This window comes from Amaranthus tricolor, chromosome 1, assembly GCF_026212465.1.
Source record: "Amaranthus tricolor cultivar Red isolate AtriRed21 chromosome 1, ASM2621246v1, whole genome shotgun sequence".
In the NCBI taxonomy this organism is placed as follows: domain Eukaryota; kingdom Viridiplantae; phylum Streptophyta; class Magnoliopsida; order Caryophyllales; family Amaranthaceae; genus Amaranthus; species Amaranthus tricolor.
Genome location: NC_080047.1, coordinates 40,824,769 through 40,896,857, shown reverse-complemented (window position 1 = coordinate 40,896,857; position 72,089 = coordinate 40,824,769). Strand labels below are relative to the sequence as shown.

Sequence of the window (72,089 nt, the reverse complement as noted above, 5' to 3'; positions counted from 1 at the left end):
TTGACAAGGCTCTTAATGGAAAAAGAGCAACTGACAACTCATATTCCCTTGGAAAGAAACCTCGTCAACCCAAAGACATAGACATATTGAAACTCTTGAGATTGAATCTTATCCAATAATTAGGATGTCTTGGAAACAATTCTATGTTTCTAGTTACTGCTTTATACTAACACTTTTGAAATGGTGACTTCCTTGAGTAAAGAAAACTTAAATAATTCTTTCGAGGATATGAAAATTTCTTATTTTATGTACCATCACATGTCATTATCCTGTTGATTAGAATTATTTGGTATTGTTGGGAGTTTACTTTTAGGTTTATTTTGAGATTTTCTAAATGACATTTTATAAGGCAAAACCTGATGAGGTTTTTGGCTAGCATGATTTGGGTGGAGATGAATTGGAGCTCTTTTATTTTGTTTTGATTTTTGGTGGATTTCTTGTTACCCCACTCTATCATTTTTTTTGCTTTGTACAGCTGGTGTTTTTATTTTGTTGCTACACTAAATAGTAATCACTATTCACCAACTAGTCCAATTTGTTCTCTATGTACAAGGAAAAAGTAATCATGTGGATATTGTTAGATTCGTTTCATGTTTAGTTTTCAAATACCAACCTTTTGAAACTTCTAATTAGGCATAATTAAAAATCATAGGGCACAAAGTAGCGCATTGGACTACATGAAAACAAGAAGCATAATAGCTAAGAAGGACCATAAAAGTTTTGGGTTTTAACTCTCTTTTACACTACTTGAGTAACATATCTTTGGTTATGCCTTTTTTTATGTTGTAGAGTTAGAAGCATGATAGTTGAAATAATTTGTAAAAAGTTTATAAAATACCAAAGCCTTAATCCCTAAAGATTTGTGTCGGTGTGTGAACCAATATATTATTTTCAATAGTCCTCTACATGGATTTTTCTTTATTCGTTTTGATTTTCTACCATCTCAATCTATGAGTCGAAATCTTTCATTTCCTTTTCCACTCGTCCTCTACAGGTCATTTTCGGTCTCTTCACCTTCTTTTACGTTCTTCGAGCTTTAACTTTCTATCTTTGTGAATACATCGTCTTTGCACATGACCAAATCTTCCTAAACCTTTCCTTTTCATTTTTTCCTCAATATTTGTGACTCTTAAATCCTTTTTTAAAATTTTCGTATCGAATTTTATCCTTTAAGGTATGGCCACTCATTCGTTGAAGCAGTTCCATTACTCACATCCTCCTACTATAATTATTTTTTAAAAGTGCAACATTCAAAGTCATATAGTTGCGCTAATGCTTGTTCAATAAAACTTGCCTTTTGGCTTTAGGAGCACACCTCGATCACATAATATTTTAATATCCGTTCCCTTTTTTGTGGCCCACAGTCAATTCTATGGGTCACATGTTAAATATCCCCATTACTTTGGAATATGGGAAGCATTTGTTTCTCTTTCAACTTTATAATGTCTCTACTTATCTTATTTGAGCTAAAGTAACACGTCATGAACTCTGTCTTACTCTAACTTGATTTGTGAATCGTTTGGATTTAGAATCTATAGAAAGTGACAATTCCAGCTTTTATTATTAAATAATATCGTTTTATATGTTAGTAAAAATTATGGTCAACCATTGTATAAATAGTAAAAAGGTCAAAATGTATCATCTAAAATATAACTAGGAATTCATATTTGTAAATGAAATTCCAAGTTTTATAGTCTTGTTGACGACTCTAGGTAATTTTTTGATACATTTACACAACAACTCGAAGGCCAACATTTATGAAATGGTAACAAATATGAACATTTTTATAAATAAATTTATTAATATTTGTTTGAAATAACCTTGTATATTATATGTGTTTGCGAAAAACTGCATATTGTTTGCAAAACAATAACATTTTGATCGTTAATGACGACTTTTATTCTTGGTCTATATTCCAAAACTATCTTTTAAATCATATTTTATAAGAATTGCCGTGCATAATTTTTTTTGCAAAGGGAATCTTAAAATAGGTATGTTCCGTAAAGAAAATGTTTTTAAAGCTTTGTTTCATAATACAAACTAGTATACATGTGTTTGTTTTGTCTTGTCATGTAGCTACAAATTTTATGGAGTATGAAAAGATAATGTAATTAACATGGAGGTTATAGAAGGTAAGGAGAATGAAATCAATGTAAGTATATTATGTGGAACTAATGGTTAGAAAAGCAAGGGTAATATGAAAAAAGTGTATGACATGATAGGAGATATTTCAACAAAAAGAAACGGATAAAATTGGAAGGGTAGGAAAACATATTGAAATAATGGTAGATATATTAGTTTGGAATTTAGTAATGTTGATCTTTTGGAAAATAAAAACATCAAAGGTAGTTTATAATAGATTTTCTCAAATAGTATTGTGAAATGTGCTATACAAGGTAGTTTCCTACAAATTTATGAGAAATTTTCTTTTGCAACACATGATTTGCGATAGACTTCAATTCTAATGATTTAATTTGAGAAACTACCTTCTGTAACATTATTTGCATAGGACTACCTTTTGCCTGATTTTGAGGTGTTGATTTCTAATTTTTTTTCCAAAGACTACCTTTTATATCCTTTTCATTACAATAGATTACCTTTTATAATAGTATCATGAGAAGAAGTCATAAATGGACAAATTTTTGCAAGAAAATGATATTAAAGGTAGTATTTCAAACCATTGTGCAAAATATACGATTTTGGTTATTGTCGTGGTAACCGTTGCAAAACAGATTTCATGGGCAATACAGATGGTTTTGCGGTTGTCTTGTCTATATTTTGGCGGTAAGCTTAAAAACCTTTATGATACGGTTGTGTTATGGTGATACGGCCTTGTTTAGGCACTATGGTTGAAACCCCACACCCTAGTTTGATTCTTGGTGTAAAACACAATCCTATTTACAAAGGTAGCTCATGACCTTCACTTTTTCTTGAATGATACTCCATGTTGTATTGCTCATCATATGGATGTTGTTTACTTAGCCTAGCTACTCTAGAATCTAAACTTTTCTTACCTTTTAGGTCTTGCTTAGAATGAGTGTAGTGGGCTGGATAGCTTGGAGGGATAATGATTATGGGCTTGATTATATATTTGGATTTGGGTTAACTTCTAAGGCTGTGCTTGCGCAAAAGAAGTGCATTGCCCTAGCTCCGCCTAAGGTAACATATATTGGTATAATATCTCCACCACACATCACATTCACGCTTGACTTGCATTATTCTCCTCCTTTCATGGTAACTAACCTAGGTCTGAGCATAATTTTCAGGTCGGCGATTCTTCTTTGTTTTGTTAGTTGTTTTCATTTATTTTAGCAAAAAGTTGCCACATTTTCATTTGATCTTTAATTAATATGCTAATGTCTTTAAGTTTCTGTCAATTCTATTGATGCTTATTTATAATTTTAAACATCTATGTTTGTTTGATAAAGTTTGCAATTTATGTTGAAGTTTGTGTTATAAGTCAAAGTTTGGCGATGTTTAATTTTTCAGTATTTTGGTCATGAAAATTATTTTTTTGTAAATTCAAAATTTGCGCCTGCGAATAATTTTTTTTTACTAGATCCATCAGTGCATAGAGTAAAAACGTGGTAATGTTCGCGATTGGGGTCATGGAACGGTGATGCGGTAACGGGAGTGATGCGGTTATCGTAACACTTAAAGATAGGTCGAAACCATAAGATATCACTTGATTCTGAAACGCGATTATTTTACACTTTAACAACACGGGAAATATATGTACGTTGTTTTAGAAAACCATTGCGATGTGGCCGACACAATGCGATGCGGCCTTGTTTTAACTCGATGCATCTGTGTCGGAATTTTTACTTTCTATCAAAAAAAGAAAATTTGGTCATTTTGCATATGTTGTATGGAGAATCGGGACAAACATGAATTCTCATACCAAATTGAAGGAAAATTACTTTGAAATAGTTTAGTCCTTAAATCTATCCCCTTGTAAACTTTCCCCTTATGAAAATATTCCCGGATAATTAATGCCCTTACTTCAGGCAAGCCCTCAATGGAAAAATCAATGTGGGTGTGGTGTGGCTGTGAATGATACAACAAGAACTGTTTGTCCAGTCTTAAAAAGGTCCAATTTGTTGGTGACGGGTGAGGTAGTAGTGCGCTTTATTACCCGGACTCCTTATTCTATATCAAGTATACCCGTGTTGGATCTTTACACTCAGACATGGATATTGCACTTAGACACTTTTTTTTAGGCCTAAAGTATTGTATATTTTCATAATTTAGCTGACTCACATATTAAGACACATATTGGATATGAGTTATAGAGTTTGGGCTAACAGTGGCTGAGCACTAAATCTGGGTTATAAGTAATAGATCATATTATCTTGTAATTTGCCATGTTGAGGTTATTGTCAATTTCATGGGGGTGGGAGTACTGAAGTTCATCTGGGGGAAATGGAATATAGAACAGAAAAAGACTCTTTGGTAATCACGGAGAAGGAAAGCTTGGCAACAGGTGGGCTCTTGGAAATAAAATTGCTATGTGGAGAGGTAGTACATAATTGGTAAATAGGAATTCATTGAATTAATAGGGAAAGTGGTTCAGGTGGATTTCGTATTTATAACATTGTTCATGGGAAACTAGGTTACATAAGTATCCTCACAATCATGTTTTATCTCTCTATACTTGATACTTGTCAGATTTTGGTTGGATATAATTCAGAGGCATTCAAACTGACTGGATTCTAGAACAAAAGCACTGCCTTCTTGTCTTCATTTTACAACTTTGATTTTCTTCTGACACCTTTCTGACAAATTTACTAGAGAATGCTTTGTTTCGTCTATTTTACCTTGTGTTTATCCCCAATATCCTTTTCTGTTTTGGTAGGTAGCTCTTGTCATCTGTGATGCTTTATTTGAATTCTGCATTTGTTTTTTTTTTCCTAATACATACATTAATTGACCTTGTTTTTTAGCTGCAACCTTAGATTATGAGTGAACTTCGTATTTTCTGGATTTGGCATCACTAGAACTTATGGTACATTTTTCAGTTTTGTAAGTTTACTTGGGAGCATGAAAATTTGATTTGAGTTTGGAATATAGAAATCTAGAAGGGTTAGGCCTGGATATACATGCCACCCTCACCTTGTGATCCCTTGTTTGGAAGTCTTGTGATTAGATGTGTTGGTACTTGATAATTGATTAATCTTATTGTGTGCATTATGAAAATTACCTGGAATACCTCCAACAAATATGATTCTGACTGTTCAAAAGCATAAGTCATGTACACAAAATTCAGAAAGTTCCTGCTTCAATAAAAAAAAATCAGAAAGTTCCATCCCAAATTAAAATTTCTATGCATGTAGATGAAACATGGTACTTGTTTGTATTTTACTTCAAATTAAGAAACTTATGTTCACTTTCTTGGCTTGATCCGCATAGTTCATTGCATTTGATTTTTTGTCGAACAAGCCTTTGATATCTCCACCTCTAGGGTACAAGCTCTAATTTGTTTTTGTTCTTTAGGATCAATATTGGGCACCTTCTGATTTTAAACGAGTATTGTCTGCAAAATTGAAGTTTTTGACATCAAGCGGAAAGCTCATTAAGGTAAGTAAATTTATGTCTTATGCAGAGTTGATTTTATGGATGGACTAGGAAAATTTTGTGTTCCACTTATTGTTCTATTTGTCGTGTTAGACTTTTCAGTCATTTAATAAGTTTTGGTATTTGACTGATGTGTACTTGAGTTTTCTTTGTGTGAAATGTTCTTAAGTTTTCTTATGGTACTATTGCAATACAAACTTTTGTGGTGTTGGTTATGTGGCAGTTTATCTCTTAGACAATTTATATGCTGTTGTACTTCAGTAAACACGATGTATTAAAGTGCTCATTTACCTGCTATTTCTTCTGTTTAGTTGCATCAAGGCTCAAGCAGCCTATGTCTAGCTTAAAATTGGATACCTTCTCATGAGCTGTTAGGCTATTTCAATGATGGATTGATTGGTCATTGTGTCGTTCTATTGAGCTATGTTCACTATAGAGAAATGGTGCAATTACTCTCAATTGCACTCATAGGGTCAAGAATTCATCGAAGAGGATAGAATTAAATTTATTAATGCAAAAGCTTTTTCATAATGTAATAAATAGTGATCAAATAGTTCCTAAATTTGTTTAGAAAATCAATGATGCCATGTATAAACTTGTTTTATCCGTAGTATCGAGCTCTACTCGGCTTTGATGGCTGCACTTTGTGCCCCATTCAAGTCTGCAGAAAGGTCAAACCTGAAAAGGATAAGTGACCTTCTCAACTTTTCCTTTGCTCATGGGCTAAGTAGTTGTGGAACCTAAAAATGTTTATCATTTAAATGTTCAAATCCTACATCTGATGATTCAAAAATTTAATATAGGGTTCTTGTTCTTTGTGGCACTGCCGCATAAAAGATGGTATATATTTATTGTTTACTAGTGTTCATTTCACTGTGCCATATAAAGACGAGAGGGTAGGAGTGTTACTTATCAGTTTTTTTGTTCTCTCACACCATTTTCAGTGGTTTGTGCTGAAGTTTGCTTTTCCTTTTTCTATGTTTTGTGCCATAAAAACAGTCTGTGGACCTGGTTTATATATTTTCAGAACATTTTTATTCTTGTCGACTGCTCTACTCATTCTCAGGTACTTGAGTTTGAGATGGGTTATGGGTATGTCCCCAAGTGTCATACTTAGCTAATAGGAGTATATGAATATTTTTTTGTTTTTTGTTCAAAATGAAGTGTCAAGTCACCAATATCCATCCATGTTAGTATCCAGTTTCGGACAAGGATGCTTGAGAATTAAAGAGTCGGTGGAACACGATTTAGCCATTTGTTAAAAAGAACCATAACAAGGAAAAAAGAGGGGGGGCAATCCTGTAAAAATGGTTCTTTTTTGGGATTAAAGTATTATGTAAAAATTGTTTTTGCATTTGGAATTTAGAGGAAGCATTGTTTTGATTTCTTCGCCTTTATAGTTGGAAGAGACGTTTGGGGGGGTTGGGGGGGGGGGGGGGGTCATATTCAGGAATTAGGACTCAAATTCATATATATATATATATACACACACATATAGCTTTGTATTTTAGCCTATAAAGATAGAGATAATAGCTATAGAGAAAGTTTCCTTTAGCTTTGGTAAAATATCTTCGTATCCCATGGTTTGAATCTTGTCCGTATCCCATATCACAATTATTTGATTTTACATCGACCAAAATGTAGGTCAAGACAAATGTAAAACACATTCGTTTTGATTGTGACTTAGTTTTAAAAAGCGCGAGGCGCACTGAGGCACTAAAGGCCCTTAGAGTCTAGGTGCAAAGCGCAGGGTGAAGGCGCAAGCTTTTTGTATGTGAGGCGCGCTTTTTTGCTAAAGCTTAAAATTCAATTTTAATACATAGATAATACTTCAACAACATGACATTCATATTGTAGTATCAAAAAACTTGAAAACATCTATTATTCTTGCGTCAAACACCACTTTAGCACAAAACTATTATAATGAGAATACGAAGAATTCCCGAAGTTATTTTCTTGTTTGCATGCTTTTTATTTTTCTTAAAGAAGGAACGATTTTTTGAACTTCATATTCAAGTGAATTTGAGTTTTGAGTTTTACTTTTCGAACAAGCAAGGATAAGTTAATTACCCAACCCAACAAGGAGGCACACGAAGCCTGAAGCGCATCGAGGCTCCCAAGGCACACGGCTCTTGTAGTGGGCTTTGCCTCACCCAACCGAGGTGTTTTCAGCCGAGCCTGAGCTCGAGGCGCACAAGGCGCAAAGCGAGGCGCGCTTTTTAAAACTAAGGATTGTGAACATTTTGTGATTTGTACCACGATCGCGCCTTAAATTTAAAAAGTGCACCTCGATTTGCGCCTTGTGCGCGCCCTTGTTGTGTTGGGTAATTAACTTATGCTTGTTTGTTTGTAAAAAATAGATAAAACTTGAAACCCAAATTTATTTTGGATATGAAGTTTGAGAAGCCGTTGCATCTTTAAAAAAAATTATAAGTAGGTGAAGAAGAAAATAACTTTGGGTATTCTTCATATTCTCATTATAATAGTTATGTGTCAAAGTGGTGTTTAAACTGCAAGGATAATGAACGTATTCAAGCTTATTGATACTAAAATATGAATGTGAAGTAGTTTTAAGTAGTATGTACGTTTCTAAATTGATTTTCAAGCTTTTTAGGGAAAAACGTGCCTTGCCTACAAAAAGCTCACGCCTTTGTCCATGTGCTTCGCGCCAAGGCTATAAGGACCTTTTGGGCCCTGGTGCGCCTCACACTTTTTGAAATTAAGGATCACACTTACATCCATGTGTTTACTATTATGTATTAATCATTATGTGAGGTAGAAAACCCCACTCTTTTCTCTCTCCTTTTTCTTCATCATTGATGTCTCTCTTTTCTTCGTCCATGGAGTGAGTATCTCTTTTTGTTTCCCACCCGCTCATTTATTTTTCCTTACTCTCGTTTCCTTGTATAATCGTTATTGGATTCTTCCTTCAGTAATAGAACCTTATGTCGTCCGACTCCTGGGAGCGGAATCCTTCATATCCCTCGGCATGCTTTTTTAAACTAGGTTGGTTTTCTTATTTGGAGGGGAATTTCGACCCTGGGAAGCCTTCTGGTTATTATTTGTTATGAAGTGATTTTGATGCAAAAGTAGAATTTTCAAATTTTAAGGCCCTAGAAAGCTTGGTGTGGGTTGCATTGACACTAAAAATCTAAGGAAAGGAGGATTAGGGGAAGAGATGGCAAGTAAATGGAATAATGTTGGAATTTCCCCTTGTTTGTTTAAGAAAAGAGGTTTGTTCCTTTTTATTCCTTTTTCCTTTTCTTTTATTTCCCTTTTTCCTACAAATTCTATCATCTTTCTTTTGATTTTTTTATTCATCCTTACAAAATTTCTTTCATCCATACACGTTGCAACGTGATAACAAAGTTAACCATCGTACTTATGTATACCTAGTTTTAACAAGAGTCGTTTAAAACATTTATGGGTCCCCTGCGGTCTTCAAATTGAGTTTGAATTTCATGTAGTACATCAAGTATATATTTTCATGTAGTTTAAATTTAAATGAAATTGGTTGAAAATAATTAAAAATCTTAAATATTTCAACAATAATAATCATCATCAACAACAACACTACCAGAGCCGTAATCCCAAAAGATTGGGGTCGGCTACCAATATATTAGTTCCCATATTTTCTATATGGATTCTTCATATCCATTCATTTTGATTCTCTACGATCTCAATTTGTAAGTCTAGATTTGTCATATCCTTTTCCGCTTCTTTCTCCAAGTGATCATTGGTCTTCGTCGCCTTCTTTTTAAGTCTCCCAAGCTTCAACGTTCTATCTCCTTACCGTTTATACTCTGTCTTTCTTCATTCCCAAAATCATCTTTAAACATTTTTCTTTCATAAGTCATCCATTGAATCATTCGCATTTTCACTACTTCTTTCTACTATGATCCTTTCTGAAAGCTCAACATTTAAAGACAATGAAAAATGCTAGGAAACAGTAGTATCTAAGTTCTAGCTTTAAAATTTTAAAAAGTTTTTTTTGATGGTCGCCTGGTAACATTTTTTGAGCGCTGTACTTCAAGATGGTGTATGACATTGTCAACAAAAATTCTGAAGAAAATTTTGTAAGCTGTCATTGGATTACCTTTATTAGCTTGTTTTTCCTCTTCTTTGTGGATGATCACATGTATTTAGTATTATTTTGTGTAATATTACGTTTGTCATCTACGTTTATGCTCACTTGGAAGCCTGTCGCGTTGTATCTATTATATTTATTTAGTGATACCTTGGTAGATTTCTGTAACATTAGGTTCACTCTTGCAGGTTAAACGGAAGTATCAAATTTCACAGTCCTTTTCAATTCCAGAGAAGAGAAATCTTTCGATGCTTGGCCAGGAAGGCAGGCAGTTGAGTCTGCCAAAAATAGACAGGGATGAATTATCTATGCTAAAATCTCAGATTGATCTGGAGCTTGCTAAGATGAGAAGCATGACCCCAGAAGAAGCTGCTGCTGCTGCTGCTCGTGCTGTAACTGAGGCAGAGATTGCTATAGCAGAAGCTGAACAAGCAGTCAGGGAAGCGGATGAAGCCGAAGCAGATGCACAAGCAGCACAAGCATTTGCAGACGCAGCAGCTAAGATACTTCGAGCGAGGAACGCTTCTAAGACAGTAAGTGCTTTCAGCTAATCAAGTATTTGGACACCATTTATTTGGTACTTGGTATATATTTCTCCCTTTATAATTGCATTGGGGCCATTTGTAGTGGGTGTTGGACAACCTTTAGAAGTCTGTGTCACTGAAATGTGCCACTAAAATTTAGAACTCTGGAATGAGCAGGTAAAAGCACTAACTTTGATTTCTATAATTATAGCGTTACTCAGCGTGAGTGCTCGTGTCAGATATGGTGTACATCTGAGTGTCAAACTAAGTTTATTTACTTAGAAGTTTCCATGTTTTGGCTCCAAAATTACGTGTCAAAGTCCATAGTTATGTTGAAGTGTCAAGGATCCTAGATAGGTACTTGAAGTGAAATGAAGACTTGATTAATGTATTGGTTTCATTAATACATTACTAAAATGTAGATCAACTAACCATGCCTTTTTAAGAAAAAAGAACCATGCTGCAAGAATTTGAATACTCGTCAAAATGTTATCCCATTTCTTTTGTTTTCCAATGGGGGTGAGGATCATAAATTGTTTGGGTTAAGTGACCTTTTCCGACTGGTGTTTTGATTCATCTAACTTATTGCTTTTGGTATGCAGACGCGAGCTTAATGAAAACTTTTTGAGGGGATTTTGTGCATCATTTATATTTGACTATATAAACACACATCGCTAGTTGCGGAGTCATGTAAATGTGCCTGTCAAAGTACAATTTTGGTCTCATTGGAATCTTGGTAACTATGTTTGTAAACATTTTTATGTATTTTTCTGCCGCCATGTTCGTTTGGCTGTCGCAGGATGGTATCCCCAAGGTAAGCAGTGTTGTAGTTCTTTTGCAGGTCCTGTGGACTGTTACCCTCCTGCAATCATTTATATACGTTACATAGTATTGTTGTTGCAATATATTTGTAAATTAAACCACAGAATAATTGATGATGTTGTGCTTTCAAACTTTCGAATTTCTGTAAATGACGTTGCTGAGTCTTTATTCATATTTATCATGTGCTCTCTCCAAAGACCATAGTAAGTCTACCGAAGACATTGGGTATGTTTGGCGAAGTGGTGGGAGTAGTGGCTGGGAGACTTGTTCGAATACTACTAAACATCTTTTAATGGGTGTTTGCCAAGTGAAGGCAGAGGTTGAGTAATCTTGTGAAATGCTAGAAGTAGTGTTTGGACTAGTGTTTATAAGCTTTTGATATCTATCCTTTCAACGTGTACTTCAAGTGACCTTTGATCCAAGATACTGCCACTCATCTTTTCTTGTGGGAAACTAAAGGTTCAATTCCTAGGAGCTGCAATATCTTCTATGGCGATAAGGGTGAAGGAAGGGCCTATTTTGCGGGTTCTTTTCCGACTGTTACCTGTTGCGATTTGTGAGTGCTTCTCTTTTGTGCTATTTTCTTGTTGATTCTTGTTGTTTTGGTAGTTTATGGCCAAATATGCTCTGCTTTTGGGGTTGGTTTGGTTTGGTTTTCAGTTTCGATTTTAGGGGATTGTGGGTCACTTGTACTTGCTTCTGTGGTTGGATTATGGGATTTGAGTCAATTGTCTCCAGTTTGTTACCCTCGAAAAGGATTGTTGTGGAAGATCTTTCAGGAACCTTTGGAAAATATGTTCATCTTTTAAGAGTAGTTTGGTAAGGACGAGTGTAAAGGAGGCTATTTTTTCAAAGACCTTTGGTTGGGAATGCTTAGGAGACATTTTTGGAAAGCAAGGATTGTGTGCTCCATTGTTTTAAAGTTGATGATTCAATGTCAAATTGTTTCGGGAAGGGCAAGTTTGTTGGAGTTAGGAGAAGTCGATGAAGCTCGATTACATCTATTGTGATCTTTAAAAAGTGCAAAAACAAGGAAACGAGAAAGGAGTAAAACTTAAAGTTGCGACATGGAGATCGATGAACAACAAGATGGGCGGATCATTCAGCTTAAGGCCAAGGATTATAAAACGGGTTCGAATGCAAGGAGATGGCAAGAAGCAAACTAAGTATGGATTGAAGCGGTTATGATCGGATTCGTTAGAAGGAGAGTACAAAACTTATGTTGAAGCCATGGAAAAGGATAATAGAGAGTTTTTTTTACATTGGAGTGAGATTTCTTAACTTGAAGGGTATCGTTTGCAACTAGAGGTGCTTATTCAAATCATCGGGTTGATTTTGAGTCGGGTGTTTCAGGTTGGTTCAAAATTAGATTTTGTGTTCACATTAGTAGTTTTAGCATAATATAGTAAATTCATTTTTGAAGTCGGTTATAGTTGGGCTCAATTATAAGGTAGGATAAAAATCTGATTGTCGGGTTTGTTTGGAACACTTTTATTGGCAACTGTACTTTAGTTTACAAGTACCCACAAATTTTCTAGATTTTAGTTTGATGTTGAATAAGAGTTTTCATGGAGTTTATGCTCTCTAGCCATTTTCAAACTCATAATTGTTCAAATTGTTATATTTGCTATATTGTTAAAACAAGTGCCAATATTCATATGAATGACGTTAACTTTAAACATATAATCGAACATACTTTTTCTTGTACTTTGGAGAGGGTCGATAAAAATGTGTCATATGTGAATGGTTTGAAGTTTGGAACGATAGATGAGGATTGCTTAATCGAGGCAACAAGTGGAGAGCAGTGCTGAAACTCGCTCAACCGGTTGAATGGTTTATAGCCGAGTGAGGAGTGAGTGGGTCGAGCAGAATGGTCAGAACAAGTCAGTAGCTAGTCTGAAGGCTTGCTCGATTGAGCGAGGTAGTGGCTCAACCGAGCGAGAGTCGAGCAGGCAGCATCGGATTCTGTTTTGTTTAGAATTTCTAGTGATTGTGCAATAATGCGGTGCATTACTCTATTGTTTATTGTAAGGATTATTGTCATAGTTATTTGGGGTGTTAATTGTGCTTTATGGTGAGTAATTGAGAGGTTCTAAAAATGATACTCACCTTCCACTATAAAAGGGAGTATCATTCATAAAACAAAGACCACCACAAACACACATATTGAGAGTAGTTTAGTGCATTGTTAGAAACTTAAGACTATTTTTACTTTGCTTTAGTATTTGTGATCTTGAGAGATTGTTCTCAAGATAAGGGCGATTTATTATAATTGTATTGTTGAATCATTTATAATAAAACTACATTTGAGGGTGAGGTATTTAAGATCCCTCATAAACACTTGTGTTTATCTTTGCATTATATTTTTTTATTTTTTTTCATTGTTGAACCTCTTTGAGACTTTCATTTGATATATAAAGCTAGAAGAACAACAATCTAATTGTTTAAATTATAAGAGAATAAAATCAAATAAGGCTCAAAGGTAAAGATAAAATATCAATTTTTAGCCTTGAACACCTAAAATACCTTTTCCCTTTGCGCAAGCAGGCTTTGTTCATTTCTAGTGTTCCGTTTAGGTTATCTCTTTGCGCAAGAGAATAACTGGTTGAATAAAGATCGGCAAAAATTTTTTAAAGCTCAGTTCAAGCTTGATTGATTCTCGACTAGCTCACAGATGCAGGCTCAACAGAAGCTCTAACACTTTAATTGTGAGCTTGGCTCGAGTTAAATTACACTTAAGTTATCTCTTTTAAATTCGTAATATGATTCTAGTCAAATTAATATATAGATCCCCTTGCATCAAGTCGCATCTTGAAAATTAATAAACATATCTTTAATGGCTCTATAATGAGGATCTACGCTACATTCTCGACTCAATCTACATGAACATAGATAATTACTCCTACATTTGAAGTTTAGTCCACATGATTTCTCCAAAACATCCAACCATGAACCATGGTACAAAAATTGCATGATTACAATCAAAATAACGTTTATATTGATGAATAAAGCCCCTTGTCTTGTAATTATTGGAAAATTTTACTTTTAATAATACAATCTCTCAATAATATATTATTATAGGCTAAGATCAAGTATAATATTTTCATTCACTTTTTGGGCATTTCAAAGTAAACTAAAGAGTGAAAACTTTTAATTGTGCCTAAATTCAAAAAAAAATTAATATTCGAAAAACATATATTATGAATAACTATTAGCATTCTATATAAATATATATTTTAATATAGATGAATTAGAATTCATAGTCAAAATTCAATTCTAAAATTTCAATATTATATTTGAGAAAACCAAAAAAGGAAGAAAGTAATATACTCCATAAAGATAATTTCAAAATAGTGATTATATAAATTAACTACTATAAATTCTCCAGAATAAAAAAAAATATTGATCAGCGGATGAAAATTAGAATAAAGACAATAAGATTTTACATGGACTATCTCAAAATCGCGAGAGCCCAGCGCTTCTCTATTTTCACATGTGGCTTTTGGACAGTTAGATTAACAGGAATATCGAAAATTTATCACATTATTTAAACAATTAGAATAAAGACAATAAGATTGATATGAGAAGTACTTCTTTTGTTCTCAAATAATCGCACTCGATTGTGACATGTTATAAGAGAAAATATGACTATCAATACTTCCTCAATTCCATTATACTTGCTACATTGATTTTTTTACACAATTCAATATGTTATTTGTTTATTTATATATTGAATTATACATATCTAAAAATTATATAAAAGTATACGATTAAACGATTCAAACAAGATCCTACTTAACTATATTTTTACCTACACATTAGTTGCAATATATAAATAAGCCTAAGTGATGAATAGCGCCTATAACCAAAATATAGCAAGTATTTGGAGGAAGTAATTCAATAGAAGGTTGCATTTATACAGGCTGGAAAGCATTAAGAATAGACAAGCAGGCAGAGTCAGCAGAAGGATACAGGAACGGTGAGTGTGAGAGCAGAAGACATGTAATGTGCCAAAATACTTATATGAGTGGAACAACTGTTGTCCACCACTAGTTGAACCACCAATTTAAGGTAAACATTGACTCTAACTCCTGTTTTGTACTTGGGTCATCAATTATGGAATTAATGATAATAAAACTTATTTTTATTTTAAATGTCTGGTTTTTTATTACTCGTTTCTGTTGTGATTGGTGTGACTTGAGTGCACATTTGATGAGGTGTATTTATGTGTGACCTTTGGGATGGAATCCCATGAATGTGTTAATGTGAGTGTATTAAGTTAAGTTTTGATGATTGATTTATGATGGTGATTAAGTATGGATTAATAAGGTAATGAAGTGTGAGAGTTATGGGACTTAATGAACAAGTGGAAAGGTTGATTCAAGATGCTCTAGTATGCAAGTCGAGCAATACTGTCAGAAGCCTCTGAAGAACCGCTCGACCAGCTCACTCGACCGAGCGAGCTCCAGGTTGGGTCGAGCGAGCAGACAAAATGCAACCAGAAGCTTCTTGAAATCCGCTCGACCGAGCGAACCCCTGTTTTGGTCGAGCGAAGTCTCTGATACTCTAGAATGTTGTTTTATGACTCTTCATGTACTTAGGGATGTTTCATTATCATTTAATCATAGCTTTAATGTACTTAATGTAACTTAGTGTGATCTCTCCTATAAATAGAGAGCTCTCAATCACATTGTAATAATCCACAAAAATACACCCCAAGCCAAACACTAGCCTATATCTCTTCTCTATTGTAATTCTCCATATTTGGGAGTTCTTTGAACTCCTCTTGATAATATAAGAGATACTACACACCGGAGGACGTAGCCTTAGTTGGGTGAACCTCGTTAAATCTTTGTGTCGTTTTATTGCTTTATTTTCTCCTACAAAACATTGATATCATTGATAGCGTAATTTGTTTGTCACTAAAACTTCATACACTCGATCTTGGTAATATTGGAGTTTGAAACACATTGTTCGAACTCTAATACATTGTCGTTCTCAGTTTCAATTTGTTTGTCGCATTTTGATCAAATAGCTTTTATAGTTTTTGTCATGCATAACAACAAACTAAAATAAAGAAAAATTATCAATGATATCCCTAAGTTTTGGCACTTTATCAATGGTATTCCTAATTTTTTTTATTATCAATGGCGTCCTCGTATTATTGAGCGTTTTACAACTGTAATTTTTGTAAACTTTTTCCGTCAAAAATCATCCAAAACCATTAAATTTTATTTTTTTTATTTTTCAATTCAAAACATAAATACAGCGGTGCGTGCTTTATTTATTTTCCGGTAGCAAAATTTCTAGCCTTTTTCCAAGCTTTGCTTGTACAATTTCTTTAAGTATACACACTAGAAAAAGATACACAGTTTCAGAGATGTCAAAATTTTTTAACTCCTAATGCACATGAACAAGGAAAACATAGCACACCATAAGACAATACCCAATAATTGCGGATCGCTTAACGCTGTCAAAACACACGATTAAAATACTCCATTCTAAAGAATCCAATTTTATCTCAAACATCACAGTTTTAACCCGTTTCAAATTTACGTATTATTTTTTATCGGAATTCACTATATTTTTAATTCTATTCTAAAATCGGTAAATTGATTTTTTTTTAATATAAAATATTTTCTATGAAAGCAAAAAAAATTATCAGATATTTTTATAGAATAATTTATAATTAGAAACCCAACACGAACCCGACCTATAGTTGACCCGACCAAACTCGAATTAACCTAATCGAAAATAACCCGATTCAAAATTTGTTCGACCTAACGTTTCAACGGGAGTAGTGGTGGCCAAAAACATGTTGGTTTCGCAAAATAATGTACGTATGTACTCTCTCCGTCCCATTTAATTTGCATCATTTCCCATTTTAGTCCGTGCCACTTAATTTGCATTATTTTTATTTTTGAACAATGGCCCACCAATTCCTTTTAATCTCATTTATTCATTTTAATTCTCTTTTAACTTTATCCACGCAATTCATTCTCTATTTTTATTTATTACTATAATCTACTTTTTTCTTAAAAATTACTAACTTTCTCTTTACTTTAATCCTACGAAGATAGAGGAGTAGTCTATAAATAAGTGTCTCAATATTCTAAAGCATAAAGAACAAAACACGGCTAATAAAAAATTAATCCATCTGTCTGACATATTCCACCAAACTTGCAGGATGTCGTCAAACAAATCTAAGTATTTCTTTTTTCAAGTCGGATGTTTTTTCAAGTTAAAGAGTTAAATAACTAATAAAGTGAGAAAATAAACTATCTGAATTTGAATGAATTTAAAAGAGAGTATTTAAATGAGAGTTAAATTATATAGATTATGAGTTATAATTAGAAAATAAAAATGATGAAAATAAGTAAAATATATCAAAATAATAAATAATACTCCCTCCATTCCACATAAAATGGGACATTTACTTTTTGCATACTATTTATTTAGCACTCTTAATTTGTATTTTATTCTTAATTTAAAATTAAAACATAGTTAAGTGAGATCTTGTTTGATTCATCTCAATGCTAAGATTATTAGTATCATTTTTTATAATATTTTGTTATGTATAGTGACGGATATTAAAGATAAAATAAATATATTGAATGGTACGTAAAAAGTAAATAAAACATTTGAGTGGAAGGGAGGGTTACTTAATAAGTAAACAGACAGAGGAATTGAATTATATCTCCATTCCATATACAATCTATAATTCAGTTTTCAAAAACTCACTTTTCAACTACTCCGAATGAAACTTACCTTAGAGATTGGTAGGTAGCAACACAAAAATATTTCTTAGAACCACTCAAGTTGGAGAGTTTTGACATAGTTGATAGTGGATGGCTAATTTGTGTGATTGATTGTACCAAATTTTTTACAAATAAACTTAATGAGCTGATTTTAAACCCGCTTGTATGAGCAACTTAATATAAATCAGTTAATTCATAAAAAGCAGTATCAATCGACTAACTTACAAAGCACTAGCATTACATGATTTAACTTTCCAATCATTTGTTTGTATCTAAGAAAGCTAAAACTACCATCAAGCTATTTTGTCGAACGCTCCACTGCCATTTACTGACCAACACTTGCACCTAGCAGGAGATTAAAAGGGTCGAGACTCGGGTAAATGCAATCTTATCCTTATAATATTAAGGATGTCATCTCCAATTGACCCTTGATAGAAAAGTTCAAATTAGAGTACACTATATGAGGCTACTAACTCCTAGTCATCAGGTTAGATGTTTCGAGTCGATGTAAAATCGTATCTTATATCCACATTGTTTTTACACTATTTTAAATTTATTTTAAAGTCAAGTTAAATCAAATTCATTCTCAAATCAGGTAGATATCAAGTTTGTTTTGCACCCCTCTACACCTATTTAACTTTAAGACTAGGGGAAGGTATACATAATGTACTTGCATTTGATAGCATTAGCCATAATCTTTGAAAAATTGTGATACTATTCACTATACTAAGCAATAAGACAAAAAGGCAGGATAATACATAATAGACACAGATCAAGACTCGAGAGTTGAGACATAAACAGGGTTCTCATGTATTCAACAAACAGGCCAAAGATTCTACAAGATAGACAAAGCATAGAACCTCGATTCTACGAGTTTGCAGACAAGGGCTAAAATAGCATACCATATCTAGCATTCTCGTCACTAATCATACCAAAATGAGCACTATAGAATCAGCAGCTTTATGATACAGGAAAACGGGTGCCATCCAAAATGAATCCAGCTAACGATCGAAAAAAAAAGTTTTCAGCAAAGTCTCATAACATCGAGTCTGTACGAGCAGGCAACCTTCTGAAGAAATTAAGGGGAACGGATGGGAGCTTATGACGGAACCTTGGGTGTCTTAGCACATAAAACCCGGTCAGCAGAGCCACAACCTGGAACGGTGTGACATATAATACGATAGCAGCAACCAAGCAGAAGATGACAAACAAAGCCGTTGCTCTTGGATCCCGCCAGCTAAGCAAAGACTGGAGCCTCTCACCCTGAGTAGCCAAATCGCCAACGACAGTCTGGATCCTCCCGGCTATACTTCTCAAACGATCATACCTCATCCTTACTATATCAGCCGGTTTTGATGTTGGAAATGTATCAAATTCTTCATCCAGTTCATCAGGGTGTGCGGAATCTGCGTGAGAAAGACGAGTGTCCATGTGGGGAGGATGTCTTGGCCTCCATCGATAGTACCAGACGCCGATCAGGAACAAATACAAGAATATGGTAGGCAAAATAAGTTCTGGGTACATAACCAAAATAAAGAACAAGATGTGGATAAGAACAGTGGTGACAGGATTCTTCCAGTTGCATATTTGGTCAAACCATCTTCCTACCGAGATTATACTAGACAAGACGTTCATAATTCGGAAGAAATTTGCCTTGCTCCGTCTCATACTCCACATGTGAGAACTCACATCCAACATATACTCGACTATTTCCTTCCTCAGAGGTGGCTCAGCTCGACTCAACCTCATCGACACAATCTGGGTGGCTTGGTGCCTTAAGTTATCGAGCTGGCTTACAGTTAACGGGTTGAGATAATGCATCTTTGGCAGCAACGGGTGGGAGTACATATGCATCATATTGAGCAATGACGAACAAGTAAACCTTACGGCCAATTGGATTTCACCCATTTTCTTCACTCCGGTTTGATGCAATACCAACAGCGGGTATGAATGAGTATACACGCGGTCAGTTTCAAGGGTTGAAAGACGAATCCTCACTTTTCCAATTCTAGAATCTCTTGCTCCGCCACCCTTGTCTCCTCCTCCGTGTAGATGACAGTTGTCAAATACACCAACAGTGATGACGGTGCAAGGATCGTATACCTCCCATGTATACTGCTCGTTCCACTTTGGGCTAAAGCTATCAATAATTGTTCTCGTCCTGACCCATTTTTGACCATATTTGGCAACACAATAAGCATCAGTCATCTGACGGCCGTCCTTCACCTTCATAGGCATCAAACCTTGTGCTGTTAAGATACCAAGTTCTAGAACTCCAATGCTATGCTTCCACAACTGCTTAGCAGTTGGCCTGAGATCGCTACTGTAATGAGTCGACTCATCCAAAACATGATAACCACCTTCTAAACAAATTCTCATATGAATGCGACTAGCAAACTTGATTTCCTTCTTTTTCTCGCCATCAACGATAATATGTTTTTCAAGATTGAACCACTTAGATAGTATTGGTTTATGATCAAGCCGCCTATCAACACATTGCAACGGAATGGCGCACCTCCCCAACACTTCGTCCTTGTTAGGCCCGACTCTATCCTCCACACTCAAAATCAAGGGCTCTTCAAAAGGCTCTGCTGCTACAAACATAAGATCCTCGTTCCACATAGGATTGATGGTCCTACTCTGGGATACTCTAGTTCTAAGAGCCTGGTTTCCAAGTATAGCCTTTACATAAACTTCGGGAAAACGACCCTTGTCACTCGGAACTAAATCCTGAGCCTCAATCACATTAACCCTCAAATACCAAAGCTTAGGAGAAAGATACACCTTCGAACGAATATTAGCAAGAGCATCACTACCACTAACAGTGGCGGCATCCGAGTGCCACGCCTCAGGAAATGCTTCATCAGCTTGAGTGCCCCACCAAACAGCTAACATCAACTCTCCTCTTGACTTATCACCCTTCTTATCTTCAAGCCTATACCATTGTGGTGCCAAAGGACTATCGGGTGGAACCCTTTTCGGGATCTCACTAAGATCAAAATAAATCCTACCTATAAAATCATCCTTAACAACATCCTTATCCTTCACATTAACCTCAAGAATCGAAGCCTGAATTCGATCCTTTGAAAAGGCAAAAACCTGATGCCATTCAGGGTTACTCTTCTTCTCGAAATGTCGAGTCGTACCCTTATAATTACCAAGCCTCACTTCTACATAAGGGTCACAACCACCAGTAACATCCATACTAGGAAGATCTTTAGCTTTAACAACCCTAACATAAAGGTATTGCATTTGCTCAACAAGGTCATAAGTGCTAGTTAGCTTATCTCCAGTGACTTTTCCCCCACCAAGGTGGGGATTAGTCTCTTTGAGAGAAAAATCTTCATGAGGAGGCTTATGCATTTTCTGGATCTCAAATAATAATCCCAAAATACAATCTTTTTAGCTAGAAAAATTAAAATTTCAAATAAATGTTACTCTAACCTGATATTTAGGAACAGAGTTCAACCGTTCAATTATATCTACTAAACTAGTATATCCTTCCCTTTTTTTGACAAATAAAAATAATAACCTGATAATGGAAATGGGTAACCGGAAGTAAATTCAAAGAGAACCTAACATAAACCACAGTCCACAGATCTCAACAGGTTAAATCTGCAAAACCCAAAAAAGGAAACAGTAAATACCCAACAAAAAAAAACACATTTCAATAATGCATTAAATTTTCATCTCATGCAAACCCACTTGAAAAAAAACGGAGAAATCATAAACATACAAATGTAGTACACACAAGAATGTGAGGAAGTAAAGTAAAACCCTAAGAAAATGTGATGAAGCAAAGAAAAATATAGAAGTGTAAAAAAGGTAAGTGAAACATCAAAAAAGAAAAAAAAAAAAAAAAAAAAAAAAAACAGTACAAAAAAATAAAAAATGTTAGCACCTTACCCGACAAAAAAGCTCTAGAAGATTAAAATGACACAAACTTGAGCAAGAAAACCCAAAATGGGATGAAACCCAGATAATAATTTCATGAAACAACAACAAAAATGAAGATTTGGTAACTCTAGAATGAATTAGATGTAAGAAAAAAAGGGGGAAATTCTTTAAAAAAAAAAAGAGTAAATGGAAAAAAAAAAAAGAAAGAAGAAAGAAGAAATGGGATCTGAAGAATCGGTGGGAACAAAGAGAAGAGGATACCACAGAAAGAAGAAAGAGTGTACGTATAAAATGTCACATTCAGAAATAGGAGCGTTAAGAGTATTTCTATCTCTTGTTTTTTTGCTTTCACTGGCTTTTGGTGTTTCTCTCTCTAAATTTAGTCCTTTGGTGGGCGCAACAGCGGTGAACACATAAGAATCAAAATTATACGACGAAATAAATTTGAATGTTTATCCTTAATATCACCATATAATAAAAAAAATATACAAAATATACACGTTAAGAAGTTATCATCTCAAAATTATAAAAATTTTTAATGTGTTAAAAACTTTGCATGTCACTATCTTTAATTCATCAAATATAAAGTTAACATATTTTATAAGCTATAAAAATATTATCTTATGATGGGGATCCAATAAAAAAGGTACTTAAAATGAGATGAATAAAAAACATTCTACACTCTTGGTTTGCATAAGATAAAAAAATCTAAGGTCACGATCGAGCAAAAAACACTTAAATGTAAAAGTCACTATCTTATATAAAAAGATGCTATGTTATAATTCTGAAGAATGTTCTTAATTTATAATATAATATCTTTTTTGTATATAGTGATTAATAAAAATCTTTCTCATTCTTTTCATTTAAAAATCCTTCTTATTTGATTCTACATCATCTTATGATTATACTCCTTCTAATTCATATTAATTGTCCTATTTAACCTTTTGACACTATTACTGAACACTCTTAATTTATATTTTATTTTTAATCTAATTGTTGCTAAGTAATGACTCAAACTAGCAAAACAGGAAGAAGATGAATTTTGGGACAGATTGATCTCCGCGGGCGCGGAGCCTGTACAGATCATGCTATGGGAGGCGCGTAATTCTCCTGCGGGCCGCGGAGTTGCTTCTGGTCCTCCTTCGCGGCTCGCGTAATTTTACGCGGGTCGCGCAATTGAAGTTTCTTTTCACGGGAACCGTCTTTTGGGACATTACCTTTATTTGTGGTCGGTTATTTGTGGTTACTTAGTCCCTAAAACCGTCTTTCAAGTCGTTTTATTATAAATACACCTCCTTGTTAGCCTAGGGTTGTATGATTCACAAATTGAAAGAGAGATCACAAGAGAGTCATCGTAATTTGTGAGCGTGATTGTAATTCATCTTGTATTCTTTGCGATCATAATGAAATTGTTTGTTCTCGGTGCCGGTGGACGTAGCTATCACGTTGATAATGAACCACGTTAATTTCTTGTGTCATTTTCTTGTTGTTTGCATTGAGTTTCTTGTTGTTTCATTGTTGTTTATCAACTTTGCTTCCGCTGTCGCACAACATTAGACATCAAAATAGAGACAAGTGAGTTCTTATTTAATTGTCTCAAAATTTTATTAATATTAAATTTTATAATTTTTAACGTTGTATAATAAAAAATATTTATAATAAAATTAGTATATTCTACGGCGTGCAAAAACTAAATACGACAATTAATATGAATTTAACGACTTATAAAAAATATTTGCATGTGATCTTTAATTTATCATAACCATGCAAATAAAATGTCACGCGTGCCAAGAAGGAACGCTTTTGCTTCAGGATTTACGAGTCTTGGAGTTTTCTAGTAACGTTTTTTTCTTTGGGTTTTTTAATCTTTGTTTTATATTAGCAATGGTGATGTAGAATTTATTTTCAGTTTTGAAGGATGAAGATTCCTAATAGAATAATATCATTATTAATTTTCGGTGGTCTAAACAATAACTTAATTCATATTAAAGGGGAAATTACTTGGATATATATGGTTTTGGCTTTGGAATATAAGATATTTAAAATGTGTAAATTAGATAAAAAAACAAATTAAAATTGTAAATAAAAATAAATGAATAAATATAAAGCCATAATCAAGATTAGAAATATAGCAAATTTTATTAGACAAACTAAAACTAATTATATAGCGAATTTTATGTGACAGAAAAAGTTCCTTTAATTCTATAATTTTATTATATTTGATTTTCACCAAGTTCATAATTTTAATTCACAGTAATTAATGGAAAAAAAATTGATTAAAAAAAACCTATGAAAGACATGAAAAGTGAGATTTGATTAGAGCTGAACACCTATTTTGCTTATATACAGATACATCATTATCAAAGTTGATATTACATTAGGCCTGTCCTATCTATCTATATCTATAATCTATAAAGACTACTAATGAAGAAACAAGATTGACACGTGTCAGACTTTTATTTAATATTTTTCCGCTTAATTATGTTGACGTGGCAGTTGATTATTTATTGAAAATCATTTCCTAAAATACTAGAATTTATTTAAGGTGCAGAATAAGATTTGGACAGTTTTATTATTTTCCAATATGATTCCTATATCATTTCCAAAATAAAAGAAAATAATATTTTAATATAGCAAAATTATTTTCCAAATTTGTTTAATAGCTGTAGAATAATATTGTTCCTAAATTTATAGACCAGTGTAAATTTTTGAATAATATTGTGAAATCTGTAGTATAATGTGACTAAAATGTTAAACAATATCATTAATTTGGTAAGTATGTTAAAAATGATACAATATACTAATGAAAAGACGATTAGGACACATGTCGACTTTATAATAAAAATTATGTCGCTCTTTTCGTTTTCTTATTAGGAAAATTTTTTTAGCATATCATGTAATATCTTTCTAATTAGATTTGTTTAATTGATTAATTACAAAAGATTTTAAAACTTTACCTTATTTACTACTAATTTTTTGGCATATACAATCATCTAAAATATGTAATATCTTTTAATTACAATGGACAATTATCGAATAACATATTAATTATTGATGTAAATTATTAATTTTCATTAAAATAAATTTGTAATAAATTAAGAAAAGAAAATAATTTTAAAAGTTTTTCATAGATAATCTTGTATATTACTTACATAGCTATATTAAAAAACTTCACAAATTAAATAGATTATACATTAATTATTTGAGTAAATAATAATTAATAATTAGGATAGGATATCGGTGAAATAAATTTCAAATGATAATTTTATCACCTATGTTTGACAAGTTTAATATACATAAATACTTAAATTAAGTTATATGTTAATTATTATAGTAAAAATTATGTTCTTTAGGCTTAAAATATATTTTAAGGTTTTACAAAGACATTGAGCATTTAAATTTTTATATTACTTTTTATGTGTAGAAATTTTCTATTATTTTATGTAATTACTTATAAACTATACTCATTTAGTGCATAATTTTATGATTATGTTTTATATAGTAATATATTAATAATATGAATCTCAATTTAATAGTAATACTTTTATAGTTTTTAAAACAAATCAATTTATAGTTTTAATATACTTAAAGTTAAGAGTTATATAATAACTTAATTACACATATAAGATTACTAATTTTATATTCAAATAATTCATAAACCATGCTTATCACTAATTAAAGCAATAGTATGAAACTTTTCCAAGTGATCAAAGTTGCGCATCCTCTAAGAGTTTTCTTAATGACTAAGGTGCTTTAGTGTTATTGTTGTGTAATCATCCTTTTTTTGATAAGGCAAACATCAATATATTTTTTGATATGATAACCATCCATTTGTGGTGTTTGGCATATTATTAATCATATTTGTACTATATGCTTATATATTAATATATTATTAGTCGTTTAAATATCATGATGGTTGTATTAGTATCATATTAGTATATTATTAGCTGTAGTACTATAATATTAGTCACATTAGTAAATTTGCAAATAAAATGAAAAATATATTAATATATCTAAATGAAATGAAAGAGAAACTAAATAAGTAAATATCGAATAATAATGTAAATTTATACCCCAAAAGTAAATATCGTAACTTTAATAGAATATAACAATATATGTAAATTTAGCAAATTCAAAATAAAAAATGAGCTTCTTTTTTTTTTTGACTTCATGTTGGGAAACCCACTAGGGACAGGGGGAAAATCATGAATCATAAATTGGTAGGAATGTTTGATCCTAGAAACTATAGATTAGAGATTACTTCTTATTGTCAATAGTGGCCATCTGAAATAGATAAGCTTTTTAATAAAGAAAATTATAAAAATAAATTTAATCCTAAAATAATTCTTATAATAAGCATCTTCATGTTTGAGCCAAAGATCAAAGCTTGTATCATTGCTTAGTTCGCTGTTATGAACAATAAACTACTCTTTGATTAATTTTGAATTACTTTAAAACTAAACTTATTTTTCAATTTTTTATTGAAAAAAACATTCTGACAACCACATCAACAAAAAAGAAACAGCAATTGAAAACGAATACGGCAGCATATGAATAAGATATGCAATCAGACAAATGAGGAACTCCAGTAACAAATTTCACAGCGGGTGAACTACAGAAACTAAATCATACAAAGAATTTCCTTACACGAAAAATTGAAGAGCTTAGCATAGCGCAAAACATGCACCCTGCCCAAATTCTAATTTATAATTGTTGCAATACTACTATGTAAATGATGTTACAAGTAGAGAACATCATCGACTCGAAAGGTCACAAATACGGGGCTTTCAAGTCGAAGACAAGCAAAGGAACATCCTCCTACACGATCTTGATCATTTTTTTGCAGACGCGCGTATCAGTCTCCTTGTAAGCAATAGAGTTGGCGAATATTCCCAGAAGCTGCAACAGCAAAAGACAAGAGTCGTTGGAAATTGAATACAACTACAATTAATAACCATTCAAACTGCCTTTCTTTTGCATCATAGACTTTTCTTCTCTTTTTTGTTTGGAAGGGGGGCATTGTATCACAAAGCTATTCATTAAACTAACTTCATAACAATGTATTATGATTCCTTTCCCACGGCAGTGCCCTGGAATACGAAGGATATAATCCAAGGGATTCCCAGTCCCACTTGTTCTTCTATAGATCAGAAATTGAGAGTATTCCAACATTCATTCTCAATCCAAAACGAGCCAACAGACCTAAGATAAGGGAATGCTAAAAATTTTCCTCCTAAAGACGTTGAAAAGCAAATTGGACTTGCGATGAGAATACATAATCAATTTGAAAAAAGATGAAGAAATGTATCACTGTTTGGCTCAAGGCATTCTTCTAGACTAGTAGAAGTGAAGGGCGGTATGGTAGTAAAATAAGACACAACGTAGTAGACGGATGAAGTAAAATAAGACAGAACTTGCATTCATTATCAGAAAGATGGAAAAGGCACAAATAAATTCAAGCATCAATGACCATCAAGAGATTCAGCCTTTACCGTACAACCAATCTTTGAATAATACATGAAGTGCACAAGACAATTCTCGTTTTTTGCCCTCGTCGAGTGGGGTCTCTTGCAGAACTTGCTTAACCTCTCCCAGGTTTGTGTTCTGAAGGAAGAGAGCCATTTACAAAGTCAGCATTCATGAAACTTACGCACTAAAACCCACAAGTCAAGCATCACAAACAAAAAATCACAACCTGCGTTTTAAGGAAAAGGCACAACTTACATTTTTTTGCTGGGAGGCAATATAAGCTTCAGGTAAAGAAAATGGGTTGTCTTTAGTGGTTCCCAGATCTTCACCACCAAACCAATTTGGAATCTGCGACAACATGCATCATAATCAATGTCAAAACATAGAAAATCTTGCTGCTAGAAAAGCCTTTCCACAACTTACTCCTCTTTCCACAAGTTTTTCATAGAAAGGAGGGAAAATTCACAAATACATTCGAAAGATGAAAAGTATATTGGTGAACAAATGAAAGTACATATAACTAGATATACACGAGAGTTTCAGCTCACCAAAAAGTTCGTAAACTGATCAGGATCAAGCAGTGCAGCTGTCTCAGCTTGAACATCAGAAACACCTGCTGGATGTGATAATGAATCGTGTGGATCAACCACACCCAGTGCCAAAGGTTCATTCCACATGTTAATGGTGGGCTCAACACCAACTTGACTCATGTGATCCTCCAAATGTGGGTAAAAGGTATTGTATGGTGCCACCTGAATTTTAAAACAGAACACTTTACTCAAAACCAAGTACTCAGCAGGAGGAAATAAGAGAAAACGTATGCAGAGCTTTACTATAGATTGTAGACGAACATTAAATAAAAAAGAGGATATTGGCAAAGATATAAGATCATTCTTCTCTCAGATGTTTAACATCAATGCATCAATGGTTTTACAGGGTTGATACCTGTCTCCACAAAATGTGCCACTGACAATTGACAGTAAAAGAAAATTGAAAAAACTCCTCCAGGTTCCAAATTTCAAACAAAGCATTCCTAAAAGTTACACTTTCAGAGCTAAGCAGTATATGAGGACGAAAATATGAATAAGACGGCTTCCGAAAAGCGTTTGAAATTCAAATGCATAATTTCGGAGATCTAACTTACGGTTATGCTCTAGCTGAAGTATTGACAAAGCATGATGTGATATGTTATAATATAGAGATCGCATCCAGCGCATATGTTACAATCGTGGAATGCTGCTCATAAAGTCCTTACGATAGGGTCTTTTTAAATAATATTTTAATCAGTTATAGATTTAAATCTTAATAATAAAATCAATTGAGGCACCTTATTTTAGAAACAATCTAGAGTTTTTGGGACGAAGTTGCTGAAACGGTATATAGTGGGAGGTTTTTTGTTTCTGCTAACTAGGGTCACTGTAGTTAGATTATTTATTCAAGCTTCAACACTTTGCCACTTGAGTATCCTGAACATACTCCAGTCAAAATAATCAATGCCTTTGCAGCATTTCCGCACCACTTCCCATCACTCCAACTTATTCTTAAGATGGCCAAAATTTGCAGAAGTGGAGGCAAGAAAACTAAACAAATAGCAGCACTAGGGTAGCGGTTCTAATGAGTAAAGCAACATTTTAAATAGCAGCCAATCATGCCACATGGTTTTCTCTTTCTTTCTCGACATCTGAGAAATATAGACATACAAGTAACAATAAGATGAGAAACAATGGTTCACAGCAAAGCATTACCACCATCCAAATAGGAAGGTAATTATTCTTATGAATCAAAGCAACATATTAGACATCTGATCATAGCAAGCATGCAAAAGGGTTTTCTTACTTTTCTCTCTCTAATGACTTTTGAGAAACATCAATATAGAAATAGTCAAGATGAGAAACAGTGGTTAGAAAAAAGCAGTATACCTGTAGCTTATGGTTATCACCAACAATAAGAGGCCGTTGGTTGACTCCCAGGAAAAACATGCACTCACGACAGTTTGCAATGCAAGCTCGTTTAGCTGCAGAGATGACATGTACTCGCTCACAATGTTCCACTCTTAAAGCCTGTTGACATAATTATTTCCACGATAACTTTGCTGTCAGTTTCACATCTCTAGCTATTTCTTTTTTAAAAACCAAAATATGGGATTATCAAGGCCAACAAAAAACGAGATAAATGTTCTTCAATTTATATATATACCTTGCCAACAGCTCCAAGAACTATGGTTGCATCAGAGCAGCCATATATGGTGGCATATCTTAATGGTGCTAAAACATAAATAACAGAGTCATGACAATTCAGAACCTGCAACACAATCAAAGTCAACAAAATTGCTCAAGCATAACACTTCAAGAACATGGTCAATAATAGAAATAAACAATTACTAGATTTCTTTTATGTTATATGTGTGTATTATGTGATTGCATGTGTGTATAATATTCATAGTGCAAAATATTGGTCACATCACTGCATCATGACCACAATATGACCACATTGTAAAGGTTTTTACACGATAGCAATATAGGCCACAATAACATTAAAACTATTGGCATTGACTACTTTCATAACCATTGCTGCAACTATGACCACATGTAACATTTTGCACTATGATAGCAATAAATGCATTTTTCTCACAAGGTATTGTCTTTGTGAAAGATAACACTCCCTGTACATGTAAAAAAAATCACAAACCATATAAAAAAATCATTACAATTTTGCCTCTTCGATAAGCCTCTACAACCTAAACCTTTTGTTCTGTGGTAAATCTTAAACGAGTCTCTTCTAGTGTCTTTCTGTTGTAATTGTTTGGAAAAATGTTAAAGTGATTTCAGAGCATTTAGATGTAGCTCCTTCACCTACTAGGTTAGTTTTTTGGGTGAATTCTCTTGTTTATTCTGTAACCATGGTATCAGAGCCAACTCGAAGTGGTGGCCAGGGTTAAACCAGCTGTGACCAACGAGGACGTTGGAACTTATGGGGATTCGAATGTAACGAAATAGATTTGAAGCCATTAAAAGGTTATGGGACTTTGTTCCACATCAATTGTAAGGGCAACCAAGGTGGGGTTTATAGAGTAAATGAGTTCTCTTACCTACTAGGCTAGTCTCTTGGGTGAATTTTGTTGTTTAGTCTATTACATCCTCATAGTGTCAAATGCATGCCAAATGGCAACTTACAAGCTCTTGTTTTAAAACATGAAGACTTTTTCTTTTGACAAAGTTTTTAAGTGTGTAAGGCCTCCAGCGGGAAAAGATCAATATAAAACACAAGCCAACCTTGAGTGAGGAGCCTACTTCAGCGGCTTGTTTCACATAAGAGGACTTAGAAATGCCTTCAATGAAAGTCAAGCCTCTAGAGCTTGTTGAAGCCTTAGCCGAGCCTGTGTTAGCATCAGCCATAGCAATGTCTTGATCAGAACCATTTGATGGACCATTTTCCTTCGCAGTGGCCCTTTCAGTTATATGTTCTAAAGCATCAGCTATCTTCTGCAGAAGCCAATCATGAACTTGTGCTGCAGGTACCGGTGCAGCAGGCATATCAGGGTCTGAATTTGCAAAAAATGGTGCTGCTTGGCTCAATGGTACTACTTCAGATCCCTTCATACAAAACTGAATCAGAAAACCGAGGTGTTCAAACCTTTCCATTGGGAGAACCTGTAATAAAAAGCAATCCAAGTTGGTATGATTTTTAAAATAGTAAAAGAGTATTGTTACAAGTACAAGGCAAGCAGCTTATAAATATAGCAATTAAATAACGAGAGCAATTAGGAAAATTATGAAAGTCTGAATATTCCCAGCCATGTTCACCATTTATTACATAAGGAGTGGAACGCAGAGCATTAAGTAGACCCACAGCAGAACAAAAAAATTCTTAAATGGTAAAAGCCATTATCTTTCTACCAGAATAATTAACTGACTCAAATACAGATTTCTTAAGAAATGACATGTTGCCCACAGCAAATTTTGACCCTGGTTAGTTTATATGATGTAGCAAGATAAATATGTAAAAGCAAGTAGTGATCCAGATCATAGATGCTCAATAGCTGCACAACTGATAACTTTGACCCACAATCTGTAGACAGAAATGATCATACCATTAATCTGATAAAAAACTAACAAAACTTTAGAATCAGACCACAAAATATGAAATTCTTGCTGATCAAATTACAGTCAGCTTTAAACATCTAAAATATTTTCTAGTGTCAATTCAAGTCTAAAATACACTAAATTGTCAATGGTTCGAGAAAATAGCAAATTTCTTGGAAAATAAAGTTTGATTTATGTCTGACTTAAAAGAACATCATGCATAATATAGAATTCATTTTGACCATACTGATTAAACAGCATCGCTGTGAGAGATAAGGGAGGAAATCAATTTTTAAAGTAAAATTTTGAACCTTGTACAATCAAAATCAATAATCATGTCATGCCTATAACCATCAAGGGAAGTGAAAGAAATAATCCTTCATGAAATTAGCAACTCTACACTATATAATATGATATAATGTTTGTAACTAACCAAAGCTTCATCGCCTTCGCCTTCAATTGGCTCTGCTAAAAGGGTTAGAATATTTGCCAAGTGCTTTTGTAAGTAGGATAATTGATGAGCTTCTTCATCTGCTTGTGATGGCATAAATTTGCGAGTATTGCTGCGTACAAGCTGCAATATGAGTAGACATCTAGAAGTCAGATATTTCATTTCATAAAGCATCAAAGGTGCAAGATTAATCGTTCCCATCATTCATCAGCCACCAAAGGGGTGCGCAACAGTCATTAAAAGTTAGCAAGCTGAAGTACTAAGTTCAGAGTTTTACCTATAAAAAGCATTCATGGAAATTTCCATTAAAGATGGAAATTGGAATTACTGAATGCCATTTACAGTAAATCTGACCTGGTTCACTATAGAGTTAGCTGGATATTGTATACAAAGTTGTATCAAAGTTTTAGAAGAAATTGAACACCGGTGCACGGATACATCAAGCTTTCACATTACATATATACGAAATCAAATCTGGTAAAATTTCTCATCTCAAACTCTAGCAAGACTTGTCCTCATATTCTCTTCTAAATATCACATTTCACTTATCCATCTACAAGTCAATTCACCTCAAAAAGCATAATCAACAGTCATAGAATATATTTAAGTCAATATCTCTCTCTTATCCCTACTATTTGTCCTATTTGGAAATTGACAATATTCATCAATCACTATTATTTTATATTTTATTCTTAATCTATAAGTTAAAACATAGTTTAGTGGGATCTTGTTGGATACGTCTCAATGTAAATCTTGTTTTGATCAAATTTTGTAATTTTTAATTGTGCAATCAGAAATATTATGGACTAAACTAGTACATTGGTAAACGTGCAATTTCAAATGGGACAAAAAATACAATTAGGAGGGAGTGGAATTTTGTAAAAATTTTCCGAAATATCATGTTGTAACTTGGTTGATAAATGAAATTGTGTCTCATTTAGTACTTTTGGGTGTCCCTTCAAATTTGCAACAAAAAATTTCAGAATATACTCAAATAAATTATATTAATCTATATACATTCCTTTTTCATTGTTTTATAATATTTCTTTTACACACCACTATGCCTAACATAACATGAAGATGTTTTATATATTAAAAATTTGAGATGGCAGACCACACAGGATCTTTTTCATTGTGAGCATAGCCTGACAAACCTCAAGAAATAAGTTGTTCCATTAAAGGATCCATTGAGGTAAATCAAGTAGGGGTATCTCTTCAATCTTTTAGCATGGATCACTCACATTATGAGCATATCCCTCCAAATGTCAACAAACAATTTGTGCCGTTTTCTCTTCAAACTTCAAACATGGTTCTCAAATATAGTGTAAAAATACCCCTCACAAGGTTGTCAATTCAATAAACAAAATTATATATATATATATATATACACACACGTATTGCTAATGCCATTTTCCATCACCTCCCTTCCAAAGCAAGTGTTTTAATGAGAAAAATCCATGTTTGACTTAAAACTCATATTTAAAATTTATAAACCTATTCTAATCATCCCATTTGGTTTTGCATACTTGTCGATGCTTTACTTTAATACTTAAATATCTCTAATTGTGCTTAGTTAAAAATTATAAAAAAATCTATATGAATAAAATATACATAGAGATGAGTCCAACAAGAAATCATTTGACTATATTTTAACTTATTGATTGAATAAATATACAAACTAAGAGTGATTGGTGAATAGTGCTAATAAAAAATGGGGGCATTTGATTAACACAGGAAGGAGTATAAACATATGAAATGTTTTTTGCATTACAAGTTAGCAGTAAATCAAAGAAAATTATAGTTAACATTAGCAAGGTTTGACAATTAAAGCTAATATAGATTATTGCTCTGAGAAAAGGTAGCAAAATAAGTTAATGAGAGATATTTGTGAAACTATCTATGCCGCTGGGATAGACAATTGCTTAGATCTAAACTTGTGGAGTCTATCCCGTATAAAGTGATTGTGAAAGAGAATAGCAAGACGTGAAAATATTATGGAACACTCAAATTCAAATTCACAAACATCCTCTAATGCTTTCTCTAATCTTCTTTTATTTCTCTAAACCTTTTAATCCTGACAGTGTAAGACTTTTCCCTTTTTTGGGGCAGGAGGGCATGCAACACTTTTTCACTAGCATGTTTACAGTGGCTCCTTGGTGCAACTAATTTCTCTAAGTTTCTTCCTCTCCTATGCACATGTTGGGGTTTTTCTGTAACCAAAAACCTCTCATTTACCATGGAATCCTTATAGGCAAAGATATATTATTGACTTCTAATGACAATGAACATATGACATCATATTCTGCCACAAGGGACAAAGATATATTTGTTTGCAACTAAAGTACCAAGTCAAAATCTCATCCACAGAGCAGACACAAATGTATCATCGTGACAGAAAAATAGCATACCTGTTACAAGTAATCAAGTTACAACTTCCAAGAATAACCAACTCTTAACATATTCCAGCTTCAAAGCGCTTGATCAATTTACCCTAGATTATGATCCCAGGGTCTCACAATAAAAACTCCTTAAAGCAATTCATATACAATTATACACATTCTTAAGGTGACTAGCTCTGGCTTCTTAAGCATGAGTCTAAAAATGGCTAGCTAAAATATCAACCAACGTACTAGCCTGCCTTGCCAACAATTCTTCCTACACTAAATTTTCATGGTTGCTCTCTAATTGGGAAAGATAAAAAAAAATATTAACTATCACCCTTCAAAAAAACTTTGCCATTCCAAAATTCATCAGTGAAAAAAAAAGCCTGAGAATGGAAATTTCCTAAAGAGACTTTCACAAATTGAAGAGTATGCAGAAAGAAAAGAAAATGCACTCATCACGCATCTTCCTATAGCATTAACAGTTAAATCTACCTGGTCAACAAAGCCTTTCAATTACTATTAAAAAGACAGCAAATAGCAACTAGCAATGCCAAAGTTGCATAAAATGAAATTCAATGCAATACGAGAAACCATGGAATACACACAGTCGCGGTTGCGTTTGAAAAAACGGTTGCGATGTCGCAAAAAACGGCTATAATAGAATATTAATGCGAGTCGCAGACACGGTGGGAATTTTTTAACAAAATCGCATAAATAAAATGTTGATCATATAATTCATTTTTTTGGTTGACTAATATTATTGTGCAATAATATGTGCATAGTTATTATAATTGCACAATATGAGGTATTTTTAGTGGATAACTAATCAACTAAATAGTTAATTATTTTTTATAACGATTAAAATTATGAGCACCTATGGTTAATGGGTATTAATAAAATTTTAACGAAATGTTATAATAACTTTTTCAACAATTTAGGAAGATGTTAGAGGAAATTTTCAATAGCTTCTTCACGACATATAATGTTGTATTGTGAAATACCAGTGTAACGATGAATTATCGAGCGTTAAACGTTAAGTAACAATCAATGCAACATTTTGACCGTGAAAATTGATGCATAATATAGGTTACATAACGATGGTTAAATAATGTAAGGGCGAGTATTTGTTCCATGCGAGAAACGAAATCAAAAACGAGAAACAATAATTTAGAGTTTTGGAAACGTAGGAAGCATAATACAATTTAATAACTATTATAAATTATATATAAATATAAAAGGAGTTTAAAAAGGAAGATGGTTAAAAGGCAAACGTTAAAAAAATAAAAAAGAGAAAAAAAGAAAGAAAAGAAAAACAAAAAGGAAAAAGAATCAAATATTGAAAGAAAGAAAGGAGGAGACAAGGGAAAAGAATTAAACAGATACCAAAGAAAGGAGGGGACAAGAGAAAAGACTAAGCGAATGCCACATTAAAATTTAGACCTTGGAAACCAAAACCCTAAAGGCTAAAAGTTCAAGCAAAATTTCTTTTCCCATTTTCATGTTCCTTTTGACGTTTCATCTCTTAGTAATCTTCTCTTCTTCTCTTCTTGAGTTTAAATTTGGATGGTTGAGAAATCTCTGACCCTAGCCAACCGGAACCTTGCTGCCACGATTCGCGTCGCGTTTCCAAACCGGTTCGAAATGAACGTCATTTAGTGCCTCGTTCCCCGTTATGCGCCTCTATGAGCACGCACTGTAAGTGAAAACCAACGCAAGCAAAGATGTCATTGATGGCATCTTTTAGTTTAGGTTCTTGAATATCGGTCAAACAAACTCCTCATCACAGCAAAGAAAGCACATCAAAAGTCCCACCATCTCATACATAAAAAGCCAAATATGTCGAAATAACAAAGTGTTTATATAACACAAACGTAAATAAAATTGAAGAAATCTTAGACCCTCTAAGCTAATAAATGAAAAACTAAGCACACTACTAGAGAACTTTATATAGTTTCCTTCAGCAATCACCAGCCTCATTTTGAGAAAAATGAATCAAGCCACAACGTGGATCTAAATTTACCAACCCATGTCTTAACTTGCAAAAAAAAACTGATTGCAGCCAAATCAATGGGATATTCTCACCATGTAGAAGACTCACTTTGAAATACTCTCACTGACGTTCAAAGGTTTGAAAAACCATCCGACAAAATTCAGAATTCTTGTTCACAATAGTATTCGGTTTCGCTCAGTTATCACACACAAGAAAGCTCACAACGCAAACTCAAAAAGTATTTGATTTCTAACTCAACTCAACTCAATTTAAGAAAGCAGCAAAGATGAATTTTATTAATGAAGTCCTGAAGTGCATTGGTTTAATGAAGTCCTGAATTTTATCAACACCCTAGTCACATGAAGACCAAAACTTCATAAATTGGAACATGTAGTTCACAATTCTCCTCTTATCTTAAAATCCTATAAACTGTTTTGCCCCATTTGTACTCTTAATAGTTCTGTATGAAAAACAAAAACTTCAGTCATCACTAAAAAGATTCAACATTTCTCTTAAAAGTATGAAGGATTTTCAGGATAAATGTAGCATCTTTCTGGCGATAGCAGAAGACGTGTAAGTCAATAGCATCCGTCTACCAAAACTACGAATAATTTTTACCACATTTCTTCTCCCAAGTCTCATTTGAAGGATTCTATCTCCCATTGTCATCCCACGACTTACCCCTAAATAAAGTTCAGTTTTGGCTGAATAGTTATTAACATGTAGCTGAATTTTGGGTTATACAATCTAATAAGATCGAAAATGTAACATATAATATAACCTGAGCATTATTTTCTTATAACACTTATCTAACAACAACAACAACAACAACAATAATAATGACAAAGTGTTAATCCCAAAAGATATAACTATATGAAACAAAAAATGAGTCAAATTATCTGCTTCCTTTGAGTATCTACCATCTAAGCCCGTAAATTTAGGTTATTCTATCTTTTCCACTATTTGAATCCTCTAAGTTCCAACACAAATGTAGGAAAAAAATAGATGAGAGCTTATAAAGTACCTGGATAGGAGAAAGAGCAGACAAATAACCATCAAAAGCAGAAGTAGAAGGCCAAACATCGGCAACAGCAGCAGAATCCTTATGAGTTCGAGGTAAAAGTCTTTTATAAGATTGAATATACAAAAACAAAATCAAATCAAACACATTAACACCGACAGAAGAAACATCTTCAGGTTTTGCAACAACAAGGGGATCGGATTCAAAAGGAAGAACACAAGCTAGGGTATCCAGAATAAGTCGAGAATGTTCATGAGATATTTGAAGGAAATCAGCGATGGCGAACGAGTCGACACGGAAAGAATCAGAATCAGAAATGCGTTGAAGAAGATTTTCTTTGAGAGATCCAAGAGTAACAGAAGGATCAGCAAAGATGAGTTTAGGGATAGGAAGAAGGCCATACTCGAACGGCTCACGACGAGTATGGATTTCGATTGGATCAATTGTTGTTGGTGGTGCGTCGGTATTTTCCGCCATGGATGAAGGAATGAGGGAAGATGTAGGGATCTTCGAAGGAAGAGAGAGAAAATGGTGGAAATGATAATATGAGGAGAGAGAGTAGCGAGTAGTGGCGGTAACAGAGGGGAAAGCTTGAGATTAGAATGGTTAGCTGCTCCTCCGACACTTGGTGGCTGTTTCAATTACGTTATGGAATTGAGTTTTTCATGTTAAGAAATAAATTTCAATCTTTTTACACAAATTTTTCAAATGAAAAATAGTTAATCATGATTATACACGATATATCCCGCTCATAGAAAACTATGATCAGAATATGAAGAGGGAAGGACGGTGGCAATTCATTTCCATAAAAGAGAGCGTTCAAAAGAGTCCCCCAACTCGAAAAAGATTAAGAAAAGTTTCTGCAAGAAGAAAGATAAATAAAATGCATATAAATAATATAAATAAGTAAAAACAATAAAAATATTAAAATGAAAACAATAATACTATAACTTTAAAATAATCATTCACAGTTTTGATAACTATAACTTTAAAATAATTACTTACAATCTTAAAATATTCAATTAAAATAATAGGCTAATTATGTGAGCTCATCTCATCTCATACGAGCTTATCTTCTTACTTCAAGTATGCAAAGATTTAAAATATACCATCTCCATCTCACGGGTTTTCCAATATTTTAAGTTTTAGTATGTTCTATAATTTTTGATATATTTTTATTTTAGTTATATGACCTATATATTTTCTTTAATCATTATCCACTCATTTAAATTATCTTTTTATTATAATATTAATAATTCAACATTTAAATAGGTCTAGCTTTGGATAATTTTTTTTAATAATCTAATATTTATTCTTAGTTTGCTGCTAGTATATTAATAACAAATTTAGGACAAATATCCATTATTAAAAAATAGTTTAAAGGTAGGATTATTTACAACAAATGGATGTAAAGTTGAATTATTAATAACATATTTTACTTTTCCATACATTTCTTTTATTTTTTTCATAAATTATATATTTTTTAATCGATATTATTATTTTTTTAAAAATTTATTTTAATTTAATTCATGTAGCAAATCTTAATATACGAGAGGGAGTAACATGTTCCCCTATGGTTGCTTATAATTGGGATTTGGGTACTTATGTTATAAGTGCGGTCAATTTAATTTTATACTTCCTTCGTCCATAATAATTATTATATTTTTTTTTTATAATTTTATATTATTTATTATATTTTTATTTTTAGTAATAAAACAACTATATAAATATTTATTTTATCCTTTTTTTTCATGTTCAATTTAGAATTAATGAGAAGGTATAATTGTCTTTTATATGTTGTGTCTATCTTTTTTTAATTCTTGTGCCCATACAAATGTAGCAACAAAAACAAAACGAAAAAAGTACTATATAGATAGAGAGAGTCATTCCAGATTGAGTTGCTTTTAAAGTATTTAATTTCCCCTAATCAGGTAAAAACTCATCTACTGTAACCTATAAATTACCTTATTAATACGAGATATTACGTCCGTTCTAAAATATTTATAAGAAAATATAACATTAGAAAATGTCCCTATTTGACATTTGTATGTACAATGAATTGGAAGAACCAAATAAGTATATCTTGAGAAATTGACAAAACCAAAAAAAATTATCCGATTTCATGCTACGTGGCATAAACCCATTGCACATTCCTAATTTCATGGTCCTCCAGCTCATGACCGTTGTTATTTGTTAGAGAGAAGAGAATTGAAGCAATTCCCCGGGAGATAGAGAAAAAGGGTGAAGGAGGAGGTATCTTAGAAACCTCTTCCATGGCTGCTATTAGTTACTCCACTGTTTTTCCTTCTCGCAGGTATAATCAGCTTCCTTTACGACTGAATTGCATTCTATATTAATGTCAATTGCTTTAACTGTTTGATTTCTGCGAAGAACAACATTATTTTTCAGATACCTTTGGATTCTAGTATTGCCGAATAGCTGCAATTAATTCTAGTGCTTTTTGTTTTCGAATATACGAAATCCTTGATTTGAGATAATTAGTTGTGAATTGAGTTATTAATACGATTCCTATTAATTTTGAATGATTTTTTTCCCAATTGTTGCAGTTGATTGCTTTTTTGTGTGAATTGGCTTAAATAACTTGACTTAGGCAGAATTCTCGTTCTTAATGATGGTTTGGTTTTCGTTTATGTAATAGAATCAAAATTAACTTACTCGTTAGTCCAATTAAAATTTGCTATATTTGCTAAAAAGCTAGTCAATTTGCAAATATTGCAATTTTGATGGAATGAACAAAAATGTTTTTCTTTATCTCTTTATTCCAACATAGTTGGGTGACTGAGTTCATCTATTCATAATTCACGGCTATTAACTTATCATACCTTTTGAATAATAAAATATTGTCTTTAACTCTTAGGGGTGTAAGGAATTAAGTGGTTGGAGCCTTTTTCATCCTTGAGGTAGGAGTTTGATTCTTGCCTCCTACAGTAAAATTAGTAGGATTAATTCCTTTTCAACTCTTGCGTTTAGGGATTCTATCACTTAAACAGAACTTATTTTCACTTCAAACTAATTTGAAATATAAGCTTTAATAAAAACGCTGTTTTAAATTCCTAATGGCTCGTTTGGTACATGGTATTAGAGGGCGGTAATTGTAATAAAATTAAGTAATAAAATATTTGGTTGTTTGGATGCCTTCAATGGTAATGGATGGTAATAAAATAAGGTAATGAAATTACCAAAAAAAGACCATTTTTATTACCATCAAACAACCTGGTATTAGGCTGTAATGGTAATGAAGTGTTATTGTGGTAATAAAATAAGGTAACGTTGTTTCGAGCTGAAGAAAAAAAAAAAAAAAAAAAAAGATAATGTGTGTAATTATCCAAAAAAATATTATTATTAAAAAAAGAATCATTAGATAGAATAATTTAGATATAATAATGCTTTTAGATACAAATATATAATAATGAAACTAAGAGTCATTACCATTTTTTATTACTAACCAAATGCAATCAATGGAATATTATCTTTCACTACCATTCTTTAGTCATGCACACCAAACAAAAGAATCTTTATTACCAATTTTCATATCCATTCCTTCATTACTATTATCATTACAACATTTCATTCTTATTACTTTATTACCATCAATCAAACGGGCCATAAATAGGCTAAATTTGGGTTTTAGGGCAGGAGAAGCAAAAACGCTGCTACGATTTATAATGACCGAAAACGCTGTAAGTTTCCATGCCTTCATCAATTCCCCAAACAAAAATTAATAAAAAATTACCTTTTCCTCTCTCTTCTCCCACCACCTATTTTCATCTCCTTCATCTCATCAGTCATCAGCTCATCATATATACCAGTTTTTTTCCATCTCATCTTTAATATACACATAAATAAAAAACAACAAAATAAATTCATATATACTTAGTAGGTACTTCTAATACTTCATCTCTTAATGGTCGTTTTTGGGAAGAAGTTTACAGGTTCGATTTTTTTTAAGTTCTCGAAAAATTACCGGTCAGATCAATTTCATTGCTCAATAGTTGGGTTGAATTAACTTGGGAATGGGAATTATTAAGTGTTTTTTTCTGAGAAATAGATTAAATGGAAGAAGTAGATGAAAAGTTTAGCAAAAAGAAGACTCAAGATTTAATAAGTAAATACAAGGCAAACCTTAAAATGGAGTACGAGATGCCATTGATATGAAACTTTGACAAAGTTAAGAAAACCAAAAAATGAATTTTGAATGTTCCAATTTATTTTTCTGTTTTGGCCATGTAAAATGATTCTTGATGTTTAAGAAGCTTTCATTTTTTGATGGGAAGGGAGTTTGGGTATTCTGGAGAAGTGGAGTTGGTGTAAGGTGAAAGAAGTTATTTAATGAAAGCTTATTTTAAGATAAAGTTATTAAGAAAAAAGTTTAGTGGGTACCCAAAGAGATTACCTTTTCCTTGCTCATCTTTTTCTGTTTTTCTCTTGCATCCCTCTTTTTACTCATCAAACAAAGCTGTGGGAAAATGAATCTGAAATTGCAAGGTCATGAAAACGCTGTTTACCCGTGTTGATCCAAAACCCAACTTTTCAGCCCATTAGGGTATGAAATCACAGCGTTTTAACAGCGTTTTTCAAAAAAGCTTATTTTTTCAAATAATTTGAAGTGACACTTATTTTCCTAAATAGTTTAAAAATGAAGCTAAAAGAACAAGTTCACTAAAACGGCTCTTTAGTATTGTCTATTCAGTGGAAACTGGAAAGTGTCTTTGTTTTGCTATGTAGTGTCTTTTCAGTTGTTGTATGATGATGAACCAGCAAGAAAATTATGCAGGCAACTGTGTGTTTTCCTTCTTTATGAACTTGAGAATTGGATTATAATTGGTGCAAGTAGTACATGCTTGTAAGTTAGCTAGCCAAAATATAAGACGGTATATAAAGCTATGGTGAGAGCTTAAGATATATGTTTTCAGTGATTTTCGAGCATCTTGCTTGGCATTCCAGACTTGTGGTCGATCATGGGTACTTCCAAATAGATCGTTCCATCGGAGGAGGAGACATTTTGGAATCAGAGCAGAAATCGACTTTGTGATTGCTGATGAGGCTAAAAAGCTTGTAACAGAGGGGTTTGCAATTGTGGATGTACGAGACATAAAGCAATATGAGCGCGCTCACGTCAAATCATGTTATCATATCCCGCTATTCATTGAAAATAAAGACAATGACCCTGGTATAATCTTATTCCTAGACCACCATAGCTAGCTCATTATGTTTTTTATCTTTCATTTTTGTGATTTGTGTTGTGAACGATCTATACAGATGTTTCTCTGATTGCAAAACTATATGGCCGATGCAATGCAGATGATTCAAGAAAACAAAATTATTAGTTTTTGGATTCAGTTTTTTGATCAATGGATTGGTATTATGCAGGCACAATCATTAAAAGGACTCTACACAACAATTTTGCTGGTTTGTTTTTTGGTTTGCCTTTCACTAAACTAAACCCTGATTTTGTAAAGTCTGTGAAGAGCCAGTTTTCACCTGATAGCAAGCTATTGATTGTATGTCAGGAAGGATTAAGGTTTGTACCTGTAGCCAAGATTTATTGAAGAGCTGTATTTCTGTAATGTAGCACTTATTTGTATGCATATTTGAAATCATTCATTCATTATTCTCTGATTCAAGTTATGGTGCCGACTGCTGCCTACCACATAAACTTACACTTGATACCTCTAACATAAGGGGAAAAGCTAAAATCACTAATGTTTGTTCTGAAACTTCAGTTCTGTATATAGAGAATCAACTACTTATTTAATAAAAGCCTCTAATATAGAGGGAACAAAAATCCTTTTTTACGTGATGAATTTGTTGATTGACACTTCCATCATACTAAAAGAAAATTATCGAAAATGCAAGTTTCTCATATTAGACGTACCATGAAATGTTGATTGTGTTGTACCTATGTTGAACTGTCGAAAATTGGAGTTGGACAGATGTATTTCGGGTGAAATCAATGAATGTGAGTAACAGGTTCATTGGGTCTGCTTCCCTTTCCTAATAGACTGTGAAAACCAAGTTCAAATAGTGTTAGTGTGTTACTCCTACATGTTAAGCCCGAATTTATGTTTGTTGTACTCTTACAGGTCTACAGCTGCTGCCAGACAGTTGGAACAATCTGGCTTTAAAAATATAGCATGCATAACATCTGGGCTTCAATCAGTAAAACCAGGTACTAATCTCATGCCATTAATTGCAAGTGGCTTATTTGCTCAATATTACAATCAGAGTGCACATAAATCTGACAAAAAATGGGATTCATAACTGGTTGCTTAGGAACATTCGATTCTGTTGGTTCGACTGAGTTACAAGATGCTGGTAAAGCTGGTCTGGTTACAATTCAAGGAAAGATTTCCACTGTACTTGGAACGATTCTTGTTTGTGAGTCCCCTTTTTACCTTTAAACTACAAAACTTTTTCCCTGTCGTAAACCTTTTCTGCACTAATGGTTTCGTTATCAAAACACAGGCGCACTTCTGTTCGTCACTTTCTTCCCTGATCAGGCAGAAAAGTTGCTTCCCCCTGGAAACTAAACTAAAATACTATCTGTTTAATTTTCTGTGGAAGGACATGGGCTAAAACACAGAAGTTGAGAAGAGTTTGGTTGCTATTTTTCTGTCATTAGTGTTTTTTGCAATCATAAGTTTTGTATGGAAAGTATGATGAATATCTTTAAGTAATGTAAAATCAAAATGCATATTCTTTAATAATGTTAAGAAAATCTAGATATAATTCATGCATTTCTTGAACAACCTCAAGAAATTCTACAGTTTATTCATGCACTTCTTAAACAACCTAAAGCAAATCAGGAGATAGTTTTTGTAGAGTGAGCAACTTATACTCGATCGTGAGAGCATTCGGGGCTCTATGAACACCATTGTTCTTGCTCGGTGCTTGCTTAATCGCGAGCACGAGCCTTTCTATCACTTTGTTGTGAAGCTTTTAACTTCATTTGGCATCGGAACTAACCTTAATACTCAAAATTTCCGACAGAAAACACCAACAATTATAGAAGATTAAAGAAATGAGAATGTTTTGTAATATTCCCTCCTATTCACCTTAGGAGTCCCATTTGATTTTTCACGGATTTTAAGGAGAGTCAAAAGTGGGACCCTAAGGGTAGGAAAGAGAGTGGTATTATGGATTTTTTAATGTAAGGGAGGAAAATTAGTATGGTTAATAAAGGGTATAATTGAAAATAGGATAAAGCTACTAAGGGCATAAAAGTCAAAAACTCATACCAAAAATAGAAATGGGATAATTAAGATGACTTAACCATAACAGAAAATGGGACACATAAGCTACATAAGCTGAATATGAGGGAGTATTAATTTTAATGATATGTATCATATTATTTCCGTAATGATAAAACATTGGAAATAAAATATTTTTTTTTACACAATTTTTCATTACCACCTAGTACCATATTCTTTATACAAGATTTAATATAATGTGCGTTGTAGACCTGTAGCATCAATGGCACTTCTAAGACGAAGTATAGTGATTTTTCAGTGGTTATGATTTCATCTGCGACTCTTTCATCATCATGATCACCTAGTATGTCTTGATTATAAAAGCTGAGATCAGATTTGGGTAGGGTTAAATGACAAATATTCTTATCAAATGAGATAAGTAGGTTGCGATCCGTGAGACCATCAAGTTGAAAAGGAACCGTAAAAGAAAACAAATTATTCAAAAATCGCCATAGACAAGACAAGATAAGGCAAGTAGCAAGACTAGTAACATAAACCAAAATTTTTTTATCCCTAATCAAATTTTTTGAGAAGTGCAAATGGATTATGTCCATCTTAATTTACCCCTCCCATATTACATTTGAAAATACTTCACTGAAATCTGATGATTTATCTGTAATGGTATTTACTTTAGTAAATTAAAAACTATAATTTGCAAAAATAAAACTATAAAATTATGATTCGCAAAACCTCAAAACCTAAATGGCATAATTTACAAATGATATTGCATTTTAATATGCTAAGATCAAATCTCCAACATTTATTTATTGCAACATTTCAAGTGACTTCTATGAGAATGCCAAAATGTAGAGTTTAAACAATCCTAGCTAAGGTTGGACCTCTGCAGATAAATGCAAGGAAACAGGCAACTGTGTGGATCCCCAAAGTCCACATGTAAGTCCCCACCCACGTGAAAACGATTCTTTTATATCACACATGAAATTTATGTTCATGGAATGCCTACTCAACCTCCACTCTTATTTTTCCAATTTAATACAAGTACTATTGTTGTATTCATGTTTTGCTTGTAGGGAATGATACAAAAATAATACTTTTGGTAAATGATTGTTTATTGAAGTTGTTGATAGAAAGTATTAATTTAAAAAATTGGTTGTTATTAAGACGTTTGATAAAATAATTTATTGGTTGTTGGTAATGAAAAATTATAATGAATAGTTTTTTTATTTTGGCTTGAAAACCAATCTTTCAGTTGGATTAAATGTCAGTTTCTAGGCAATTTTTATTTTTTAAACAACCAAAAAATCAAAAGTCAATAAGAAATAATAAAAAAAACTAATGACGATAAAAATAGTTTTTACCATCCACGGGCATGTGATTAAGCCATATGGTTACATGGTGCGTTTTGTTGTTGATGCTAAATATAATAATGAGAATAATTTGTATTTTGTAGTAAATTTTTATGAAATATTCAAAGTCGTTTTCATTAGGATGAAACTTTTATCGTAGAAAAGTTTATCTCTTTACAATTTTCTATTACTACCTAATGTTGATTACTTTCCAAATAGTTATGCATTTAATTAAATTTTGTGACGAAAAGAGCTGATTGAGGTAGGACAAACATTATCACTAGATTTGTTAAGAAATTTTTTCTCTAAATTATACTAACTTTTGATCAACATTCCCACTGACGTTATTGTCCAACACTGTATCTCATATTTATTATAAGTTCATTAAACGACTTACTTTATAAAATAACAAAATTCTTGTAAATTGTTGATGTGGAAAATCTCTTCTTCTTTTTTCTACACAACTCTGTTTGTGAGTCATTGTCACTTATTAGTCGTCTAAATCTGATAAAAAAAGAGGATGAGTGGTATATTAGTGATAATCAACTATGTAAAACTTAGTCACATCTCATGATTATGAACCAAAAATCAATTCTCTTGACGACATTTGCTACTAAATATGATAATGGAAATAATTTGTACTTCTAGTATAAAGTTTTATGAAACACTCAAAGTCATTCTGCAAATAGAATAGTTTTATCTCTTTATAATTTTTTATTATCACATAATATCACTCTACAAATAGAATGTATCGAATTGAATTTTGTGACAAAAAAGAGATGATTAAGGTAGGATAAACATGATCACTAGATTTGTCAAGAGACTGTTCCACTACATTACACTAATTTTTCATTGTCATTTCCATTAATTATTACTGATAATCAGAGCAACCGTCATTGTCCAACAACATCTCATATTTATAAGTTCATTAAACAATTTACTTTATATAACCTAAGAAAATTCTTGTACATTGTTGATGTGGAACAATACCTTTTTTTCAACTTTGGCTCTGTTTGTAAGTCTTTGTCACTTAATACAAGTCCAAATCCGGATAAAAAAAGAGGGTGAGTGGTATGTTAGTGACAACCAACTCAGTAAAACTTAGTCACATTCCATTATTATGAATCAAAAATCAATTCACATGGGGTCATACCCTACTCACCACGTCATAGCCCGTGTGCGATGTCAAATGAGCAAGGGCACATAGGGTTTAAGCATAGAAAGTTAAGAAAAACCAAGGGTACGTCTTAGTTTAAGAATGAGAACTTGAAATATTGATAGCTTGACATGTAGGTTTTCAGATGTGGTGGACAATATCGAAATGGATAAAAAAAAATACCTTTTATGCCTACAAGAGACAAAATGGATTAGAGATATGACTAAAATAATAGTAGGTAAAAGACCAGAATATAAATTGTGGTGCTAGGAACAAAATAAAATCGCAATAAATTGGTGTTATATTATGGATAAACGAACATCTAAAAATGTAGTAGAGGTATGTAGGAAGAACGATAGAATTATATGAGCAAAAATTGTTTATGGTAAAAAGATTTTGAATCCATAAGTGCCTATGCACCGAAGGTAGGGATAGAGAAATCAATCAAAAGGAAATTCTGAAAGGACTTCGATAATATGGTGCAATACATACTAATGAGAAGCTTTATATCGAAGGTGATTTGAAAGGAAGTGGCTACGAAAACGTTCATGGAGGTTTTGGATATTGTACTCACATATGATTTATTGGTTGCTAACACATAGTGTAAGAAGGAAGATAACACGTGGTGACTTTTTGCATGTAGGGTAAACGCAACCCAAGTTGACTACTTTTTGACAATGATGATTTCGCCTAAACTGTAATGTTATCCCATGAGAGTGTGTAGCCATCCAACACAAACTCATAGTTCTAGATGCTTCCCTTCAAGCAAAAACAAATGTAAAGAAAAGAAGAACGTAGGATTAAATGGTGGAGTTTAAAAAAGGATAATGCTAAAGCTTTTGGCGCAAAAGTTGTCGAAGAAGCAGACTGAAAGATGACTCATGATGTAGATGATACTTTTTTAAAGATGAAACTTGCATCATTCGAGTATTTAATTAGGATATTTTAGGAGAATCAGGGGTAGTTTCGTGGTAAAGAACTAAAGAAGGATACAATGTAGTGGAATGAAGAGGTCAAGGTAGATACCAATGTAAAGAAAAATGATATATTGCATTTAGAAAAATAAAGGAATAAGAAAAACATAGCCAGGTATAAGAAAATCAAAACTAAGACAAAAATTGCATTTTATGAGGCAAAATTGAAATCTTTTAAAGAAGTATTTGACAAACTAGATTTTAAAGGAGAAAAAGAAATGTATAGGATGAAAAAAGAAGATAAACAAAAACTAATGACATAAGTGAAGTAAAGCGTAATAAGTACAAGGATAAGAACATTCTAGTTCATCACGAGAATATTAAAAATCAATAGAATGAACATTCTACACTTACAAATTGATATGATAGGATATCGAAATAAGTGAAGAAGAATAATCCATGTAGACGATTATTGGAACTAATAGGTGTATATTAATTCATTTAGTTGACCACAGTGTCTTGGATTTTAAACTCTGACATTGTTGTTATTATTATTGTCCGTCATACGGATTTTTCTATATATTATTTTTGGTTATAAACTTATAACTCATCCTTTTTATTTAATTTTTATTCGCAATTAACTTTTCATTTTATCTCATTTATACATTTCTCTCACTTTCATATAAATCATACTTTTATTTTTATTTTTTTCTCAATTTTCTTGATTTACCTAAGATTTAGTTCTTATTGCAAAGGACATATACAACTTCAAATAAAAAAATAAAAAAATTCACAAAGACATTCCGAGTTTCGGACTAAAGGAGAGTAAATAAATGTTGACTGAATTTAGACTTCAGTCGGTTCTACACAGAAAGACGTTGAACACAGACTACTAAATTTTTTTGAAATTTTGAACAAAAGGAGTACAGCTGGATATTACAAGCTTTCGTTTCTCTAGCTTCCCTCTGTCTTTCACTTTTCATTTTTTTTTCCAAACCTTTCGTTATTACTATGATTATTTAACAAAGTAATAAATCATCTTACCTATTTTTATTTTATAGAAAGGCTTTTAAAATTTTATTTACATTTTTCTTGTTTTATTTATTTAGTATTTTATATTTTGTCTTTTTGTGGTTATTTGTAAATACCCGTTATTGTTCAGCTACTCGTGTGAGAAACCGCCTCTCAAAGAGACAACCTCAAAACATGAAGCCACATTCTTGTTTCCTCTTTTAAGTTGTATTGATCAGGGTATTTTGCCATATATGTAATGTGTCTCTCGAAAAGACCGTTTCTCACAACCATTTTGCGTTTTCCAATTTAAAATTGGATTTTGTATTCAAAACTCAAAACTATTCATGTTTGTTTTTACATAATTATCAAATCATTTTTTATGCCGATTATCAAATTAAATCGAATTCAGTTGTAATGTCGGATCATTGATTTTTTTTTTTTAATACCTCTACCTTTAATTCATGATTTCTGCAATATAACTATTTTTCATTTTGTTATATTTCATAGAGTATGAAAATATGATATACTTTTATTTTTTATTATGACCACTACATGTCTATATGTTTAATTATCCCCAATAAATTTAAATTATTTTTTATTTTATCCATATATTTATATAACTTTCTTATAAATCACAAATTTTATCCATTTTATTTTTTTTTTAGTTTTCACCGGAATTGTACTTAATACAAAACCCCGAAACAGGGGAATATTGGAATACAGTATACTACTGGCACGAACTACTCGTATACGTATGGGATAAACCAATGCCCGGTACTTTGATTCTCTTTCATTAATAAAAAGGACAAATATGACAAATGAATTGTAACACAAGTACTTATTTTTCTAATTTTCTTCAAAACCAACATTTTTTGTTAGATTATATGCATATGAATGATAGAAATTTGTTGGTTTAATTTTATTAGAAGTATATTTATATACTTATATATATTTACGTATTTTTCTGTGACTTTATTTAATATTATTTGCTATTTAGATTCGTCTTATACATTTTTACATTTTTTTTACAATGAATCACAACTTTATTTTAATCTTAGTAATATATTTTAATTATCTTTTATTTTCATCATAAAATTCAATCTCTCTCTTTATTAGTTATCAAATATTCACATCTTTTAAAATATACCTTATTTACTCTTTGATGTTAATTCAAAAGTTCTAAGTAATATATAATATATATACGAAAAATTAATTTTAGAAATCTCAACTGTGGCTGTTTTAATTCTTAAAATCCTAACTTTGTGACATTATTTAATAATCTTAACTTTTGAAGGCATCTTATTTTATAAATATCAACTTTTGAATATACATAGATGACGCATATATCTGTTTTTACCTCTTATAGTTAGTTGTCTTTAGGAGGTTACATATTTTAAAATTTAAGATAGTATCAATAAAGTTTTAACACTAATTAAAATTTTTAAAATTTAAAATTCGTTAAAATTAAAATTTAGTTTTGATTTGAAATTGCAGTACCGATCACGATGATTTGAAAAAGAAATGATGTGTGCAGTAGTACATGCATAATGGTTCTTGTCGTGTGTATGGTACAAGATTGCACATAAATCTTTAAATAAGGGGATTGATACTAGTTTACGTACATATATTACCTTTAATTTTAGTTTTGATTACTTGTTTTTAGGTTCCATAAGTTAACAAATATAAGACTATTATTAAGCTTGGCCTTCAATATCTTATTATCAATTATGCTCTGCCCCTAGTGATGTGTTTATTTATTTACGGTTTTTGAAAATATGATATATTTTTTGAGCTATCCTAAAATTTATTTTTCTACACCTTTACAACATGATATGATATAATAATATTGATTCGATAAATAAAAATTTTTACGACCCTATTAATACAACACATTGTGGTCTTGAACTCTTAGATTTTATTATAGTCAAAGGATTGATTTGTTTCTATACTCTTAATTATATTGGTGATATGTTTCTATACTCTTAATTAATTTGGTGAGATGTTTCTATACCCCTTGCTTTCACTAACACAAGGCTTAGCTTGGAGTACATAAAATGTTATGTGGCCACCATTTTATGAGAAGTATGGCTACAACATACAAACAACAAGCAATCTCTACATCACTATCCTTATCATCTACAAGAGCTACAAAAGTCCCTTATTCTTCTAAGTCCAAATCATGATCTCCACTAAATCAAAACCCTAATACAATTTTCAATACCAAGATATTTTTTAAAAAAAACATAACTTGGACAATGAAGGAAAGATAACTTGACATAACTTGTATTCATGCTTTGAAGATGAAGGAATGATAAACAATACTCCTTCCATCCCGCTCAATTTGCATTATATGTCATTCTATTTTGTCTCACTTAATTTATATTATTTCTATTTTTAAATAATGACCCACCACTTTCTTTTAATTTCATCTATACATTTTATTCTTTTTTAATATCATACACATAATTTATTTCTCTCTTCAATTATTAGCATTATTTACTTTTTTCTTAAAAATATCTCACTTTCTCTTTGCTTTAATTCTAATGGGACAGAGGAAGTACTTTTTTATTATAGGGAAGGCTGAGAAACAAAAATGACTAAGCGAGAATATAACCATGATCTTACTTGAAAATGTGGTATTTATTCTTCACTTGAGACAAGATCCCATTCTCAATTTAGATATATGTGAGATTATATAAATTGATGATATTATTTAGGAGAAATTTGGCCAATAATTACATAGGTATAGTTGCTGAGAACTTTCCAAAAGAAATTTAACAAGCAACAAAGTAGAATTGGGCAAGATGCCAAGAACATATATAGCAAAATGGAAGAAAACTTCATCTATCCCACCGAAATTAGTAAACAATGTGTGGAGTATTACTTTTTGTAAAGAATAACGTGTGAATTACAGTTTTGAAGTTCAACAGTTTCGTAAATTACAGTCTTAATATTTATTTTTTACGAATTACAACCATCAAATTATCAAATTTTATAGGTTCGGGCCAAAAACATAAAATTCCTCGCTAACTCAATATATGCAAATGCAATTATTCATAATAATTTTTGCTAATAAAAGTAATACAAATTTATTGAGAGCAACTAACATAGATGAAGGGAGAGTTTTTGACTTGCTATTGAATGTGTGTTCTATATAAAGCCCAAACTCCCAAATTGTTGCAGTTGAGGGAGATTTTTTACTCTTATTTCCTATCTCCCAACTTTAAACACATAAACTCTCAACTCAGTGCCTTTTCACTCACTAACTCACTGAGTCAGTCACTCACTCAAAACTCAACTATGGCAGCCATTTTTAAGCTGTTTCTCTCTCTACTCTTTTGTATCGTTCTCTCCTCCCTTTCAGGTATATATTTTTTCCATTTCTTTTGCAGCATTTCCATTATTCTTTTCTTTATTAAATATGGGTTTTATGTATGCAAATCTAACAATTAACAATTTGATATTCTAATATGCACAAATCAAAAGAGCAAATCTCTAACGCTATTGTCAAATTTAAATTTTAATCTAAACCAAATCGTATTATTTCTCCGCTTCACAATGTTAATTACATTTATTTATTTTTCTAGTATATATATTAAATTTATGTAAATCAATACGAATGTAAAAGATGCACATTGGTACTCCTGCAACATTAGAATGTCACCTTTATTTATGATTACTTTTATTTTATAAGTTAAAATATAGCAAGTGTTTATTTTTAATATTTATTTTTAAAAATTTTTTGTTATATATAATTAAAAATATTAAAGATTAAATTAGTATATTAAACTGTATGAAAAAAATAAAAGTTGTAAGTAATTTTGGAACAATAGATATTTGTTTTAACTTTTTTATATGAATAAAAATTATATTTAAAATTTCTCTAAATGTAATTAACAATATGAAGTAGATTATTAGCATATAAATTTTCAACCACCATTCTTTACTAGTCAAGTCAAATTATTGTTTCTATCTTGGACATTAATTCTTCCAGCTTTATTTAGTTCAAGCGTGACATTTTTTAGATTGGATACTCTTTATAATCATAATTATTAGTATCAAAGTAGTAATAACTAATTATTTTTAAGTAGAAAATCCTAATTAATGGCCTTGATTTGTAAATCACTATAAAAGACGAAAAATATACTAATAAAATAAGCAAAACACAAAAAATTAAATTACAATTTTAAAAATGTCACCCTATCATCCCTGCACATGAGTGTGATTTGACAAATTGGCAAATAACGGTTATTAACCTAAAATTGTTCATTTTTAGTACTCCCGTACCTTTTTGTTTGTCCACCTTACCTTTTGTACGTATTTTTTAGCAAATTTTAAGTCTTAATATCTCTAAGTACGCATGATAAATAATTATAAAAATTATATATTAAAAAATTTTACATCAAGACAAATCTAACAAGATCTCACATGAATATATTTTATCTTCAATATATACCTCAAAATCTAATTTAAATGGACAAACTTAAAATGGAAAAACAAAAAATATTTTTTTTTGGCATTGGAATAACTAATAAATAAAGACATTTTATATGAAAACGACATAAATGTCTTATGTGAACATCATTTAGTACTAGTTTCATAGGAGTATATCTTTTATTCTTTTTCACAATGATATTTAAATAAGGTTGTTATAAAAATTAATAAATTTTCTTTAATATCGATAATTTGAATTGTTTTTAGGATATTTAATCTACAAATTAAAAAATAATTATTTTAACTTTTCAAGTAAAAATAAATATTAAACTAATAAAATATAATTAAATTCTTATGTTTTCAAATTAAAATTAATATTAAATTACATAAATAAAATACAAGATTCTTTCTTAAATACGGCTCTTAAGACTGTATATATAATTTTTCTATTTTTTAATTGTATATAATTTAGGATTATAAAAAATTAATATTAAAAATATTTATATTGTGACAAATTAAATATGATTAACTATTAACTATTTATTTATTTATTTATTGGGTTTGGAATATGAACAGGAGAAGTAAGTGGAGCAAAAATGGTTCTATTGAACAAATGTAGCTACACAGTATGGCCAGGAATCCAGCCAAGTGCTGGTAAAGAGATCTTAGCTCGCGGTGGCTTAACGCTGCGGCCTAACAAATTCCAAGTCATTGAAATGCCCGCCGGGTGGTCCGGCCGAGTGTGGGGTCGGCACGGCTGCCGTTTTGATGCGCACGGTCATGGAACCTGCGCCACCGGTGACTGTGGTGGTACACTTTACTGTGCTGGTGCTGGTGGGGCACCTCCGGCTACACTTGCTGAGATCACCCTTGGACAAGAACAGGTAATGTTTATGTCATGTACTCTTCTCTTCTGTTTCAATACATTTGAAGCGAACAGAAATTGTGTTGATTTTTAAGAAATTAGTGATAAATAAATAGCGTGCATGAAATTAAAAAATTTAAAAATGTATGGTTGTGATTAAAAAAAAGTGATGGATCATTTTTTAAAAATAAAATTGACTTAAAATGAGTAAGACAGACCAAAAAAAGTGGAAAAGAGAAAGTAGTATTTATTTCCTCACTAAGAAATTGGTGCAATTGTATACTACATGAAGATTAAGAAATTTTATGATCATTTTAATTGTGTGAATGATATTAGAAAAAAAGGAAAATAATATATATAGTGCCAAGGGTTGTATATAAGAAGTAATCTTATATTTTATTTATATAATTTTATTTTATTTTTTCTCTGGAAACATTATTATTATTCAACTATACTTTATTAAATACTGTTTATTATTTTTTGGAAAGTTAAATAATTATATAAGATATTAATTGCCTTTGAATTTCTAAATTAGATTATTTTGAAAAGTTAAAATTATGGATAATAAATAAAATTCGTTAATTTTTATATTACCCTTTAAAAAAGTTAAAATGTGTAAATTAAAACTAAAAATTAATAAACACATTTCAATAAAATAAAATTATAATAGAGAAAAGTGACAATTTATTAGTCATAAAGAAAGTAGCAAATGTTTTGTATGTCATAGTATCATAGGATAGATGTGTGCATCATTTATGTCGATATATTACACCTGGTTATGTTTTTTTTGGTTTTCTCTTTTATGCAAAATAATTGAGTTATTGTTGGTTGGTTTTAATTTGTTTATTAACCCTCACAGTAAAAATTTGTAACTCAATGTAAAATGACACCATTGGTATGAATTCACACAATGGATATTGAATGTTAGTTTTGTGATGTGAACATGAAAGCATGTCTAGTTGCTTATAACTCTATGGTTTTGTGCTTTATTTATTAATTACCACAAACAACTTTATCCCATGAATCGATATTGGTGATTCAATTTAGATACATAAAAGTTCCATATATTGGGTTACTTGTCTGTATCTTTATTGAGTCGGGGGACTTTTTTGGTCGTGCTCTTCTTTATGGGTATGAGTTGCCATCGTCCTTCCCTCCCCAAACCCTATCTATAATTTTTTTCTATGAGCGGGATATACTGAGTAGGATGATGATGATATTTGGAAACTTTTGTTTTCTTTTATGTTGTGTCCACATCATAAAATGTCTATTTTTTTCAGTCTTGTTGTGTACACTTTTGTCCTCATAAAATTACATCAAAGAAAAAGATGAAGATTTTTAAGAAAAAAGTGGATATTGGTAATAAATGATGTGAGAGTACAAATATATAAATGAAATTAAAAGAGAGTTAAAATGTATGAATGAAATTAAAAAAAAGTGATGAGTCATTGTCCAAAAATAACTAGAGAAAATTGTTAAAAATAAACTAAGCTTTATTTGATCTACTTAAAAATTAACCCATGTAATTGTTAAAAATAAACTTAACTATTGTTTATTTCTAAATCTTAACTTACAAAGAAGTTTTGAAGATGGTTTTAAACAATAGGCGGATTTATTTTTAACAAATATCTTAATAGATGAGTTTATTTAGAATTAAATAATAGGTGAGTTTATTTTCAACAGATTAAGTAAAGGTTGGTTTTATATTTGACTATTTACCCAAATAATTATGATGCAAAATGAATTAAAATGGCAATTGATGCTAAATAAGAGGGATGAAGAGCGTATCTTTGTGCCCATGTCGAAAACCCTAAAAGTCACATTTAATATCTTAATTAATATCTTTCATAATCCTAATGTAACAATTATTTACTCGTGTACAGGACTTCTACGATGTAAGTCTAGTAGACGGCTACAATCTCGCAATCTCAATGGTACCCTTTAAAGGTGCATCTGGACAATGCGCACCAGCGGGATGCATTAGCGACCTAAACACAATGTGTCCGGTCGGACTCCAAGTCAGGAGTGCACATGGGGGCGTAGTAGCGTGTAGAAGCGCTTGCTCGGCTTTCAACTCGCCGAGGTATTGTTGCACGGGCACGTACGGTACCCCTCAAGCATGTAAGCCCACGGCATACTCCAAAATCTTTAAGGCTGCTTGTCCGCGCGCGTACTCGTACGCGTATGATGATCCCACTAGTATTGCTACTTGCACTAGGGCTAACTATTTGGTCACTTTCTGTCCCCACCACCGCCACTGACTAGCATTGAGCAGAGGGCAAAAAAAAAACATAAAAATTTAAAAAAAATGAAAAAGTTTGGGGTAGTAGATCTATGAAAAATTAAAGTAGCTGGATTTTATTGAGTAGTGGGAGATTCTGTTTGTATGTCAGATGGATAAGAATATAATAGATGGATGTCGGTCTACTGTATTTGTATGTTTAGAGGGACTAGTATTATAATACTACCTTGAGTACTTTTGTTTGATTATACAATGTCTTAGATCTTGTGTTGAGCTATTATGTTATGTTATTATAAATATTTACTTATTTTTAGTATTAGTTTGTTAGTAGCTTGTCCTATATAGTATTAGACTACTTCCACCGTCCTAAACAAATAGCTTTTGGTAGAAATAAATTAAATAAGAAATTCAAAAGCGAGTAAAAATGGTAAAAAAAAAAATTATATTTTGGAGTATTTGACTTTTTATGCAATTTAATGTTTTATGTTGATTATTTTTATATTGAACTATGTATATTTTAAAATTACAAAAATTAATATTAATGTTATGAAAATATGTGATTAAACGATTCAGAAAGATCTCTCTTAATTATATTTTTCTTACATATTAACCGCAATATATAAAATAAGCTTAAATAATAAATAGTGTCAATACGTAAGATAGTAAGTATTGTGGAATGAATAAAGTGTATTTTATGGAAAGTGAAAGAAATTTGTGAATGAAATGTAGAATGTAAGTTTAATGTGTGGATGAAAACTTTTAAGAAAATGTGGGTTATGGCTAGAAATAGAATTTGGGTGAATTCAATGAGATTGACTTGTAAGAAAAATGAGACTAAATTTTTTGGAATAAATAAAATATAAAGATTGATTTAGATTAATTGTATTACTTATTTTACTTTTGTCTATTTAAATTTGATATGATGAGAATAATGGAATAATTTGGTGATTAAGGATATTATCTTTCATCCTTGTAATCAATTCTATCTAGTTATAGAAATGATTAATTTCTTCGATCTTACTTGTCTATAGAAATTTTCTAGTTTAGTCTTGAATTTTAACAAAATAATTCCTATAAATATAGTAGTCTGAAATAGAATAACTTTATTAATTTTTTTTTTTTAAAAATAGAAAAAAACAACTTATGAGAGAAATACATAAATAAGATAAAAATATTGTATTCATAAATGAGATCAAAAAAACAAAATGTATGCATGAATGAGATAACAAAAAAGAAAACACGACAATAAAAAATATAACAAAATCAAAATACGACTCAAAATAAATAGTGTATTAAATTTAAAGTGATATAGAGGATAATGTTAATTTTCTATGATTTTACTACAAATAGACAAAATAACTTTATTAATTTATACCTAAAATAAAAAATAAGTGAATTTTTAAAATATGTGAATGTGAATAATAATAATAATAATAAAAATTATAAATGGAGCTAAAAAATATATACTCCATAATATAATATAATAACTAAAAATAAAAATATAGCACAAAAACAAAATAACAATCCAAAATGAACAATATAAGAAATAAGAAAAGCCAGATACAAATTTAAATGGGTGCCATTGGAATTCATGTGCTAGATCTTATGCAAATGTTTTGTTTCATTGGTTGTCAAGACTAATTATTACTCCTTTCTTTTTTTTATTTACTTTTTGCACAGTTTTTAAAGTATTTTTTAATTTTCAATATTTCTAAGTATACATAATAAAAAATTATAAAAAATACATGATAAAAGGTATACATTAAGACAAATTTAACGAAATTATATATGGACATATTTTATCTTCTAAATATTTATTAAAAACATTAATCAAATTTCTCTCTCCTTAAGATGAAATATTTCAAATGAGAAGAACATTAGAGAACAACGATGTATAGTAATTCAATAGTTAATTAGATGGAAAAAAAATACGTCTTTCATTACAGGTGGTTAATTAGATATCCTATAGTTGGTCCTTTTGGGCCTGTTGAGAGTCCAACCACCTCTCGAATTTTAGAAAAAATTGAGCGAAAAAATAAAAAAAATTAAGCAAATAAGCGAAATTCTAAACTTTTCCCAAAAGTAAGCGTCCAAACCCCAAAGCTGTGCTTTGGAGCTGTTCGCAGTTACTAACTGCGAACAACTATAAAAGACAAAAGAGCTGTTCGCAGTTACTAACTGCGAACAGGCTGTTCGCAGTTAGTAACTGCGAACAGACCTGATATACAAATTCAGATCAGTTTCTGTTTTTCGCAAAATCCCATTTCTCAAACCCTACCTCACTCGACATTTCCACCTTCTCCCTCTAAAACCTTTGATTCATTCCATCAAATCGTGCAATCCTCTTTCAATTTGGCACTTCAAAATTAGTGTGGGATACTATAGCTTGCGCAAAGGTAAATTTTTTTGTGTTTTTTTGGTGTATATTTGGATTTTAGGGTTTTAACCAAATTTGTTTATTTTTTCAAATGTAGGTTTGTAGTTGTTAAATCAAGACTAATCTTAATCATCCATAAGCATTGAAGGTAATTTCTAATTGTTTTTATAGCTTTATGTTGGATTTTGAAGTAATGTTGTTGTATTAGTTGAATATTATTAGAAAATGTTGATGTTGATGTTGGTATTAGAAATGTTGTTTATGAACTTATGAATTGATTTATTATTTGGATTATGTGTATTATATATGTATGAACTTAGCTACATTATGGATTTGAATAATTTGTAGACCAAAAAAGATTATAATCAAATGAATATAATGTACTTGTATGGGCATGAGTTGATGTTGATGTTGATTTTCTTTGTGTTAATGTAGAAAATGCCATCATTTCGCGTCACTATAGTATGTTTTTGGAATGGTTGTATTAGAGAAAATAATGGCAAAGTACATTATGTTGGGGGAAGACGTAAGTTGTTTGCTTGCAATTCGAACATGGATTTGAATCACTTTAGACGTTTTATATCTTCTAAGATTGGATTGAACCCTACTAGAAGTACCGTAAATATAAGCTTTAAATATGCCTTGAGTGGAGAATTTATTGTCTTTCCTGTTGAGGATGATGAGGCTATAGATGCGATGTGGGAGCATTTAAAGTACACCCAAATTCCCTCTTTGGAGTTAGAAGAAGTACCATTAGAGAATGTAGTTGCTTCTTATCCTACTCCTACCCCTATGCCTATAGTAACTCAGGAAACTGTAAATCCCGTCGTTTCTTCCGCATCTTGTAATTTTTCTCAACCCCCTACGAATCAAGTTCCAATTGATTCAATGGTTAACTTAGGAGAAATTGCTGAGATGGGACCTTGGGATGATGGAAATGAGAGTAATGAGCTCATTGACGATCCTTCTGAGGACGATGTGGATGTCGATGAGGATGCGCTAGTAAATGACATGACTCTAGGCAACATTCCTACAATCATTCCTCCTACACCTTATGCCCTCTGTCCACCTTTAAACGAGTATGCGGAGGACAGCTCATGGAGGACTTGGGCTTGTGATACCACATACACCGAACAGGGAGAGTTTGAGAAGGGTATGATGTTTGATAACAAGGAATCGTTGTTGGAAGCTATCAGAGTGTATCATATTGGGAGAAATGTGGAGTACAGAACGGAGACCTCGAACCAAACTGTCCTTTCCTTGAAGTGCAAGCGGGGTTGTTCGTGGAAACTTAGAGCTACGTTTGACTCTAATATATCTTCATGGCGTATTGTTACCTATAAGGGTAAGCACGGTTCTTGTGTATTGGGTAGTGACAATGTGTCGGCTGCACACATTCACCTAACATCTTCTATCATTAACAATGTTATTAGAAATTGTGTTGCTAAAGACCCATCCATTAAGGTATCTGTCGTTCGTCAGATGGTTAAAGATCGCTTTGGTGTGGATGTGAATTATAAGAGAGCGTGGTGTGCAAAGCAACAAGCTTTGTTATCCATTTACGAGACATGGGAAGGTTCTTACTCACTCCTTCCACGCTTTTTAGAAGCTTTGCAACATTCCAACCCGGGGTAGTATTTGAGTGGTATTTTAAGGATGACAATGACATTGGTGTATATGTGAGACCTAATATTAGGACCTTCCAACGTGTCTTTTGGGCCTTTAAACCTTGCATTGAAGGCTTCAATTATTGTAAACCTCTTATTGCCATTGACGGCACACACTTGTATGGTAAATATCGCCATACCTTATTGACTGCCATTGCCCAAGATGGTGATAAGGGAATCTTTCCATTGGCCTTCGCATTGGTAGAGAAGGAGAACATAAGTGCATGGTCCTGGTTCATGTCCTGTATTCATAAGCATGTCACACAGAGGATGGGGTTATGCGTTATTTCTGATAGACACGTTGGTATTTTAGCAACCATGGAAGAGCCGGAGTGGCAACCACCTAATGCTTATCATAGGTTTTGCTTACGCCATTTGCTTAGCAACTTTAATCGTGCTATGGGTAATGTTCGGTTGAAGAAGTTGTTGCGTACGGTTCGAGGTGGAATTTTGCCCGCCGGACGCGCAAGCACACCGGCAACGGTCTTGGATTCTACCGAGATCAATTAGACCTACTACGACCCAACCAGGTAAACATTTCAGTACTCATTAACATTAGTACAATTTAATCAACATATCACTTACCTTTTTCATAACATGTATTTTAGTTTTTGTGGGACCCATACCCAGCGGAAGCCTACGCAGCTGTACCCGAACACTCGAGGATTCATTCCGGGGCGTGGAGGGCTTCTATGCCACTCATATGCTTCGACATTGTCGAAGTACATCTACCAGAGCGCGTAATGCGCCAATATGGGTTGCTACAGGGCATTCCACCGCCTTGTGACACTGAACCCCGACTGCACCTAATTTCGCGAAGAAATCAAGCTGGGGCTAACTGGATGGAGATCAACGGGCGCCACATCGCTCGTTGGGATCATAGACTAGAGCTGCTGGCACAAGGTGCGCCGATCGATGTTGTCGGCGCACCTACTACACCTGACTATATGCCGTGGTTCCTCTCCATCACGCGCCGATGGATGACACCACGTGCCATCTTGGAAGCAGCACATTACGCACCTGCTGCGCCTACGATGACCCAATTTGTAAGTCTTCATTTGTATTTATTTGATTAAGTTGCCAATTAAATAATAAAATGTTACATTATCTAAATATTAATTGCAGGCACAAGGTGCGGCAAACGTGATGCGGTATAGCCAGGAGGAGCCGGTGAGGGAGATTGCGCATGGCATGCTCGTCGGCTCGCAGTTCCAGCACTTCATACCGGAAGTCGCTGCACAACACTCACCGACTATCTCCCATACGCACATGGCATGCTCTCCTTCTTATGACTACCATTTGGAGGAGATGGATCATTCATATCCCGTTGACGCTGCGGGGACCTCGCAGGCTGGGCCATCACAGCCATCACAGTACCAGTCCCCTCCACTGCCAGAGCGTCACGCGAACACCTCTTTCTATCGTAGGAGGCGAAGGAGACCAACTCAGTTGGATAAGGTAGATGAGGGTTCGTGAGCGTTAACGATTACCTTTTGTGTATTTGGATCGACTATGTACATATATATATATATTTTAATTGACTTGTATATTTCAAACATTTGTGTATATTTTGTTGTATATACATGTTTAATTACTTTATCATAAGCCCCAAACTTTGACTTATGAATGATCGGAGTTTTGGCGATGAATCATGCCGCCTTAAAAATACATCGACTGGTAATTACCTATTCTAATGTCTCTAGTGCAATTACAACAAACAACAACTCAAAAATAAAGGAAAAAAAAAAATTAATTAGCTGTTCGCAGTTAGTAACTGCGAACAGCTATAAAAGACAAAACAGACTGTTCGCAGTTACTAACTGCGAACAGCTCTTTTGCTTTTATAGCTGTTCGCAGTTAGTAACTGCGAACAGCTCCAAAGCATAGCTTTGGGGTTTGGACGCTTAATTTTGGGAAAAGTTTAGAATTTCGCTTATTTGCTTAATTTTTTTTATTTTTTCGCTCAACTTTTTCTAAAATTCCCACCTCTCTTTCTTATATCTCTGTTCTTGGCTAGGAATTTGATACCCCTTTCACTTCCTTTATACTACCCCTTTTGTTTAGACTACTAACTTGTAATTTGAAAATTTGACTTTTGTATATATACTAGATAGTGTACGTGCGATGTATAATTTTATCAAATTTTTTGACATATTTGTATAAATTAAGAAATTAAAATTTTAAAAATATATTGTACATTATAGTTATATTTCATTTCACTCTAAACAGTTGTATATACTACGTATATTATATCATATTTTGCATTGTGTGCAATATAATTATATTTATTTTTATAATTTTATTTTGAATAAAAGAGTAAAGGGTTCGTACCCTGAGTACAATACAAAATTATGAGTTTTTTTAATAAAAAATAACATACCAATTTTTACTACCAAAAATAACTATTACATTAATTTATAGAAGTATTAAATACTATTACTATTAATAACATACTTTAAAATCAAATATAAATACATAAAAATATATAAAATTATTTTATTAGTTTAAAAGGCAAAGATATTTTTTCTCATAAAAAATATAGGTGACTTATATAAAGATAGTCGCAACCTAAATCATATTAGAATTAATCATTGCATTTAAGTAACCAAGAGTACATATAACAAAAACAAATCCTAATAAAAGTATATTACATTTTAACCATCTCAAATATATCTAATACACTAAATAATATTCATTTAATAAATAAAATTGAAAACATTTTGTAAATAATTGAAATAAATAAAATACAATATATAGTTTCTAATACATTAAATGCGATTTAACCTAAAAAATAAAAAAACAATTAATAAGAATAATAATATACTAAAAATAAGAAAGTAGAAAGTCAAAGATAATCATAATTACCATGACATCATCATTAAATTTTAGAGGGATAGTTTTTAATGAGAAAGCGACACATAATCAATTTTAAAAGGAGATGATTCAGCCGTGTTTTGTTTTAGTAATGGTTATAGATTTTGAATTCTACTAGATTTTAAACTCATAACGAAAAAATCCTAGCACCGCCATTGTTGCAAGCGTCTAATATTAACAAAGAGGTTCTTAATTAAAATAACATTATCTCGATTTTTAATAGTTTGCTCTATTAGAATCATTGAGACTTGAGTGCACCAATAAGGTGTGCATTATTGAAATGAAAGCTACAAGAGGTTATCCAAATGAAAAACGAGATGAGAAAAGTAAACAAAATAATAGAAGAATGGACACAATGATTTGCGAGGTATCTTGGATACCTCCCCCTCAACAAAGATGTATTTATAATTGGATACAACAATACAATGTATAAATAACTCTCCCTTTCTTGAGAACAATCTCTCAAGATCACAATACTAATTCAAAGATAGACAATCTCAAGTTTCTTACAAATGAACTAGCTCTCTCACAATTTGTATTGTTTGTGATGATTGATTTTGTGAATGATGTATCCTTTTATAGGGAAGGCATACATCATTCTAGAACTCCATCATAAATCACCATTAACACACAATTAACACCATACTTTAACATCCTACAATAAATAACAATTAACATAGCAATAAACAAGGAATACAATGCCCTATTATTGCACAAAAACGCACCAAAAACTAGAAGCATCTGAGGTAATGTGCTTGAACGAGCGTGACAGGTGCTCGAACAAGCACATAGATCAGATCTACTATTGCTGTTGCACACTGCTGCTCGAACGAGCAGCCTTGTTGTTGCCTTTTGTTCACTTGTTTTCTCATTTCCTAGTTCAACAACCTTATTCCCATGCCTTGACTCGTTCAAGGCATGGTTCGTCCCCCTTTAGTGAAGCTTCATTTGCCTCACGTTAAGGACGTCATGAATTGTTTCAAACTTTAAAACACTACAGCTCGGCACATCCTCACTATCTTTCTCCAACGTACATGATAAGGCTTGTTCGATTAAATGTTCAAATTTAACGTCAATTTTAAGAGTTTTGGTACTTGCACTAACAATTATGATGTGTATTAATGCAAGTTAAAGTGTGTTTAAGTATGTAAGTCAATGTATGATTATGGATATATTGAAGTGTGCCTTAGAATGGGAATTAAGAGGTATGATCAATGTATTTAGTGAGGAAACTTATAAGTTTAAGAATCTGTCGAACAAGGCATCCAAAGGAGGTACCTTGCCTTGAACGAGCAACAAGATCAGAATGCTTCAGAAGGTTCAACAAAAAAAGTACTCAAACGAGCATGAATAGTACTCAAATGAGCACTTAGTTTAGAATGGGATAGAAGCTTAACCTGCTTGCCGCCTGAACGAGCAACCCTGTCTGATATCCTAGGATTATGGTTTTTGGTCCATTCATATGCTTGCAGTTGTTATGACTTTTAATACTTGTGATTTATGTAATACATTAAGTAATTAATCTTTGTAGATAGGGAGCTCATATGCTTATTGTAATAATCCACAAAATAACCCCTAAGCCTAAACATATAACCTTAATCTATTCTCAACTTTTATTCTCCATTGTTAGAGTTCTTGAAACTCCATTTTTAAAATATATTCAAGATATTACACACCTCCAAGGATGTAGTCTAAATTGGGTGAATCTCATAAATCCTTATGTTTTTAATTTATTATGTTTTATTTTCCTACATACATTGTTGTTTCATGGAAAGAGTAATTTGTTCATCAAGGTACTTCACATCTTCAATTTTAGTGATATATATTAGTGTTTGAGTATTGCATTTTAGACTCTAATCTAGCTCTCATTTATGCTCGTAGGTAGTAGTAGTTGATAACACTAATTATTATATCCTTATATTTGGCAAGAGATAATAATCGTAGTCTTACTAATATTCATTGGAATTCATAATCCACGATCAGATGCTAATTAAGTTTAAGTTTGAAAGTTCATTTTATGCGATCATGTTATCCTAACTCTGCCATCTTTACCTACTAATATTCTTATATGATGATTATTCTTTAAGCACTATAATAATAGAGACAAAAAGGGCACGATTTCTATTCATATTTTAATTTTACATCCTAATATATACCAATATTCTTATTTGATAATAATAAGCACTTTTTTTAAGCACTTTAACGTAATAATAAAATATACAAAATAAGAAAAAAAAAACTCAATACTCATTTAGTAAGTAGAAAAGTTATTTTGCAACCTTCTTCTTGGGAGCTTATTGTATTAGTTCTTATGTTAAATTGTGTTAATTATGTAAACATTTTGTACATGGGTCTATCAAAATTGTATTTTAAAGTTTAGAGATCAAATAACTCAAATACTAGTCTTCTATGTTTGAGGATAAAAGGTTAATATAACCAAATTCAATGTTATACAAAAAAATCATTTTAGAATATACTATTTTCCTTATATTTAGGACACTAAGATTATTCTGTTACTGTTATTTCTATATTTATGCTAGTGACTTATGTATAAATATAGAGGTGTTTATTGTAGGAATATACATGCGTAAAGCGGAATTGCAAGAAACTATTTCTTAACATCTAAACAGAATCACATGCATATCATAATGTAGAAGAATATCATACCCTTGATGCGTGAATTCCACTTTATATAATCGAGTATGAAATATACTAAAATAGAGATAATAGAACGTCAAATGTCGTTCCTCTAATGTTGGTCCACAAGCATCGAACGTATCACCACACTGCTAGTGCAAAATAAGAAAAACCCCTTTTCTCATTACTTTTTAGGTAGAGAATATGAGTGTGTAGAGAATACTAGAAATGATAATGCGTACATAAAAGATGAACAAAGTGCATCTATATATACACCATGTATCACCTCTTCATATACCCATTACATTCATGTAACCTTTACATGTCTTAATGTTGTTACATAATGTTTGTTTTGATTCCCAATTAAAACACAAAATTAGACAAATAGTAACTGTTCACTTTTCAGGTAATACTTATGATGATTAAGTACATACTTTAATTTATAATTAAACATATAATCAATATATTGTATAACTCCTAATACTTTAAGTATCCAATGAGCATCTTATGTTCTTGGTGTAAATATATATCCAATCGATTACTTATATGTGTGCCTTTATAGGACTCGATTATAATAGTAGTAAACTACTCATATTAGATTCAGATCATAGTTGGTTTCTAGCAAAACACTTGATCACCTAAAATAATCGAGTGTATTTTATCTCCATAATTCGTCCCATTTATATATAGTAATTACACATGGAAAAAGAATATTATATATAGTAATTACACATGGACAACGAACACTAATTTCCTTCATTTATCTCTCATTAATAAAATAATACAAGTCCCCCTCTCTCTCTAGAGTTAGGGCCTTTTCTCCCTAGGTTTCTTAGGTACTTCTCTCCCCAAGTTTTTTAGGCTCTTCTCTCCTTAAATTTCTTGGGGTCTTCATGCTTGTGTTTTTGCGTTTATTGTGTGATCATGGCTGATTTGTTGGTTGAGCAATGCTCTAAGTTACATTTTGGTAACGATGAGGATAATATCATTGATCTTGTAATAAACTGAAGGCGGGTCAGGAGGATAAATTATCGTTGCAATTGGTTGGGCGCCTATTAACTGAAAAACCACTGACTTTTGAGGCACTAAAGTGTACAATAATGCATGTGTGGAGTCTGAAGGAGGGGGTTATTATTAGAGCCTTAAAATCAAATCTTTTTCTATTTCAATTCTTTCATTGAAAAGATAACGATAGAATATTAAGTGAAAGACCGTGGTGCTTTGAACAACGATTACTTATCTTGCAAAAAATTAATAAAGATATACAACTGTCTTATATGACTTTGAATTTTTCTCCTTTTTGGATACGGTTGTATAACTTAACTTCTGGTTGTTGGTCGGATGAGAAACTAAAGGCTGCTGCGAGGGGTTTAGATGAGGTTTTGGAGGTTGAGGAGGATTTTCTTGATTTAAACCCGTATCTTAGAGTTAAGGTTTTGTTTGACTGTACTAAACCTTTGAAGTGTTTTCAGAATGTTCGTGTTAGGGGGAGTCTATGGTGAAGATCAAATATGAGGGACTTCCTCATTTTTGTTTTCATTGGGGCCATATGAGTCATGTAGAAAAAGATTGCTTAATTTTTAATGATGAAGATAAAGAACATGGGATTGGTTGGGGCTTGACTATTAGGGCTTCTCCGAGAAGGGGTATCACCAAGATTAGGGAGGAGATTACTGCTCTGAAATTAAAGCCTCGTCTTTTTGTTGTTAAGCCTAAGGTTATGGAGTCGGCTTCTAATCCATGTGGTTTTCCTTCTATTTTGAGCAGGGGTGCAGAGAAAGAATATATGTTGATTTGGATTGTGGGTATCGGGATGTTGGTTATCACTGCAATATTTTGAAAACGGGTGTTGTGGTGAATGAGGAGGATGGTGATGTGTGTACTGGCAGGCCTGAGTGTGTTCAGCAGGTAGCTTCGGAGTTGATGGATACTATTGGTGAAGGGTCAAAGGATCTTGTCGATGATGTGTTTTCAAAAAATGATCAGTTTTCTTCATCTACGAGGCCGTTGATTACGCTTCCTGGGCATGATAGGGATAATGAGATGGATCCTAACCTTACGTTTAATATTGGAGCCTACAAGAAGGTTACAAAGAGGAAGATTACTTTTAAAAGAAGAATAGTGGAGTTTCTTCAGGGTTGCTGCTGTCTGGGCCGGTTTCTAATGGTGTTGATCATCATGGTGAGTCTCATAATTTAATTATGGTTACGAGGAAGCTTGGAGATGTGGATGTTGACATGATTGATTGTGATGATAGTCTGTTGAAATGTTTCTGTGCTAATAATGTTGCTTGCTTTAGTTAGGATGATAAAGTAACAGAGGTTGGTGGTGTCTAACCCCGCGAACCATTATGAAAATATTGAGTTGGAACTGTCAGGGTTTGAATAATCCCTTGACAGTTTGCATTCTCAACACTTGGTGTTTGAGAGAAAGGCCTCAATTTGTTTTTATTATGGAGTCCTTGATGTGTAAGAGTAAGCTAGAAATGGTTTGTGATAGGTGTGGTTTTAAGGATGGTTTATGTGTTGATTGTGTTGGTCACTTAGGAGGGATTGGTCTTTCGTGGTGTGATTTTGATGTGCATCTGGTTTCTTTTTCTTCTCATCATGTCCTTGTGGAGATTAAGAATTATAGGTTGGATTCGACTTCTTGGTTTGCTTGCGGTGTTTATGGTTGGGCGAATAGGCCAAGTAAATATAAAACCTGGGATTTGATTCAACAAATCAGAAGGGATGCTTGAGGTCCTTTAGTGATGTTTGGGGATTTTAATGAGATTTTGCGTCACAAAGAAAAAGAGGGGGGGGGGGGGGGGGGGGGGGGGGTGCTATTCGTAGTGAAAAAGATATGGATGCCTTTAGATTTTGTTTGGATAGTGGGTTGGTTGATTTAGGGTACAGGGACAACATGTTTACTTGGTGTAGAGGTAATCATCCTTTGTCTATGATAAGGGAGAGGTTGGATCGATTCGTGGCATGTTCTAATTGGCTAAATTTGTTTCCTTCTATTGACATTCGACACTTTCCTATTTATAAGTCGTATCACGCTCCTATTTTGTTGTGTTCTGATAATTCTTGGAAAGATGATTATGCAAAAAAGCTTTTTAGATTTGAATCCCTATGGCTGCCTAATGTTGATTGTAGAAGAGTGGTGACTGAGGCTTGGAATTCTTTTTTGGGAGCTAATATTGAGGTGCGAATTGAAAATTGTGCTTCTTCTTTATCCTCTTGGGTTGAATCTACCTTTGGGGCTCTCAAGCGAAGAATAAGGAATGCTGAAAATAAGCTTCGAAAGGCGCAAAAATGTTTTCCTAATGCTACAATGCTTGCTATTTGTAAAGTCTTAGCTAATGAATTGGATGATCTTCATCAATTGGAGGAATCCTACTGGTTTTTGAGATCTAGGGCCAATGAGCTTGGGGATGGCGATAAAAACACTACGTATTTTCATCACAAGGCTAGTTCGAGGAGATGTAGGAATCTGATTAAAGGCTTGAATGATGATGATGGTAATTGGAAAACGAGCCTAGTTGACTCGGAGTGCATCATTACTTGTAACGACCCGGTTTAAGTGACTCGGAAATTCATATGACAATACAAATTCCGGTCCACTCCTTGGACTCTAGAGAAAAATGTTCTCTAGGATCGTCAACGTTCCGTCGATAAAGAAATATAATTAAAACAGAAACAGTACCAGCGTGAAAGAAAATAAGTCAGCGGAAGTTCTAACGTACAAATCAAGAGCCTAAAGGCCTCTAGATAAACTAAATAAAATAGGCGAAAACGAAAAGAAAGCAACACCATCTCTTGTTACATAATTCGAAGTTATTTCTACTCATAATCTAATTACAAAAGAAAGAAGCATAGTCTTGATGATTACGAGTTCTAAGTCGAGACCTCACTCCAGCCCCCACCCGCAATCAACCTACTAGTCGTCATGTGACAACACGTAGTAGGTTCCAAAGAACAATCCAATACACGTCAGAGACTTCATACAAAAGTCAACCAGGTTGAATACAAGCAATGTGTTTATCCTAGCATGCATAGGCTCTAATACATTCATTATTAGATAATTCCAAGTTGTAACGTTGCCCGTCCTGTTCGGGTCGTTCAAGCACAAATCCAATCCTTTTGGAGGAATACACTTGGGAGAGCTAATCCCAAGACAACCACCGACCTAAGACGTTGCCCGTCCTATTCGGGTCGTCAAAGGAAAAAGTATGTATACCCCCATGGTGACCGTAATGATCCAAAACTACCATGGGAACAATAATTGTAATAATCCAAACCAAAACGTTAACCCCTTTGGGTAACATAATACAAACCAAAACATTAACCCCTTTGGGTAACAAACACATAAATCCTCAATTCCTAATTAACTTCTTTCAAATTATTTAAAATGTCTAATCCTTATGTGATTTACAATGCCTCGATTAGAAATGAAACAACACTACTTGCACAACCACATAAACAGTATGGTTTAAGCGTGTACCTTTAAGCGCTGCAACCAAACGATGTTTAATCACGATAGAAATTTCGCCCTCTTATGAATCGAGGTCCTAAATAACACACACACAAATGATCACGTATTAGAACGTGCTTACACATTTAATCCACTCCATACTACTAAGATATTACTAAGACTTGATAATTTAAAATGTTTTCATCCAATACCCAATAGTTCCAAACTTTAATATTTAACCATAAACTTAAACGGACAATTCGGACAGTTTAGAAAACTCAAATGGAAAATCCGACTTCGCCACTGCGTCCGGAACGCATCAATTACCTTGGGTACCAAATTTCATAATTTCTAACATCCAATTACTGTTTTTAATTATTTTAAGCGTATAATGAGTTTTTAACACATTGGTACGTAAAACAACATCGGAACACGACTAACGTTTCCGGATCGGCACCATTGCCGAGGCAGAAACTGCTGCTGCCTGAATTTTTATTTTATTTTATATTATTATTATTATTATTATTATTATTATTACTATTTTATACATACATCATTAAAATTATTAACCCTTTAAATCTTATGACCAAAATAATCCGAACGAGGCCACATTCACAACTACTAAGATAAAACAAACAAGACCAAATTTTCTATCACACAACCACTTGACATTTCCATACATATATTAATACACAAAACCCCATCAACAAAGCATATAAGTCATCAAATAGAAAGAAACATGCCCATCCAAAAAATCTTTCAAGAAACTTAAAATTTTATAAATTATGATAATTAAATTAAATACTTAATATTCTCTTAACAAATTAAAATTTTATAGAGAATCATAAAACCAATTCACCCCTTTTAAATCAAGACATATATATATATAAACACAATCCTTCAAACAAATCAAATTTTGCTAAAGGATTTCTAAACTCTTAGATAACTACATTACTTAATCTATACCATTTAAATTTCATCTAACAAATTGAAATTTTGTTAGAGAAATGCAAATCATAAAAGAGATTTATTTAAATATCAATATAAACTTAATTCTTATAACAAATTTAAACTTTGTTAAAGAATATTAATCAAGAAAGGGTTTTTTTTTTAATTTTTTTTATAAAAGAAACATAACTTAATCCTTTTTACAAATTAAAGTTTATTAAAGGATTATTAGAGAAAACTACATGTACAAAAGAAAAATACTCAATCCTCCTAAAAGTCATAGGATATCATCATATATAAAATATAATTCATTTTAGAAATCTTGTATATAAAATTTATAATTAACAATTCAACTAAACTTACCCCTTTGATCAAAAGATTGGATGGAACAACAATTTTTTTTTCTTTGAGTGTGCCGAAACCAAAGAGCAAAAGGGAGAGAATTTTCTGAATTTTATTGTGTTCACTTGAAGGTTTAGAACGGTGAGGAAATTCAAGTGATGCTTAAGGATTAATAGGCAATTAAAACATATGATCATAATTGTGCCATAATACACAATTATGAGAGGAGTTACAAGACTCCTCCCATGCTCCACACAATCGGCCACCCCTTCCTTTTCCCCTAATTTTTATTTTTTTTAATCATTTAATTAATTAAGTAATTATTATAATATTGTTAAAACAGAAATGAAACCCCACGCGATAACAACGTATGCGATAACACATGTTACCGTTAAAACTTAGCTTACTTTATTTCTTATAATTATCTATGTAAATAATAAAATTTAATAATACTTATTTATTTTATTTTATTATATTATGTTTTTAAACCCGATAAATTACGGGGTGTTACATTACTTGTTATT

The 72,089-nt window shown here is 32.3% G+C and overlaps 6 protein-coding genes across 6 annotated transcripts in view; 4 read left to right on the top strand and 2 right to left on the bottom strand.

Moving 5' to 3' along the window:
- Positions 1 to 11,156, top strand: part of LOC130813552 (telomere repeat-binding factor 1) — a 16,687-nt gene extending 5,531 nt beyond the window's left edge. The window contains exons 5-7 of the mRNA XM_057679391.1: positions 5,494 to 5,577; positions 9,850 to 10,194; positions 10,788 to 11,156. Of these exons, the coding sequence (XP_057535374.1) occupies positions 5,494 to 5,577; positions 9,850 to 10,194; positions 10,788 to 10,799 (441 nt within the window). The 3' untranslated portion in view covers positions 10,800 to 11,156. The remainder of the gene's footprint in view (positions 1 to 5,493; positions 5,578 to 9,849; positions 10,195 to 10,787) is intronic.
- Positions 11,157 to 18,551: 7,395 nt separating this feature from the next.
- LOC130821576 (FT-interacting protein 3-like) lies at positions 18,552 to 22,088 on the bottom strand. Its single transcript, XM_057687368.1, has 2 exons — positions 21,672 to 22,088; positions 18,552 to 21,380 (listed from the first exon to the last, which is right to left on the bottom strand). Exon 2 carries the CDS (start codon positions 21,126 to 21,128, stop codon positions 18,801 to 18,803), a length of 2,328 nt encoding a protein of 775 aa, XP_057543351.1. The 5' UTR covers positions 21,129 to 21,380; positions 21,672 to 22,088; the 3' UTR covers positions 18,552 to 18,800.
- A 4,102-nt stretch (positions 22,089 to 26,190) lies between these two features.
- On the bottom strand, positions 26,191 to 37,726 carry LOC130815861 (uncharacterized). The gene is made up of 9 exons (XM_057682372.1): positions 37,063 to 37,726; positions 31,647 to 31,787; positions 30,404 to 30,781; positions 29,328 to 29,432; positions 29,051 to 29,191; positions 27,680 to 27,883; positions 27,387 to 27,479; positions 27,155 to 27,266; positions 26,191 to 26,561 (listed from the first exon to the last, which is right to left on the bottom strand). The coding sequence occupies exons 1-9, from the start codon at positions 37,534 to 37,536 to the stop codon at positions 26,518 to 26,520; spliced, it is 1,692 nt and encodes a 563-aa protein (XP_057538355.1). The 5' UTR covers positions 37,537 to 37,726; the 3' UTR covers positions 26,191 to 26,517.
- Positions 37,727 to 39,117: 1,391 nt separating this feature from the next.
- Positions 39,118 to 43,839, top strand: LOC130823187 (rhodanese-like domain-containing protein 9, chloroplastic). Its single transcript, XM_057687824.1, has 6 exons — positions 39,118 to 39,373; positions 41,994 to 42,250; positions 42,451 to 42,601; positions 43,164 to 43,249; positions 43,354 to 43,458; positions 43,546 to 43,839. The coding sequence occupies exons 1-6, from the start codon at positions 39,333 to 39,335 to the stop codon at positions 43,608 to 43,610; spliced, it is 705 nt and encodes a 234-aa protein (XP_057543807.1). The 5' UTR covers positions 39,118 to 39,332; the 3' UTR covers positions 43,611 to 43,839.
- An 8,003-nt stretch (positions 43,840 to 51,842) lies between these two features.
- Positions 51,843 to 56,535, top strand: LOC130826741 (thaumatin-like protein). Its single transcript, XM_057692310.1, has 3 exons — positions 51,843 to 52,085; positions 53,732 to 54,039; positions 55,904 to 56,535. Exons 1-3 carry the CDS (start codon positions 51,863 to 51,865, stop codon positions 56,279 to 56,281), a joined length of 909 nt encoding a protein of 302 aa, XP_057548293.1. The 5' UTR covers positions 51,843 to 51,862; the 3' UTR covers positions 56,282 to 56,535.
- A 4,648-nt stretch (positions 56,536 to 61,183) lies between these two features.
- On the top strand, positions 61,184 to 61,925 carry LOC130826371 (uncharacterized). The gene is made up of 2 exons (XM_057691981.1): positions 61,184 to 61,352; positions 61,432 to 61,925. The coding sequence occupies exons 1-2, from the start codon at positions 61,254 to 61,256 to the stop codon at positions 61,780 to 61,782; spliced, it is 450 nt and encodes a 149-aa protein (XP_057547964.1). The 5' UTR covers positions 61,184 to 61,253; the 3' UTR covers positions 61,783 to 61,925.
- Positions 61,926 to 72,089: the final 10,164 nt, after the last annotated feature.

Excerpts from the sequence above, each read along its gene's own strand:
- LOC130821576 (XM_057687368.1), bottom strand. The coding sequence starts at position 21,128 with ATGCATAAGCCTCCTCATGAAGATTTTTCTCTCAAAGAGACTAATCCC.
- LOC130815861 (XM_057682372.1), bottom strand. The coding sequence starts at position 37,536 with ATGGCGGAAAATACCGACGCACCACCAACAACAATTGATCCAATCGAA. Across the intron at positions 30,782-31,646 it reads GCGAAGGCGATGAAGCTTTG|GTTCTCCCAATGGAAAGGTT; the intron begins GTTAGTTACAAA and ends TTTTTATTACAG. Across the intron at positions 27,480-27,679 it reads ATCAGTTTACGAACTTTTTG|ATTCCAAATTGGTTTGGTGG; the intron begins GTGAGCTGAAAC and ends ATGTTGTCGCAG.
- LOC130823187 (XM_057687824.1), top strand. The coding sequence starts at position 39,333 with ATGGCTGCTATTAGTTACTCCACTGTTTTTCCTTCTCGCAG. Across the intron at positions 42,251-42,450 it reads AAATAAAGACAATGACCCTG|GCACAATCATTAAAAGGACT; the intron begins GTATAATCTTAT and ends GGTATTATGCAG. Across the intron at positions 43,250-43,353 it reads GCTTCAATCAGTAAAACCAG|GAACATTCGATTCTGTTGGT; the intron begins GTACTAATCTCA and ends CTGGTTGCTTAG.
- LOC130826741 (XM_057692310.1), top strand. The coding sequence starts at position 51,863 with ATGTGTGTTCTATATAAAGCCCAAACTCCCAAATTGTTGCAGTTGAGG. Across the intron at positions 52,086-53,731 it reads CGTTCTCTCCTCCCTTTCAG|GAGAAGTAAGTGGAGCAAAA; the intron begins GTATATATTTTT and ends GAATATGAACAG. Across the intron at positions 54,040-55,903 it reads TCACCCTTGGACAAGAACAG|GACTTCTACGATGTAAGTCT; the intron begins GTAATGTTTATG and ends ACTCGTGTACAG.
- LOC130826371 (XM_057691981.1), top strand. The coding sequence starts at position 61,254 with ATGCCGTGGTTCCTCTCCATCACGCGCCGATGGATGACACCACGTGCC. Across the intron at positions 61,353-61,431 it reads CGCCTACGATGACCCAATTT|GCACAAGGTGCGGCAAACGT; the intron begins GTAAGTCTTCAT and ends TATTAATTGCAG.